We start from the raw sequence: 70,826 nt of genomic DNA on the forward strand, positions 1-70,826 counted from the left end.
TAGGTCCTGCCAGGTGTCAGTGTGTGAGTGAATCCCCCAAAATCTTGACCCAAACTCAGGAGGCCTTTTCACTGCAGACACATTCCTAATGCCAAAGTCAAATCTTGGCAAGAATGGGCAATCTCTGAAGCACAGCACACCCTGTGGCTCATATTGGGGGTCTTTGTACTGATATTCCTGATTTCAAGTAGATAACAGCACTTTTCCCAACATTTTTAAATCTGAGCTTGAAAAATGCTGTGTAACAACAGTAAGAGGCAAAACCTTTTCATGCCAAATATCAGGAATGTGGTGTTTGGAGCACAGAGGGGTACTCTGGGCTGCTTGATTTTATCTGCTACTCTTGTTCTCTTTTCCAGCCAGCTGGATCCTTATTTTTCTAAAAAAAAAGCTTCTAAAAAAAGCTTCATGCCAGGCTTATTGCTCATCTCACCTGACAGTTCTAGGAATGGGGCATTATCTTGGTCAATAGAAATCTTAAGAACAATCACTTAATGGCTTTAAGTCATTATTTTACTTGGCAGAAAACACAAAAAAAGCAGTAGCAGTCGATCCAATAGATCTCCTTGGCCAGACTTCAAGCCTGCCCAAACCCAGAAATGAAACTTCACAGAGTGCCCAGGTACCCTCCCACCCTCCATGTGCCCACCATGAGCTCTCTGATTTGTTTTCTGGAATTCTTTCCCCATCTGAAAATGTGTGTTTTGAAGGACATGAGACCTGAGCTATTTATGTCCATTCTGTGGTGCAAAAAAACCTTCCAAAAAGAGACTTTCCAGTCAATCCTTCACTTTTCTTTCTTCACATTGATTATGTCTCTGGATTGCAGCTCTGGGCAATCTTTTCAGGTGTGTTGCACAAGGTCTTTGTCCTCCCTGGTTTTTTAGGTTAGGCTCTCCAGACTTTTACCATTTGCTTTACATTTCAGTCATAAACCTGTCCTTCAAGAGTGCTTCCCAGGAAAGATGCTTTATTCACTGTGTGGTCTGCTTATAGAAAACAAATGTCAAAGGCATAAAAAATGCTGATTTTAGGATTTCATCAAATGTCCTTGGGACTACTGTCTGCAAAAGGCACCAGCCCCAGTCCTATCTGTCAATTACTCTTCCTTAATCCATCAAACACTGTATTAAACATGGGCTTGCAAGGTATTTGAGCTTTATTTTCCCACAGGTAATTGCATTTCTGTCTACCCTTAAAATGCCTTACAAGCATTCCTAGGGTTTAGTGTTGGCTCTGTTCAAATCTAAACTGGAGGAAGAGGGTAGAGCCCAGGGGACTCCTAATACCCAGAGCTTTCTAGATTTAGCTCAAATCTTTTGCACTGCAGCCAGGCAGAGCTGGTGCAGCCCTGCAGCACAGTTGTTTATTTGCTGTGGAGGAAATAGAAGCGCCATTCAGTAGGAATTGGCTCCCCAGCTTTCCCAGCTGCTGGATGACAAGCATCCCTCGTGGTTCAGCTTTTCTGTGGGTACAGGGGGCACCAGTTTGTCCTTCATAGCTCCTCTTTGCCTATGAACAAACACAGCCTGGATTTGAGGCAGCCCTGAGGGGCAGGTGTTGCTCTGAGAGATGCTGAGGACTCCAGGCAGGAAATCCTGGCTTCCCTTTCCATCCTCTGCAGATAAGGATCTCCAAGCTGGACCATCCAACTGTCCCTATTTCCTTATCACCTCTGACTTTGTCGGTCTGGTGGGAAAGGCTGCTCTTCCCAGCCTCGTTGCCAATTCCTCTCTTTCCAGATAGAGCTGGTTAGAACAGGGATATGGCTCGTTTCCCTGAAGTCCTTCAATTTGCAAAGCTCTGCCTGCATCCGTAGGCTTGCTGGAGACCCAGTGAGGCAGGTGTGGGAGGGCAGAGCCCACCACCAGGCACAGGCTGGCTCCTGGGGTGTGCTGGATGGGGACAGCCACCCCAATGGCTGGCAGGCTCACAAACCACATGCCAAACAGCGTGTGGCCATAGAATCATAGAATATCCTGGGTTGGAAAGAACCCACAAGGACTAACCAGTCCAATTTCTGGTCCCTCTGGCACATGAGAACCCCAACAATCCCATCCTGTCCCTGGGAGTGTTGTCCAAACTCTCCTGGAGCTCTGGGGAGGCATTCCCTGGGGAGTCTGGACAGTGCCCACCACCCTCTGGGGGAAGAACCTTTTCCTGATATCCAACTAAACTCCACCTGAAACAGCTTCGTGCCATTTCCTTGGCTCCTGTCAGTGGTCACCAGGGAGCAGAGATCAGAGCTGCCTCTCCACTTCCCTTCCTAAGGAAACTGCAGACCACGGTGAGGCCTCTTCAGAAAAAACTAAAGGATCTCAGCCTTCCCCAATTTCATGCTGCTCCTTTGGATGCTCTCTAAAAGCTTTATATCCTTCCTCTATTGTCCCTTGTCCTATACTGATTGTCAAACCTTTCGGTGGTTTCAGCATCTGGGTGCTTCGAGGGGCTTTGAAGGGTTTTAAGTCCAGTGGTGATGGCAGCACTGAAGGGCAGTCAGGGAAGCTCAAAATCTGGAGACAACAGCCTGCAAGCAGTGCATATATGAAATTGAAGAGTTTGCACTGTTGTCTGATATCTGAGGGAAGCTGGGAACCCCAAATCCACGTTATTCCTGCTGTTTTCCCCAGATGTTTTGGCTGGCTCAGCAGCCTCAGCCCAGCTGTGCAGGTGCAAACCTCTGGCAGGCAGCTGAGCGTGTTTTATAAAACCTTAAAATGCTTGAAGGCAGCATGCAGACGTGACTGATTTCCATCCAAGGCACAGTCTTTCCTCCAGACTTTCCCTCCAGGCGTCCAAAAAGCAATTTCAGCCAGCGTTTAATGGGAAGGCTGTGGGATGTCTGAGTGCTCCAGCTCCATGGTGGACCCGCATCCCGTGAGTTACACATTGCTCAATCCTGGTCACAACCTTTTTTTGGAAAGAAGCTGTAATTTAATAAAACCTGTGTTTATGGGGCTGCTGCTTGGAGAGGAGACTTTTACCCTGCAGCTGCATGAAAGGCATCGAATTCAGAAGGAGCAGGGACATCTTCCCTTTGCTTTAGGGCTCTCAGTGCCAACTCCCAAACTGTGACACTGGAATAGGATTTTTTTGGCTTTCTCCTCCATTTGGAAGAAGCCTCCACGGCACAGGCTCTGTGCCCAGAGCCACTTAAGAGTATTCTTATTATTTACAGAATTGCAGAATGGTTTGGGTTGGAAGGAACATTAAAGATCATCTTGTTCCAACCCCCTGCCATGGGCAGGGACACCTTCCACTAGACCAGGCTGCTCAGAGCTTTGTCCAAACTGATCTTGAACATTTCCAGGGATGGGGTGTCCAATATACATTTAGTATGTATATAAATATAAATATATACATATACAAAAATTTTAATTTTTATAAATATATATATATTATATTTATTTTTATGGTATATTACAGTATTATAATATTTAGTGTATATATATAGTACATATAGTATATACATAGTGCATATATGTATTATGTATAAACATGTTAACATTGCATATGCACTATATATTATAGTGTTTATAGAAAAAATATATATTATATATAAATAAATAAATAAATATATATATATATATATATATATATATATATGAGAAGGTCTTTTGCTAGCTTTTAGGGGTCTTCAAGCTGAAAAAAGTTTAAAGCTACGCCTATTTTTGATTTTATATAACTTTATTTTTTTTCCAGTATATCACACTACCCCGTGCAACTGCGTGAACACTGGTATCAGTGAGTGGCAGAAACCAGATGGTGAGAGATAAGAAATTGTGACGGTGTTCGGGTAGGACTTTGGAGGGCTGTGTTTTTCTGGACCACAGCTGGGCTTTAATTGTGAGGTGGACTCCGATGAGATTAATTTCATTGTCTGGACAGGAATAGGAAAAAATTCGTGCAGGAATGAAGCTATTTTCCACACTGAGTCCGCTTTGTAGTTTGGTGAACGCCCCGGAGCGGGGGTATCAAAGCAGCCTTGAAGTACAGCAGCAATCGCAAAAGGTGAAAAAGACCCATCTCGATTAGGAAGAAAATTAGCTTTAACACGATTGCTTCACTAAGCAAGCGCTGATATCTTTAGAGTTTCACGTTCAAGTCGCTCAAGATCAGGAGCGGGTCGGAGGAGGCGGCGCAGGAGGCGGCGCAGGAGGCGGAGAAGGGGAAAGAGGAGGAGGAGGAGGCGGGGGATGCTCGAGGCGGAGCCGGGGCGGGCCGCGGGGGAGGCGGCTGGAAAACAGGCCGGCGCTGGTTCTCGGCCCGCAGTGCCCGCAGTTGCCGCTCAGCCGCGCCGGGAGCCGCTCAGCCGCGGGAGGCAGCGAGGCGAGAGCCGGGCGGGCGCCCCGACCCCGACAGTCCCCTCCGGCACCGCACAGAGAGGTACGCGGCGGGCGAGGGCCCCGGTCCCCTCGGAGCGTCCCCTGGCTGGGTCCCCTCGGCTCCCTCAGCCCGCACCTGCGGCGGGAGGGCCGGTGCCGCCTCGGCGGGGCTGCCCGGCTCCGTCCCCGCACGGAGCGCCCGGGCAGCGGCGGGGAGAGGGCGGGGGGCTTTGTCTGGGGGCACAGAGCCGGGACCCGTCCCACACGCCCTCCTCGCCGAGCCGCTCTAGGGGCTGTTCCCGGTGCCCCGTCCCGCACACCTGCCCCAGGGGCCGTTCCCGGTGCCCCGTCCCGAAGAGCACCCTGAGGGTTCAGCCCGGTGCCCCGTCCCACACATGGGGGAGGTATTGACATCACCCAGAGGGTTCAGCCCTGTGCCCCATCCCAAACACCACCCTCAGTTTTCAGCCCGGTGCCCCGTCCCGCACACGACCCCGGAGGAACCAGCCTGTGCCCTATCCCAGACACCACCCTGAGGGTTCAGCCCGGTGCTCCATCCCAAGCAGTCCCCTGAGGGTTCAGCCCGGTGCCCCGTCCCACACATGACCCCGGAGGAACCAGCCTGTGCCCCCCGTCCCACACACCGCCTTGAGGGGCCGTTCCCTGTGCCCCATCCCACAATTTCACCCCCCCCCCCAAACTACTCCATGGGACGTTCGCTGTGCCCCATCCCACACACCCCAAATCACCCCAGGAATTTGCTGACCCTCATTCCTCCCCTCGACGCCCCAGCCCAGGTGCAGAGCAGGTGCCATCCCTGCCGCTTTTTACGGGGACCGTGCCAGAAGGGATCGCTCTGTCGCTAAGGGCAGAACACGCACGGTTGTGTTGGGATTTTGAGCTGGTTTGGGTGTTTATTTTCTCCCCCTGCCGTGTGTTGATGTCGGTGAATCTCCCGCATGTGACACGAGTCCTCGCGTGCCTCCGCGTTCCCCGCCTCGGCGTTCCCGGCCATGACACCGAGAGCAGAGGTTCGGTGGGGAAGTCACCGTGCTGGGGATGCGAGTGACGAGCGGCGAAGGCTCGCTCCCGGCTTGTTTGTGTTTCTGCTGTTTTCATGTTTACACAAAGCTGTTACAATACCGGGGGCTTGGCGGCTCGCACCGCCGTTTTCAGTCGAATCCATCAATGTATGCGTCTTTGAGATCAGTGTGGTAGATGAGGGATTAGTTACAAATGCCGGGTAGTGAAATGCACAAAGCCAGTTGTCAGTTATCGAAACTCAAAACAAAGCTTTTATTTACATTCTCAACCCCATACACAGAGCTACTCTGCTGCATCCTTGCTCTGCTCATCCCACAAAGTGCTTTCCGTGGATTATAGACACGCTGTCTCAAACCTAGTTCTGGGACCAACTGTAATTGCCTGATATATTAGATGTAAACACGAGCTTCACATAAAAGTGAAACCATATATATCGCCTAACACACGTCCACTCTGTGATCCTGCACAAACAAAGTCGAGCCCTGTCCTTAGCTCACCCTGTTGATCCACTTTTCCCGTAGCCTGTACGAGGCAGTTCTGTTCCCAGAGTTACCAGACAGGTTTCGTGGAGACCAAGAAATCAGCCCAGGAGCATTTCTGTGTGTTGTGCAAGAATGCTGTTATGTTCTCAGTCCTTTACAGATGTTGTTTTATTGACTTAGTGATAACATTTTGCTCTCCTAGCTCCTTTTCCCTTTCCAGATTGTTAGGCCAGCACTTACTAATCTTTTGTGGCTCTGCTGTGGAACAGATGTACCGTGGTTTTTAGGGAGTAGCAAGCTCTGTGGTTTCAGCTGGCTTTGCCTCTAAAAAAAAACCAGCACTGCCTTTCCCTCATGCCACTGTTGTGGAGTGGGTAGCCAGACTAGGGAGCCTGTTTGGATGACTACTGAGCTGGCAAAAAATCCATCAGGCTTGGGTCTGACTCAGTGCTTGGATCCAAATGCCTGTGTGGCTGATCAAACATTTACCTGGACTTCTTTGGGTTTGGAGCAGCATGCAGCTGGTATTTTGGCTAAGCTGTGTGTGGAATGGGGTGTAGAGGTCTTTAAATGCTAAAAATGCTGGGTTTTGTGGTCATTTATTCCTCTGCATCCTTTGGCTCTGTGGAACAGCAGCTCTGGAGCTGTTCTTCTTTGTGCCAGGCTGCCCTGAAACGCTGGAGCGTGTGGCTGGAGCACCACAAACACTCTGCACGTGTCCTGGGCTCCCGTGTCCTCAGCCCTGCTGCTGGCACTCGTGGTTGTCCCTCTCTGGTTTGAGCTTTCTCCCTGTTGTGTCACTCCCACCAAAGTGTCACAAATGAGCTGTGGTGTCTCTGAAACTCAGTGCTTTTCTGGGGTGGAGGAATCTCAGTTGACTTGGTGGCACTGCAGGGGTTGAGGTAGAGTTTGGAGAACTCTGTCAAATTGTTGACATTCATTGCAAACAGCAGTCATGATTTCTGGGCTCCCTACAGCATCCAAGAGGTGTGATGGTGCTTTTACTGACCTCCACCTTAGCCAAGTAGTGTAATTTGGGTTTTTCTCACTCATCCATCCTCAAAAGCTGTCGGACCCCTGCCCATCTCTGCCTCAGAAGCTTGGAGGAGTATTCCTGCATCTCATTACCAGCCTCAGGAGTCTGTCTGCCTGCCTCTCAACCCCACTTCCGTCATTTAATGTTTTCTGTTCCTGCCATCTCACTGAAGAATAATCCCTTCTAATCAAATCTGAGGTTCTCCAACTAAATTCCTGCTGGCCCAAGTGAGTGTCTAAGGAAAATTGTGATGCTGTCTTCTGAAGTATGTGGAATTACTTTGTATGATTGGGTTATACAAAAGAGAGAGATATTATTTTCTCTTGGTTTTTTTCAAAAGTATTAAAAATGCAGCCTGCTGTGTTTCACAAATCTCACCGCTGTCTCCTTCTCTCAGTAATTGTAATTAACAGACCAGAAAATGGAAAAATGTAGAAATACCCTTTCCCACTGGCCACAAACATTAGTCCTCTCCAGAAGTTAATGAAGTCAAGTCTATGGAAATTAAGTAACTGATTTTTTTTTAGTTCTGTTGGTGAGCTAAAACATTGTTTCAGAGTGGTAAATAATAAATAAAAGGGCTGTAAAGATCTCCTCTTGGAATTGATGTGGGTGAAGAATGGATTTGAACTCTTCTTTCTCTGGAGAGTCTAAACCTCTGGCTTTAAGATGTGGCTGGGGGATCTGTCCTGCTCTGCTTGCATGCAAAAACTGATCTAAGCACAGCAGTAAAGTGAGAGAGAGATGGTAACCCACCATGAGAATAGGGAATAAAAGCATAACCATAAAAAACCCCAAAAGCAACCAATTCATCAAATTATGGAATTCTGAGACACAAATAGTTTTACAAGTGACAGTTCAAAGCCACCTTTATTGTGTTTCCAGACTGTGTTACAGTCATCTTTGTTGTCTTCCTGTTGAAGGAACATGAACATTTTCAGCTACCTTGATTTTGTGTCCCATTTTCATTGGCTCTGTTGCTGCATTGCCTTTGCTGTGTCTGGGCATTCCTTGCTCCGTGTTGAGGGCACATGGGTGTGTGCACTGTAATAAATCTTGAGTTTATAGAACTCACTGTGGAAATTGATTGAAAAGCTTTCCTATTTTTTTCCCTTTCTATAATCTAAAATTTCAGTGGTGTCTTCTTGTGTTAACGAAAGATTCCAGAAATACCGTGGGTGGGAATATGAACCACTTGGAAAATAAATCTTTGTGGTGTCTCCAGTTACCACCATGAGTGTGGTGGCACCTGAGGAGGTGTGGTGGAGGTGGTGTGTGGAGAGTGGCTTTGGAGGAAGCTCAGTTTGAGGTCCTGTTTTTGTGTTTCCATGAGAAGCAATGCCCTTGAGGGGCCCTGGGATAGGGTTGCAGGCTGGAGGAACAGTGCAGGGCTGCAGAGCTGTCCACATGAAGAGAAGGCTCTGGGGATGCCTTTGACCACCTTCCAATGCCTAAAGAGCTGGAGAGGGATTCTGGATAAGAGCCTGGAATGACAGGACAAGAGGGAATGGCTTCCCACTGACAGAGGGGACTTTTAGATTAGATAGTAGGAAGGAATTCTTTAATCAGACAGTGATGAAGCCCTGGCACAGAAGCTGTAGTTGCCCCATCCCTGAAAGTGTCCAAGGCCAGGCTGGACAGGGCTTGAAGCAGCCTGGGCTAGTGGAAGGTGTTCCTGCCCATGGCATGGGGTGGGACTGGATGATTTTTGATTTCTCTTCCAACCCAGACCATTCTGTGATTGATTCAGCAGCCCTGAGCCGTGGATAACACAGCACACAGGGTTTTATAACAATGTATTTCTGTCTGAACCCGGCAGCAGCGTGACAAGGACGTTTGCTCTGGGAGATGTGCTCCATATTCCGGTGACCTTTTCCTCTGGAAATCTTTAAATGCAGTGAATGTGGTGGTGTTTGGTGACTTTTAATCATGCCCTTGGTTTTGAGTGCAGTTTTGGTGTTATTTTTCATGGTGACTTGAAGTTTTTGTTTTGTGACATGTTGGGGCCAGGGCTGTGAGGTTGCAAGGATGGGATGGAAGGGAAATTGTAAGGATGCAGCAGGAATGGTTTGGCTCTGAGAGAGGCCTGGGTTGCTCTGAAGGTGATGAGCTCAGCAGCAGGAATGTAATGCAAGAGGGGTGAAAAAGCCCCTCCCTGCTTTTCCTGCTGGAGTTTGATCCCTGAGCTATTCTCGGGTAGTTCTCTGCTACCAGGCCCTGCTTTAAAGTCTCAGTTAAACAAGGCACTTATTGTTGGTGCTCTCTCATTCTAAGTGGTGGTGGCTGGCAGCTTGCTGGGTCTGAGGGAGGCAGATTTTGCAGCCCCAGAGCAGTGGTTTACACAGGGCTGTTGTTGGATATTCCCTCTTTGGGGCAGTTTTCCACATGGTGCTGTGAGACCACGTTTCCCTCACTTCCTGGAGTAGAAGGATGGAGGGTGCACTGGGGGCCACAGAACAGATCAGTGCCAGAAAAGGAATGAGGAAATCTCAGCTGTGGAGGGCCCTAAAAAGCTGAACTGACGTAAACCCAGGCAATTTCAGCTTGTAGGGAATTTTTTGTTTGGTAACTTTCATTTCTTTTATCCAATAGGTCTTTCAAGGGCTGCAAAGCCTTAATAATGGCTTGAAAAGTTCATTTAATTCCACTTTTAGTGTGTGCATCTGTACTTGCTGAGTTCAAAGGCAGGAACTACCTTTTAAAAAATAAAGAAAATATTTGTTTTCCTGGCTGATGATGTAGAAAACTAAATGGATGTAGATAACTGTTGAAGAATAGATACTTAGTTATTCATTTCTTCACCATTCATTATTCTTGATAATGCCAGATTTTCCCAAGTGTGTTCTCTAGATTGAGCTGAGTGGCTCAATCTAGAGAAATAATGTAGGTTGCTGGCATGCTAGGAATGACTGAAACATTGGACAGGATATGGTGATGTTGGCACATTTTGAGAAGGAGGAAGAAAAAGCATGTTGGCTTTGGATCATTTGTGTTGTGAAGTACTTACTGAAGCTCCCTTGGAGCTGATGTAGGCAGAAAATGCTTTGTGCTAGGTGAGGCAGATAGTCCCAGCCTATCCCTAAACTGGGAATTGCATAGGAAAGGAGGAGTTTCTTTTCTTTATAAGTGTTGGTTCAGTTAAATCAATTTTTCAGGGCAGGTGAGGAATGGATTTTCTCCCAAAGAGGTTGCACAGGTGCAGTGTTCAAGCATGCTCACCTGTTTCTATTGAATGAGTATTTAGTCTGAAACTGAATTAAAAATTCTCCTGTCCCATGGGATGCATGTTCCAGGATATAGATGTAACCTCCTGCTTTGATCTCCAGTCTTCTTCTAACAGGATTTTCTCTTTTGAAATCAGTCACCATTGTGATCCCAGCGGACTCTGCCAGGAAGATGTGCCTGGTAATCCTTTGGTTGAACTCCTGAAGCTCCCAGAGCCTTTGGGAAAGCCTGGCAGGCTGGCACCAGGGTTGTTTTGCAAGAGCCTGGCTTTAGGAGTGGAGCTGCCCTGAGATGTTTTCTCTGAGCTGTCCTGTCTCCCACTGCTTGTTTCCTCTCTTGCATAACTATTTTCCAGCTGACAGCACAGGCTGACGGGTCACTTACACAGATCTAAGATTCTACTTCTAGGAAAAGGAGTCATCCTATTCCTGTGCATGTTCTATTTGACTGTGGGTGTGAGATCTTGGTCAGGGAGCCCACACACCCTGGCAGAAGATTGTTATTTTATGGGGTTATTTTTTAGTTGGATCCAATCCCTGGCCTGTCCCGTGACTGATGCTGTCAGCACTACACATACAGTCAGGACTGTCCTTTAAGGACAGTGCAAACTGGGATCTAGCTTTCTGGGATTGCATAACTGTGCCCTCAGATGTGCCAGGGTGTACTGACAAACACACACACGTGTGTGGTTCTAGCTGGGATGTGCTCATAAAAACTCTCAAATATATGAATATTTCTCTTTGGGACCACTTCTGTCACCTTCCTCCCTTGATGTTCCATAGACAAAGTTTGTAAGTTTGGATTTTCAAGAATGAGCCAAGAGGATTGTGGGGGAGCACACAAGGAAGCAAAAATTGTTAAAACTGCTTTGATAGGTCGAGCTTTAACTCTGAGACAAAGATTGGTACTTCAGTTTTTACTCTGCTGCTTGCATGCTCTGACCCCGTGGGATGTTTCGTGCCATTCATTAATGCTTGCAGGAGCATAAAGTCCTCCCAGCAGACTAAATTAAATGTCCTTTTTAGTCGTGGGCAGCTCACACCATTGTCACAGTATCACAGTGGCATCTGGTGTCTCTGTTTGGCCTTTGAGACAAAGGGCTGAGTGTGGCCCTGGGCTTTGGAGTGAAGCACCAGGTCATTAATCTTTTTGTTCCCTGATTCCCTTGGGGTGGGATCCAGGGCTCTGGTGGGCAGGGATCCAGTCCTAAAGATCTTACACATGAAAATGTTCCAGGGAGGAACAGAAGAAGAGTCTAAAGAGAAGAAAGAGAGAACTGCTCAGACTGCAGGGTGAGATGGGAAGGGACAAATGGGAGGGACAGTGGGGATGGGATCTTGTTGATGACTGTCTCCGTGCTGTGGGATGTGAGAGGGACTGTGTTGTTGGGAGGGCTGTGCTGGGGAGCCCCTCTTCCTGTGCCTGTTCTGTCAGTCCAGCTCTTTGTGTTCTCCCTGTATGGCTCCTCCGGGAATGGAGGGAGAAGGCACCATGTGGGAACAGGCAGCATCTGCACATGGGCTCTTACAGTGTGTCTCCAATATATGATGGAAATAGTAGGAGGAGTTGTGTGATTTGGGGCTGCTGCTGACGTGTTCTCTTGTCACATTTCTGTTACAAGCAAAGAGCTGCAGGGCAGGAGGGGACCTTAAGTTGTCTAATCTGACCTCCTGCCCCAAGGCTGGGTCAGATCTATCCAAACTTTCCCAGCAGATGTTTGTCCAAAGCAATTGTTAAAAGCCTCCAGTGATGGATTTTCCTCATCGTCCCTGGGTGATCCTAGAAAGCCCGTCATTGTTCTTGCCATTACCAAGACTTTCCTGGTTTCTGACTTTGATTTCTGTGCAGCAGTTGAGAATTGCTGCCCTCTTGCCCTTTTGTTACTGTACAGAGTGAGCTGTTCAGTCCTTGGAGCTGCCTTTGGGAATCTCTGGGCTGTGTCTCCCTTGAGCTGCAGTGTCAAAGCTTCCCTGGAGAGCTGTGTCTGATACCTGCATGTACTGAGCCAGCAAACACCATTGTGTCACTCTCAAGTAGACTTTTGGGGTGTGATTAGTGCATTTTAGTTTTGGACAAAGCGCTGGTGAAGTGTTTTGTCATGAAGGTTTTTTATGGCTTTGTCTTTTTGCCAACTATAAGAACAGAGCACTTGCTTTTCTTGCTTTTCCACAGGGATGTGTTCTGGATCTCTGACTGTTCCAGAATAATTCCTGGCTGTTCTAAGGTGAAGGAAGTCCTTGCCAGCTGCCCTGACCAAGGCTTTCCCCATGATTAACTCGATTACAGCTCAGCCATTGTGCTTTCCTGCTCTGACCTGCCAGCTGCAGCTCAGGAGCGACCTTCCCTTCTCCCTCCTTGCCGTGATTGCACTCTGTGCATCTGATTTTGTACCTGCTGTCCCTTTGTTCCCCTGAAGGACTCAGCTATTCATGCATTTCTAAAGCTGGTAAAAAGTGGATGGGAAGATTATTCTGAGAGGTAGCACTCAAATATAAAACATGACAGAAAACAGATCAGCCAGCACTAGAAGCATTGTTTGCTAAGGTAAACTCCTTCACTTTATTTTTTTGGGGGGTAAAACCCCCAAAAGCTGCCAGTGTGTATTGTTCCAGGAATTTTCTCTGGATCTATTAACACCTCTATCATACCTTTCAGTGGGAGAGAGTAGGATGTGTGTGTGAGAGGTTTGTCTGCACACAGAAGGCCTTTGTCCTGAGACAACTGAAGAAGCTCTCACCAAAATGAAGGCTGGTCTGGACAGGTCTGAAACATCTTTTGGCATCGACTTGTGTTTATTGCTGTGGGAAGAGCAGGTAGGGAGGAGCAGTCTGGCTTTTTGGGGTTTTTTTTTTTTTTTTTTTTTTTTTTTTTTTTTTTTTTTGGTTTTTTTTTTTTTTTTTGAGCTATCTGTGTGTATCTTTGAATTCCTCAGTGTTCTTGCAGAGTTTTTGTATGATAACTTGTGTAATAACTTTGTATGATAACTTGTGAGTCCCCAGTTTCTCTTGTTCTCTTTCCAATTTCAGTGAAAACTCTGGTGTTTCATTCCTTACCTTTTTTCCTCTGTCAGTTGCAGACACTGGGATCTTTAGTCATGTGGAAAGCATTTTATTGACAGCTTTAGAGTTGGAAGTACTTGCTAGCACTGAAGAGGTGTAAAGTGATGTAGACTCTTGGGCAAGATCCCTTTTCCAGTGTTCCTTGATAAAGATTTCTTAGAGCTGAAGAGTAGGTGAAGTGGCACAGGGGATTTGAAGCTCTCTCATCTGACCTCCTGCTCCAGACAGGGCCAGGATCAAAGGTAGGTTTCCTGTGAACTTTTTTTAGTCAAGAGTGGCAGGTTGATGTTTTGTGCCCTCATGGTGAGGAATCTTTTCCTCCTGTCTGATCAGTATTTCCCTTCCTGTCAATAATTCCCATTGCTCCTTGTCCTTTGGTTTCTGCCATCCACTCTGGCTCCATCTGCTCAGTAAACCTCAGTTAAGTAAAGACAGTAACTGGATCCCCCACTAAACACCATTTCTTCTCCAAGTTCAACAACCCTGTTCCTTCATTCCTTTCTCACATCAGGTGTTCCAGTCTGTGGGCTGCTGCCTTTCCAGCTCAGTGATGCAAGAAAATTTGAACCACAGAGTCATGGAATCACAGAATGGTTTGGGTTGGAAGGGACCATACAGATCATCCAGTCCCACCCATTGCCATCCAGTCCCACAACTTCCATTATACCAGGTGGCTCCAAGCCCTGTCCAGCCTGGCCTTGGACACTTCCAGGGATCCAGGGGCAGCCACAGCTGCTCTGGACACCCTCTGCCAGGGCCTCCCCACCCTCACAGGGAAGAATTTCTACCCCATATCCCATTTATCCCTATCTGTCAGGTTAAAGCTGTGTGTTTCACCCATATAGTTGGTATCTCCCTGTTTTTCTATGTTGATAAGCCCTGGACTCTTGTTCTTTCCACCACATTGATGGCTGTTATCTTGTTTTATAACAGAGATTAAAGCCAGAGGGTTCAAGTCAAGGGAACCAAACTCTGAGTTTTCCTGCTGTATTTGGAAGGAGAGGTCTCCCCTCAGGCTGTGTCCTGCTTGCTTGGCTGCACTAGTCTGTTCTTAGGAACATCTCTGGTTTAAATGGATCCAGCTAAATCTCACACCTGGTGTTTTTTAATTTTGTTGTTCTCCTCAAGGTTCTCTCAGGTCTGCTGTTCCCAAAAGCATCAGTGAGTGAGCAGCTCAGGGCAGGACTTTGCAAGGCATAGCTGAGTGCTTTCCATGCCTCATCCCTTGTGCTTTGCCTTCATGCACCTGTGGAACATTGTTGAGTGTCACCATTTTGCTTTGACCCTCTTAGAGCCTTTTCTTAAGTCTTTCTGAATAGAGTTGCTCCCTGTTTTTGTATTTGTAGGGGCTTCTCTTTCTTAATTACCTGATGTTGATATTGGATCAGTGCATGAAGGTAATTTAGAAATTGAAATCTATACACCTTGGTGCTTGCAAATCCTCCCAGCTGAATCATCTCTTGGGTTTATGGCCATACATTCCAGTCTGTCATCCCAACTGGTAATGAAAATATTACACAGCTCTTATGCCTGGCTGGACCCACTTTCCAGTGCCCTCCCAATTAGATAACAAACCCTTGATAATTGTGCTCTGAGAAAGATGTTGTCATGCTGCCATTTTGTGCTGATTACATCTAATTAATGTTTTCTTAGGTGCATCTTATGGGAATGTCATGTGGAACAGCATCAGAGCTAATATAGATTGCATTTCTGTATCTCCTTATCAGTCCTGTACATTTTTTCCTGGTGATGCACAGATCCTTTATTGCTCCCTAGATTTCTGATGCTAGAAGGAACCACAGAGGTGATGAGACCTGCCCTTGTCCACGCTGACAATTCAACTGAACAAGTCACACCAGATTGATCAGGAGTTCTGTAACGGGACAGTTGTGCCATGACAGCTCCAGGAGATCAAGAGGAAACAAATGTGATGTGTTTATGGATCCCAAACAAAATTAAACAATTACCTGAACCCAGCCTTCGGAGCAGCCTTTGAACGAATCCCAAGCCTTTTTCTGCAAGGGCTGGGAACATAAAGAACGTGTCTAATCTGTGCTGCTATCAGGCAGCAGCTATCAGTGCCTACGTGCTGTTACTCAGATCTTGTTAGCTGCCTAATTGGATAATAGGCAGGACACTTCACAACTGCATAAGTATATTAAGCTTAATCTGCTCTGGAGCAGGGAGGGGAAGATGGGCTCGGTGACAAATGGACACAAGAAGGTGCACAGAGGGGCAGAGGTGTAAATATGGGGCCCTGTCCCCATCACTTCAGTCCCAGTAACTTTCTGAGGCAGAGCTCTGTGTGTCTGCAGCATTGACATCAGTGCTGGAGTCCCAGAGCAGTGTTACAGCACTTTCAGACTTCACCCATGTTGGCCAGGCAACTTCACCTCCAAAAGCACAGTTTTGCTAGTAGTTGAATCCCTTTCTAATTTCTTTTTAATAAAATGTGTGGTATAACTTAATTCTTGTTTTTAAATCAAATATGATAGGACAAAGAGAAGCATCCTGTGTGTTTGTGTGATACTGGACGTTGCAGCACATTCCTGGTACTAAGGCTTGTTTCCAGCACATGCAGATGCACAGTGGACAGGATCAGAAAGCTTCCACAGTTCTGTACATGGAGAGGAGAAGGCTGTTTGAATATTAAATCCTCTTCCTTTTCTTTCCTGAAAAAATACAGTCACTGTAGTTACCCAGTTTTAAACTCTTGGAGTGGGTTGCCTCTTTCCAAAGGTGCAATGAAACCTATGTCAGATTCTTGTAGATGTGGGTATGAGCTCATTTCATGAGTTGTCACCACCTGTTCTATTCTCAGGAGAAGGGATCTGCAAGGGACATTTCTGGGTGCAAAAATGCATCTGCCAAGGGGATCTTTAGCTCAAGGTAATGGGAGAGTGACTGTGTGAACTGTGTCCTCTCCATTTTTTTTTCTGGATTCCCTTAGGACTGGTAGAGTGTTTTCACAGAAACCCCAAATTGAACCCAAATTTTGGCCCTATATCCTATGTGAGATGCCTACAGCTTTTCATTCATTTCTTGCTTAACCTCATAGGAAAAGTATCTTCACCTTGTGCTGTCCAGCATCTGCCTGTAGCCAGGCAGGACAGACACGAGCCAACCTCTTAATCTGTAAGTGTCTTAAGCAAATGTAAACTCCATTAAGTGTGTTTATCACTGAGCAGCTCATCCCCCAGCTGTGCAGAGCACCTCGTGGTTGGTTTGAATGGGATGTACACAGAGGATTCTCTGCTGCTCTGTCCTGACATCTGTGTTTGTGACCAGAAGGGTGAAGAGTGAGGCACTTGTGGGGTGCTTGGTACTAAGGGTTAAGTGTGAGGACACTGTTCCACTGCACTGTGAATTTAAAGCCTGCTGATTTTCCCATGGAAGATGTTATTTAAAAACAGAACTCTAAATTGCTTTTATTTTGGATGAAGGGAAGGCACTGTGGGGTATTTGGTCTGTGTTGGTGTAGACAAACTCCCAGATGGAGGAACTAAAGAATAGTCATTGAATACAGAAGATTTTCTATGGTTGTCCACACCTGATCTAGTGCCTGCACTAAAAGCATGATCAGCAGGGAAAACCAGTATTTTTTTCCAAAGGGTAGCTCACATCTCAGCAGCCAAATTCCTGGAAGAGGCTCTGGAGAGAGCTTGTGTCCTTGTTTTGCTTACGTAGCCCCTCTGAGGCACTGCTGGGGGGTGGCTGCAGGTAACTCTTCCCTTCTGCTGCAATTGGAGGCATCCAGGAGAAATGAAGGAGAGTGGGCTGCTACAGATGGTCTCCCCAAAGTGTTGGATGTGTTGATAGCATGTTTTCTGTAGCTATACACACCAATATTGCCTTTATCTCCCATCCAAATCTGCTGGGTATTGATGTGGACTCAATCTGTCATCAACTTCGAGTCGGGCTTGACTTCAACCTGTACTTATTAAAGAGTGAAGAAGGCTCTGTCATATGCAGTTGATAAGGGAATTTAGAAATAAAAGTGCATTTTAAACTGTCAGTAGCATTTTTTCCCTCTCTTTATCTGAAAAAAAAAATAATGGCATGGGTTGTTTTCTTCCTCCTGCATGGGCAATTTCTAGACATGCCCAGCACTCGCAGGATTGTTTTTCAAACCCAAGATAACCCTTAGGGTGGTCTTGTCTGGCCCATGCCTGCTGAAGATCAAACCACACCCAGACAGGCAGGAATCAAAAGCAGAACACCTGCTTGGTTGGTCTCTAGTGTGCTCTTTGCAGAAAGTTTTAAAAATGTGTTTTATCAGGACAGTGAGGAGGTGAGATTTGTGACACCGTGGATTCATCTCACCCTTGTGGCTGAGCATGGATGAGCTGTCCTTGTAGAGGGAGCCACAGGAGGATTGTGTCACTCTCGGTCTTCATTAGAGTAGTTAAGCACTATTTTAAGTTTCCTGAGCTTAAGTCACAGAAGATCTGATGTCTGGAGTCAAGGCCTGGCCTGTGACAGGCAGCTCCTTTGGAAAGCTGTGCAAAGATGCTCGGGTCTCTCCAAAGCAGTGCCCTGTATTTCAGAAAGGAACATTGTGAGCAAGGAGAACGAGTTTCAGATCACATGTTCCCCTGCAAAACTGTCCTTTCGATAGGAAGACTTGTTGGAGAATGTTAATTGAGTCCCTTTTTAAATGAAGGAGGCTTTGCTTCCTTCCCAAGTTTTCAAAACAAATTTTCCAAATACAGTGCCTATGTTTCATTCAAGTGTAAATCCTTTCTCTTTAACCTGGAAGTTATCCCAGAAAAAAGCCTATCCATTCACTGCAGGACAGACCTTTGTGGTTGTAGAGGAAAAAAAAGGAGTGGATCAAATTGTCCAAACAGGAAGGGTATTAAGAAAAGCCTTTGCTCAGTGAGTGGAGCTCTCATTTTAGTTTAAATGGTGTCCTACAAATTCCACTTTACATCTCCATTGCTTTTGAAGCATTACACAATGATTGAGGTGTCTGCTAAATTTAGAAATGACAATTTTTTTCCTGCCAACACGCCAGCCTAGCTGGAGGGATTTCAGCATGCAGTTATGGGATGGATGCAAGTGGTGATTTGAAATTTACTGGCTTGTTATCTCATCTGACTTGCACATAGCTCTGTCCCGGTGGGGATTTAATACCTCACACTGATGCCTTTTCATTCAGAGGGCATTAGTGGAAGTGCTTTTCTGGCACAGCCAGGTGCTTGTGCTGTTTTACATTTGGTGGAGCTGAGGTACTGAAAGGATCCAGCGTGGTGTGCTGAATAAAATGAGCTCCCACCTAAACACGTTGGAATTGTGCTTTATTTTGAGCAAGTTATAGGAAGGATTGTCACTCTTTTACTGCTGTCACATGGGAAGGCTGTGGAAGCAGAGATAAATCACAAGTGTCCCAATTCACAGTTTCTACTGTTTACCATATGACAGATCTTCTGTGAAAAATGTCTTAGATCTAAAACACATCTTTTTTTTCTTTCCTCAGCCTGTGGTAGTTAATTACTCTCTTTCTGAGAAACATATCATCTCAGTTCTGTGAAGCTGTTTGAGGCACAATTTATGCAGAGGATCAATACTAAAGTAAACTTCCCTTTGTTTTGGTAAAATGTCTTGATTGTCACAGAAAAGAAACATTTGGAGTGCAGGTGTGTGGGGAGAAATGAAAGGCACCTTGCAGCAGTGGTAATCCATCACTGGAGAGCATCCCACAGCACTCCAGGCTCCACTTTACCTGCAAGGCACTTAAAACCTCAAAGCACAAGAAGTCGACTGGAGGAGGTTTTCTGTTGGAATCTCCAGACAAAATTTCATCCTCGGGCTTTGTTTTGAAGTTTGCAACAAGATGGGAACAAAGGTGAAGGTGTCATTGTTGTGTTTTCATCTCTTTCCTCACCCACCCTTCTGTTTCTTGTCTTTGGTGTTGTTTGACCTTTAAAGATCCCTTGCAGCCCCAATTATTCTGTGATTCCATGATTCATGAGCTGTTTCTGCTCTCTGCTCCATTCTGCACTCAGGAGGAAAATCACTCAGCGGGGAGAATTGTTCCTGTCGCTTTACAGCAGGGATGTGGTTCTGTATAAAAGATTTTCCATGGCAATACTGATTTCCTTTGGATATCTCTGGGTGACCTGAGTGCAGACAGTCTGTAGTGAGGATGTAGTGAGGAGACTCTTTTTGCTTTCTGCTTTTGTACTGAAATGTTTCTTATCGTTGTACTAAAACCCAAGGGGATAAATTCCCATCTTCTCCAAGGGAAGCTTTTTGGGACCAGACAGTCACTCTGCCAGCCATAACCAAGCCTTAGGATATAAGAACTTAATTCCCAACCTGAATTCCCCTGCCTTGGGCTCTGTGCTGCTCTGGGGTGAGTGTACACAGTTTGTAGTGAGGAGACTCTCTTTCCTTTTGTACTCAAGTATTTCTTATCGTCGTACTCAAACCCATGGGGAACAATCCCATATTCCTCAAGGGAAGCTTTTTGGGACCAGACAGTCACTCTGCCAGCCATAACCCAGCCTTCAGGATCTAAGGACTTGCTTCCCAACCTGAATTCCCCTGCCTTGGGCTCTGTGCTGCTCTGGGATGAGTGTACACAGTCTCTAATACTGAAATATTTCTTATTGTCGTATTCAAACCCATGGGGAAAATTCCCATCTTCTTCAAGGGAAGCTTTTTGGGACCAGCCAGCCACTCTGCCAGCCATAACCCAGCCTTCAGGATCTAAGGACTTGCTCCCCAACCTGAATTCCCCTTCCCTGTGCTCTGTGCTGCTCTGGGGTATGTGTGTGCAGACAGCAGGATGGAGAAGGCTGCGTGAATCGCAGCGTGCTGAGGCCAGCCCTGGGTACGTGTCTGCTGCCTCAGAGCTGGAACATGTGGTTTGTTTAATGCTGCAGCAAAGCACGAGCCCAGGGAAAGTCTCTTTGATACAGCTGCACCTGGAGAGACTTATTTTTCCTGGAGTCACGTCTAGTCTGTTCCAGGCTGAAGTTGATGCAGTTACTGTGGGAGTAAATCCATGTGGTGGTTGGCTTTTTTTAATTCTGGTTTCTCTTCACATAGTGTTGCTGTTGGATTTAATGATTTTCCCTGTGGCTTGAATGGTAAAGATGTGGTAACTGCTTGGGGATGGCTTAAAATCAAAGATTCAGTGTGGGTGTTGCTTTCAAACAGAGAAGAAATAATGCTATTTCGAGAGCTGTGCTGCTATTTCAGGGCAGTTTGGTAGGTCTGGGTTCTGAGAAGTGGTGAGGAAGAATAATTGCTTTTGGCTATCGTGTCTCATATGGTGTGTCCTGAAATGATCCTCATGTACACATGGAGCTGGAACCCATACTGAGCCTCTCTGCATGGGGATTTGTTCCCTGTCTCACCCTCCTGGTACAGAGGATGGGAGGAGAAGAAAAGATTCCTGTTGAAATTTTGCTCCCAAGCTTGCTGCAATGAATTTAAAACCCCAAACCACAGCAAATTCCCAAGTGTAATATGGACACCAGTGTTTATTTGACTGAGACATGATTGTGTTCTGAGTTGCGCAAACACAGGCATATTTCCTATTTAATTAAGGCTCGTTTTATGAATTAAGATTTCCAAACAATTGGAGAAAGAAGGAGGGTGGAAGAGATAAGATCTCAAGGTTGTGCAGACAGGATAGGGTACAGCTTGTTTTGGAAGCTGGAATGTGACTTTTGCAGGAAACTTGTTTGCAGCATTGTTCTATTAATTATGCCAGTGTTTTTAGCTTATAACCTTTTTTTCTCCCTGTAGTTTACTGTCTGTCTTTCCTTCCTTTTACAGTCCTGAAACACCAAACTTGGCTTCTGCCAGGAGTGTAGGAGTGGCAATACCTCCCAATGCTCAGTGTGATTGAGGAGCTGGAAATAGGGGTTGGCAGAGCTGGAAATAGGGAACAATTCCCACTAAGGGTCCAGCAGAGCCTGGCAAGCTTGCAAAGACACGGGAAAAGACAGGACAGTTTGGGGCTGGTTGTTGCTTGTCCTGTTTCGTTCAACAGCTCTGAGTTGTTCCTGAGCTATCAGCCCTTTGTCTCATCAGGCTGACAGAGCCAAACTGCACCTTCATGGTCTGGTTTAGATTGTGGCCAGCTGTTGCTAGATCCCTGGTGCTCAGTAGGATTTGGAGACCAAAGGCAATTTGGAATTCTTGGCTAGATCACAATTTCTGTCACCAGGGTTGAGATGGGAATATCCTGTTCACTGCAGCAGGTTGAGTACAACTGGTGTCCCCTGTTCTTCAGCTTCTCCTGACAGCAGGGGAGTGTTGTGGCCTCTGTGATGGGTGGATATTGTGGGATGCATTCTGTGTACGTGGAATGCATCTTCTACCTATCTGCAGCCTTCCAAACAAGGGGATGCTGATGTGCCAGCTGCAGCACGTGCTTGTTCAGTCTGCAGGGGCTTTGCAGAGTAGTGCCCATGCTGGATTTGCTCCTGTGTTGCCCAAGGAACAAGCCAGAGCTGTTCTTTTTGTCCCTGCAGTGGAACTCCTTTCAGCTGTGTAATACTGTAGCCTCAGGCACACGAACCACAGCGTTGCAGTTTTTCTCATGCTGGGTGCAGGGACAGGAGGAGCTCTGTAGCCCAGACTACATTCTCAGCCCATTTCTCTGGGAATCACTTGGGGATGATGGCTGCCTCCAGAGGGGGTTTGTGATGGTGGAGAGAATCCTCTAGTCCTCCATTTTAACCCCACACTGTAAATCAAGATGCTGCCCCACTCACCAAGGTGTGTTCCTGGGAGCAGCTCCCATCCCAGCCCCTGGGAGCTGGCAGACCCTGCCGCGTTCTCACAGTACCCTTCAGACAGAGGAACACAATTATTTTCAGTTCTTTTTCCTCAGACGAGGAGGATTTGAAAAACACATAATGGTGCATTTTATCAGCGAGTTTTAAATGGTGTGATTCATTCCTTGTGCTCTTGGTGTGACGTTCCTTGGTTTATTTTTTTGGATATCCGTGCAGTTCTGGCAGTGCCAAGCACTGTAAGGAAGTGCCCCGTGGCAGACAACCTGCTCTGCCCATATGTTCCCTTTAAAAAAGAAAAAAAACCCCAGCTCATAATAGGAAGTCTTTATACTGCATGCCAAGACGCTTGGGGCTTGTTAAATATATTCTACTTGTCAACAACTACCCAATTTAAAAAGTAGCCTTGGTGTGAATCAGCTTTGAACAAGTTCATTTGACTCAAGGGATATTTGCAGGCATTAAAACAAGTTGGATCACAGTGGTAAAAATGTGCAGTGGTTTCCTGATCAAAAGCACCATCCAGTGTCCTTTTTTTTGGTTTGGTTTGGTTTTGTATTAATCTCTGTCAGACCTTGAAAAGTGCAGAGATTTTCCCAGTTGGTGATTTTGGAAGTTATTGGGGTGAGTGTTTCTGGGACCGCTGTGTTGCTGGAAAATCAAGTGGCAAAAGAGGTGCCTGGTGCCTCCAAAGCAGCAGGAAATCTTATTCTGGAACTTGTTCCACTATCTTTGTTGATTGAGAGTTAATTATAAAATGTCAAATGTCATGGTTAAGGGTCTTTTTCAGCCTGAGTGGTTCTCTGAGTGCTGTGGTTTATTCTCTTCCTCCCTTCTGCATTTTTCCTGGATGATGGTGTTGTGGAAGGAGGCAAAGGGGATGGATGTCCTGGACCATACTTGCAAAAAAATACCATTTCTCAGAACAATTTGTTTTTGTTGTTGTTGAAGAACTCAAACATTTCTGCTTCACTTTCTGGGCCACCAGTGCAGGACCACAGTGTGGTGCTCTGGTGGCAGCCTGCGTTCTGCATAAGGTGTGATGGCCTCAGCTTTAATATCCACCAGCTTTGGGCTTCTTCTCTTTCATAACTTTTGGAGCAGTTCACAGAGTTTGTTTTGTGTGCTCTGAAGAAGCACAGCTTCTTCCCAGCTTGGAAAGAGGAGACAATTTAATATTGCCTCTTCCCTGTCTCTCCTGAGATGAGGGGAAGGGAAATTCCTGCAAGTGAGGGGGTAAATGAAGTTAAGGCGTGGTAAGGTCAACTTCTCAGAGTAAAGAAGACCTAAGTTTGGACAGGCAAAGGTTAATACTGTGTTTCCCTGTCTCCTTTGGGATGTGTCCAGAGGAAGAAGAGCACAGAACCAGCCTGAAAGTCTTCAAAAAAACAGTGCTGAGGAGGTTTGGGAGCAAGCTGCAGGTTTGGTGTGTGGGAAACACGGGAAGCGTTTTGGCACGCTGCTGTCCAAGAGTACACGTGGTGTGTCATTAATGCCTTTCCTTCCTTGATGTCTGATCCAGCCTGAGCTCCCTGTGTGTCAGTCACTGGGCTGGGTCAGTAATTTGTAAATGGAGCTGGTGATGCTGATGTAAGATCAGTATTTTCAGTGCCTTGAGCCATGCTGGATGGCTTGGGCTTTTACAGGGATAAATTGTGGTGGATGGTAGCATTTATCTTCAGTTCCAACTTGTTTTTGTCTCACAACCACCCCTATAAATTCCAGCAGCTCTCTGGAAATCAAACCACTTCATTTCAGATTCTGCCTGTGGAAATACAAGGCAGGACCCAAGCTGCTTGCTGGCACAGGAGTGCTGGCTTGTTTTTGGGAGTCTGTGTCCCTTGTCCCGCCATGCTGACAAGGATGAGCCTGGTCATCTTTCCATCCTGAGGGCTGGTGGGCAGAGATGAGGCATGGAGGATAAATGGTGTGGGATGCAGCAGAGAGGGTGCTGCATAGATGATGGAGATGTTCCCCTCAAACCCTCCTTGAGACCAGGCAGGGTTGCTCACTCAGCCTCACCTGCAGCATCTGCAAGGCTCTTTGCTCTGCTCAGGCAGGAAGAGGTGATAGGATGGTGTCTCACTGATAGGACAAACAGGGGTTTTGCATGTGTCTTTTGTTCCAAGTATTGAAAAACACTGTGTTCAAGGAGAACTGTGTTCATTTCTGTGCTTCCAGTGCAGTAAAGCTCCCGTGGAGCTGCAGACGCAGCTGGCTCAGGCTGGTGATTGCACAAAGGCAGCTTGGAACATCTGGTGTCATCCCATGTCTGACTGATGTGGAGGACTTGGGATCAATTAATAGCACTCCTGAAAGGGTGTAAGTGGTGGTTTTGAAAAGGATTGTGAGTTTGGTGTGCAGCCTATTGGGTTAAAAAGGAGGGAGAAGGGAAAAAGAGATATCTTCCAGTTTGACATGTTTGCAGCATGGAGAGCTTGGAAAGAGCATCTTGAAATAACAGGCAGCAAGGATTAATGTGCTTGTGTTTGAGAAGGCTGATGAAAGGGGGAAGGAGGGAGAAGTTACAAAATGCTTGTTTTGTTTTGCCAGGAGCTGTGGAGAACCACAACTCACAGCATCAGGAGGCACTGACAGGCTGTGCTGGAGCCAGCCCAGAAATCCCTTCCACTTCTGTATCTGCTCAGAGATACGATGTGTCCTGACCTGTGCTCAGGGAGCGGCCTGAGTCTGAAACCTGCAAAGGTGTTAAAGGAGATAAAATTGCTCCAAGCAGAATAATCCTTCCAAGCACTTCTCCCTCAGCTTGGGGAAAAAGGTGCATTAGAGATGATGACTGGAAATTTTGTTATTGTAGTTACTTAGGTGAGGGTTATGCACTACAACCATGCTCAGCACAAGGAGTGTTGGGCTGTGTAATGAGTTAATGACCTAACAACTGCAGTGTCTTTAAATCTGCTAAGTCACCTTTCTCTTTCTCTTTCACCTTTCTCTTTCTCTTTCAAAAGCTCTTTCGTGGAGCTTTTGCTTTCAGACTCAGCTAACAGAGCTTTCAGATAAACACTTCTCCTTATGCAGCTGATGAAATAATAGAGGTTATTACATCTATTGAAAAAAGGCTTTTGAAACTCTGGATCAAAAAGTTTGCTGGTATTATTACTTTTTAGTTTTTTTTTTTTTTTTTTTTTTTTTTTATGTTTTCATGATGGTAGATTCCCAAGGTGCAAAGGCCACAAAATTTTGTTTTCCAATTCAAACCTGGCCATCTCCAGTGAATTAGCAGGATAATTCCCAGCACCACAGTTGCGTCTTCTGCTGGGACTGGAGTGTAAATGTTTATGACAGATTGAATCCTGAGTTGAAAGCTTCAGCCAGTATCCTCTCTGTCTTTAGAGGAAAGTATTTCAACAGCTGATTAGTGTCATTGTTAAAATTAGATATTTTATTTTTGTTGTGATTTTTTCTCTGGCTTATGCTCTTGGTTTCTCAATCTCACTTTGTGTCTGCTTAGATTGAATTAATTTGGTGTCAGATTTTCTCTGCAAACACTTTCAGGCTGTGATGACAAACCTGTATTATAAACACATGTGTGTGCAGTGCCCCTTCATGTGTTGATAGTATTTTGAATAGCTGCACTTAAAATAATGAGGAAACAGTAGTGTGTTTATTTCTTGTGCTTCCGCTTAGGTTTTCAGCTGACTCTTGTTGCTTTTATCCAAGCTCCTTTCAAACACATGCAATATCATTGCTTAGCTTTCTGATTAGGGATGATGCTGAATTCTCATCAAATAAAAACCTACAGGGAATAAAGTGATTCTGGTAATTTTTTCTGCTGGTCTGTGCAGTCAGCAGGGAATTTGTTTGTGTTGATGGTGCATTTCTCACCCTCCAGACTGGCTGTTACACTTGTTAGTGTGAAGGCTGTGTTGATTCAACACAATTTCAGAGCACTCAGAAAGGTCAGGTGACCTTTTAAAACTGTCTGTAAGCTCCCTTCCAGCTCAGCCACCCTGAGACAGGAATGCCAGGGATCAGCAGGATGGATCTCTCCTTTTCTCCGTGCCCTGAAAATGAAGTGGGCAGCAAATGCCAGCTGATCACCTGAAACAGTGACAGGGCTGAGATAGGTCCCTCTGGGATGACCATGAATTTGGTCTGGGAGTGCCAGCAGTCCCAGCTCATGGGTAAATGACAACCTGCTGTGTGATACACACTCTGAAGGAAGGTCACTTTTTAAAGATTAACCAATCCTGGTGGAAAACCCCAAACCCCCAAATCCTGACCAACCTTCAGCCAAGCCTTCAAGCACACAAGCCTTGTTTTCAGCGCATTGCCTTGCCCAGGTCTTTGTATCAGCAGGGCTACAACAATACTGCCACAGGAGAAGTTGGGTGAGCTAAGAATAGCAGATTTCCTTGAGAAATGCTTTTGTTTATTTTGGTTTTCTATTTTTAAATAGTTGGAGCCATAGCGACCTTTTTCTGAGGGGTCCTAGAAAAATTGCCTGAGTATTGTTGTAGTAAGGAGGGCAGTTGTGAACTGCCTTAATTCTTTGGCTTCTTCCTTTTCTTATTTGTGACCTGCAAGGTTTTGTGGGCAAAATAATGGGAAAAAAGAAAATCATGAAGTTGTCACCACACTGAACTTGTAGTGAGTACAAATACCAGTAGTGGAAACCCATGATTCTGGCTTGGTAGAATGATGGCCATCTCAGAAGATGTATTTTTGCAAAGATTTGTCTGCTGGAAAACAGCAGTTATGTTCAGGATTTTTGTGGTTTTTTTGTTTTTTTTTGGGAAGGGGTTGGTTTTAGGCATTTTTTTCAAGGTGTTCATTTGGGTTTTTTTTGAACGAAGGAAATGGACAGGAGTGAGAGGGGATGAATGGAGGATAATTTCTCCTATGCAGTCAGGGATAGAATGGTGATAGAGACTGAGAAAAAGGGGCAAGTCTGGAAGTACAATTGATTAAAATATCCTGAGTGAGGCATTTACAAGCACAAGAGCTAAGATGGTTGAAGCTGTATGTTTTCGACAAAAGGAAGATGTGTATTTGGATGTTTTCTTCTTGTGGGTAACCAGTGCTTCTTGGCTGTCTCACAGGAACACCATAAGCAAGACAAAGCAAAGAATTTTACTTTGAGTGAAACTGTGATTTAGTGCTACCCTTGCTCTAAGATGGACACCAAGTAAAATTACAGTCTGAGAGAGATTCACAGTACAACAGCCAACACACTTCTTACCCCTGTGATGAAAAGAGAAAAGAAAAAAAAAACAAAATAAAAGAGAAACAAGCCTTTTTGGCAATCAAGAAGAAGTAAAAAGCCAAACTGTCTTTGTGTCAGAGGACCTGGAAATATCCACTGGCTTGAGAGCCCTGCTTGGTGGCTTGGCAAGTGCTGAAGGGAGGGCACTGCACACAAAGGGTGACAGAAAAAGAGGATACAGTCTCAAGCTGCACCAAGGGAAATATAGGTTGGATATTAGGAAAAAGTTTTTTATGGAAAGAGTGATAAAGTTCTGGAATTTTCTGCCCAGGGAGGTGGTGCAGTCCCCATCCCTGGGTGTGTTTAACAAAGCCTGGATGTGGCACTGGGTGCCAGGGTTTAGTTGAGGTGCTGGGGCTGGGTTGGACTCGATGATCTTGAAGGTCTCTTCCAGCCTGGTCATTCTGTGAATTCTGTTTTGTGTGCTTGTCTCACTCATGAGCCTCACATACCAGAGGGAATACTTGATACTGAAATAAAGTGTAGTGAGGGCTTTCTATATTTATATCACCTGTTCATTCCACTGTGGAATGTGGATCCTGGTTGGAAAGCTCAAGGTTTTGCTGAATTTTAATTGCCTTTCCCTGCTGATCATATGGTACAGGTTGTTGGCTAATTAAGGGTGGTTTCCAAATCAGGGTTCTGTACACACAGAATACCCTGCTATTTTCTCATCTGTCTAAACAGGTCACCTATTCCAGTATTTAAATGCTGAAACAGGAGGGAAAACATTTTCTTGGAGGTTTCATGTGAAGAATTCACAGCAGCTTGCCAAAGCCAGGATGAGGGAAGGTGTGCTTAAAGAACTGAGCTAAAACCTTTCAATTTCTACTGAATATAGATGGCAGAAAAGATGTTCCTATACTGTGGCAATGAAAATACTTGGACCAAAGTGTTATCAGGAGAATGAGAAGGGGAGAGGGTTGTACAATGTCTGTGGGAGGGAATTCTCCCCTTCTCTTCTGCCCTAGTGAGACCCCACCTGCAGTGCTGGGACTCCCAACAGCAGAAGGACCTGGAGCTGCTGGAGAGAGTCTGGAGGAGGCCATGGAGATGCTCCAGGGATGGAGCCAGGCTGGGAGAGCTGGGAATGTTCACCTGGAGAAGGGAAAAATCCAGGGAGAGCTCAGAGCCCCTTCCAGAGCCTAAGAGGGGGCTTACAAAAAAGACAGAGAGTGACTTTTTACACAGGCAGACAGTGACAGGACAAGGAGGGAGCAGTTTTGTTTGACCACAACATCCCAGAATTCCCACTTCTTCCTGGTCAAACCACCACAAGTTTAAAACTAGAGGGAGCTTTAGATTGGACATTAGGATGAAAGTCTTCCCTGTGAGGGTGGAGAGGCCCTGGCACAGCCCAGAGAAGCTGTGGCTGCCCCTGGATCCCTGGAAGTGTCCAAAGGCCAGGTTGGATGGGGCTTGGAGCGCCCTGGGCTAGTGGAAGGTGTCCCTGCCCATGGGAGGGGTAGGAATGGGATGAGTTGGAAGGTCCCATCCTTGAGAATTCTGTGATCTACCTTCTGTTGGGCTGTGGCCGTTGGAAGGTGCTGCAGTGGCAGTTGGAGCTGATGCAGGGCCGGCTGGGACAAGCTGCAGTGGCAGAATCAGAGTTTGCACACACTGTGCAAATCCCTCTTGCAGGTGAGTCCACAGAAGGGTGGATTGAGCTGAAGCTGTTTCAGTTGAAACCAAACATTTTCAAAAGAGTTGTCAGAGCTCCAGCGGGACCATTCTCCTCTTCATGGCACTACCTAAATCCCTGCCGACTGCAGTCTGGTGTCAGCTCCCTTACAGACAGTGGATATTGCTTGGTCAACAAACATAAATTCTCTAAAATCCTGGAGAAAAAGGAACTCTCCAAATGAAACTGCTTCATTAGTTTCTGTGATCATGTACTGCAGTAGGCCAGCAGTGTTTTAAGTCGACCCTTCTGGTGACGGAAGAGAGGAGTAGGAATCTTTGTCAGTGGCCAAGTGTTGGGAGAACTGAGGAAGAACTCAGAATGGATATCCAGCAGCTTGGCAACAGGTAGAGGCAGCGCACCGTGAGCTCCTTGGATATCTCTGTTTGGGGAGGGAGGAGGGGGAGGCAATAGATTCTGTTTGTGATTTATCCAAAATACTGGGCATCAGCTGATTCCAGGGCTGATAAATCCTGGGCTGTGTGTTTATCCTCTGCAAGTTGGGACTCATGTCAGCTCAGGTCTGGAGGGGTAGACATCTCTGCACCCTTTTCTTCATGCTCCTGAGGGCAGGTGTGAACCACCCAGAACCAGGTAAATACATGCTGGCTTTTGTGAATAAAGACATCCTGCACTGGAAATCCCTCCTCCGGGGTTGAACCATAACCATGGGCTCAGGCCATGGTCCCACCTACTGAAATGATGTGATGGGACCTGAGAAATAAAGGTAGGTAGCAGTAAAAAGGTGTCTTCTAGGGGTTTGCCAAGGAAAACAGGGTCCTGCTTGCAGGAGCAGTTGAATATATTGGTAGGTGGAGATTTGGGTAGATTTGGACTAGTCAGGACTGGTGTGGGTTTGAACCTCTCTTCTAAGCCTGAGGCCGAGCCTGATGTGGCAGGACAATGTTGGCAAGACAATGTTGGCTGCATTTTGTGAAATTTTGGAGTGGCCCTTGTTGACTTCCATCATTTGAAACATTTTCTTGCCTGTCCCATTTCTGTAATGGCTGGCTTGGGATCCAATGTCCTTGCTTTGAGCTAAATCCTCCTTACCTCCTCCCCTACTTAGAGAATCTAAAATTCAGGCTTTGTGGTTGCCACAGTGGCAAAGTGGAGCTTTATAGCTGGGTTGTAGAGCTTGTCAGCACTGAGGACGTGGTTCTCTTTCTTTTAAAAGCCTTCACCACAAAATTACCACTTTTGGAGGTTATATAAAAAAGATGGGCGTTTGAAAGTCCTTTGACTTGTTTGGAAACAGTCTACATGGCACGAAAGGGTGGAGATTTCTAAAGTTCTTGGTGCTCTAGGCTAAAAAGTTGTTTTGCATCCCAGCTTGACCTCAGTTATCCTTTCTGTGCATCTCATGTTGAAGGCTGGCTCTAACTCACCAAGTCTTTTCTGCTGGACTTCTTCATTTTTGATCCTTTTAACTGCGGAGGATAAGCTGGATCTGAACACAACTATTCCCTTCCTCCTACAGGTTCCTTAGAAAGAGAGCTTGGACGGCATGCAAAGTTGTGAAATATCTGCAGACAGCACGGATGATCCTCTTAGTAGTGGCCTACGGAGAAAGCGACAGCCTCGAATAGTCGTGATCGGTGCTGGGCTCGCGGGCCTGTCGGCAGCCAAGGCGCTCCTGGAAGGCGGATTCACGGATGTAACAGTCCTCGAGGCGACCGACCGCATCGGGGGCCGCGTGCAGAGCGTCCGACTCGGTGAGAGGAGGCACCTTGCCTTTCAGATTTCTGGGGCTTTATGGCTTTGTTCTTCTTTTTGATTTCAGGCAGCTTTGGTGTGTGGGTCTGTGTTGGGTTTGTTGTTGCTGGAATGGCTCCTGAGGTATTAAAAGTATTTTTTCCCAGCCCAACATTCGAAGAAGAAGTCTAGATTTGTCAGTTCTGCTTTTCAGGGTTGTTTATTTGCTCTTATCTATTCCATTCTTTCTCTGACCTGCTGAGATCTGTCCAGCAGGTCGGGATGAGGCACACTGACCGCCCTCGGGGTGGTGTTATCTTTTTATGCTTAAAACTATGTGCACTTTATTTACAATAATTTTCCAATACCTATCACCTATGTTAGACAGTTTGTCTCTACTGTAAACCAACCCAAAATGCCACCATCACAGCAGAAGCTGAAGGACAAGAAAAAGAAGAAAGACAGGACATGCTCAGATTCCTTCATCTTTCCTCTTGAACCCCCATTCTAAAAACCCCAATGTGATGGTGTTCACAGGGGTTTTAGGATGAGGGAAGAGACAAGGATTTGACTTTATGTTTCAGAAGGCTTGATTTATTATTTTATGGTATATGTTATATTAAAACTATACTAAAAGAATAGAAGAAAGGATTTCCTCTGAAGGCTGGCTAAGAATAGAATAGGAAAGAATGATAACAAAGGCTTGTGGCTTGGACTCTTTGTCTGAGCTAGCTGGGCTGTGATTAGCCATTAATCAGAAACAACTAACATAAGCTAATCAAAAATCTACTTGTTGAATTCCACAACAGCAAATAATCTATGTTTACATTTTGTTATTGAAGCCTCTCAGCTTCTCAAGAGGAGAAATCCTAAAAAAAGGATTTTTCATAAGAGATGTCCGCGACACCCCAAAATTCTACTTTGCCACGCTGTGGTAAATTCACTAACATTCTACTCAAACCCTTTTGGCTTCTAAATCTTCACACAAAGTTGGTAACTTTTTCCATGGGTTAAAATCAAAGGCACAGGTGTTTGTGACTCCATGCCAAGGTCTCTGAGCCCCCTGCCAGGGTCTGCAGTCCTCCAGGGCAGCCAGAGAAATGTCCTGGGTTCTGACAGGTCTGGGTTTCATATAAGGGGATGGTGAACTCTCTTCACAGAGTAGGGAGACACAACAACGCCTTCTCTAGCTGGGGGACCCAAGGGCACCTGGATCCAGATCTCAGGCACAACAGTATAAAGAACATGGACTGAAGAGAGAAAAATGAGAAGGATGGGACTTCCTGGGCTGGGGCTGTAATTGGACAATTAGCTCCAATATGCTAAAGGACCAAAACTTATAAAAATGTGAGATCTTGTGACCAAGCCCTCTTTTTGCTTCTATCTTGGAGCCATCCAGGCAGAGCCAAAGCTGTGGCTCTGGTACTTCCAGGGTGTGGCCTTTGAAGGCCCTTCAATAAATATCCTTTTATTCCCCTTAACTCTGTCTAGCCTCTGTTCCAGCTGTTTAAGGCGACCACGAAGGGACAGTGAGACACCTGGAAATGGCATCAGCACCTGCAGAGGGCTGCTGGTGGGGTTTGTGTGGCCATGAGGTCTGATGAACTTTGGAAATGGGGTTATATGCACGTGCAAAATGGTTTGAGGTGTGGCGGTGTCAGGAGAGTAAATATTTAAATCCTTGGGTGCCTCTCAGGGTGGATGGGTGGTTCTCAGTTGTGACCAGTTGTGACCCAGGGCTGCTCCAAACCTGTGTTTCCATGAAATAAATGATTTGGGTGATTGTTTTCTCTTGCACAGGAAGAGCTCTGCGTAACAGGTCTGTGACTGAGTAACTGTACCCAGACTCTTTCCACCCAGGTTTTCCAGCTTGACTCGTTCCCAGGAGCAGCCAGTAAATCTCCAGGCTGTTGAAGGGTTGTTTCTCAGGGCTTAAAGCCCTTGGAAAGGGGAAACCCCGAGCTGTTCTGCTTCACAAACAACCCCATTCATTTCCCTAGAACTAATTTGCTGTCTAGGGCGCTACCCACTGGGAATCAGGCTGCTGGAAAAACATCTTTAGTGTATCCCTTTATCCTGATTTTCAGCTTTCCTATCTCTGCAGCCTCCTTTCTTTGTGTGTAATAAAGGTGCAGACTGAATATATTTGAATGCCAGGTCAATTTAAAAATCTCTACAGGCAAAACTCCTGGAACAAACATTGTCCTTTGTAGCACAGGAGTCACTGAAGCTGTTCCTGGTATCCAGAGGGACATTGCCTGTTTCTTCTCTGCAGAAGGCATAAAGCTCTCTGCTTTTCCTGAATTGCTTTCCTGATTGCAATTAGCTAATTCTAGTTCTGATCCCACTCTGGATGTTGCCTTTTCCCTCTTGCTACCCTGCTTTATTTTTATTTGTTAGGTGCTTACATCACTTACTGTGTTTTGCTTGATAAACTCACCACAGTAAATAAACAGCAGCCTCCTGTGAACTTGCAGAAGGGAAACCAATGGAAAGGCAGTTGGAAAAATCTAATCTCTAGAGGTTTGAGTAGGGCACTTTACATTCTGCTGAGACTTGGCATAGAGGTTAGGATGGGAAGTGTGTCCTTTACACACAATCCGCTGCATTAAAAATATCCTGGATGTGATGCCTGTGAGAGGAGGGAAGTGTGAAAGAGCTGGAATCTTTGGGGAGCCACAGATCATTCTGCCAGTGCACCTGTGGAATAGTTCTGGTGTTTTAGTACCGAGCCTGAATCTCTCATCTTTGCCCACCTTCACCAGTAACTCACATCTTCTCTGGGAATCCACCTCCTCCTCATTAACACCTCTTAATTAACAGGAGAGGAGAGCAGGTGTTTCAGTCGGGAGGCAATCTCAAGAGTTTGTAGATGTAGCTGTTAGTTGCAGAGCCGAGGCTGGCATCCAAAGTCTTAGTCTTTTGTTAATGTTTTAAAATTCCAAACTGTCTTTTCTTATCTTTGTCTTATCTCCTCATATGCCAGCTCTCAAGGTTGCCCTGTGTGGGTGTGGGCTGCAGTTCTCTGCCAAGGTGGATCCGTGTTCTGGCTCTGGCCTCTCCTGTCTGCACACTTGCCTAAAGATCTGATTTAAATTTCAGCAGAACTACTAATTAGGAAGAAATTCTTTCCTGTTGTGAGGGTGGGGAGGCCCTGACACAGGCTCCCCATAGAAGCTGGGGCTGCCCCTGGATCCCTGGAAGTGTCCAAAGCCAGGTTGGATGGAGTCTGGATCAGTTTAGTTTAGTGGAAGATGTCCTTGCCCATGGCAGGGGTGGGAATGGGATGATCTTTATGGTCCCTTCAAAACCCCAAACCATTCTGTGGCATTGTGGCACCTTCTCAGGGTTATATCTGAATCCTTCCCCCTCACTGAGCCACATCTTGCAGGGGACAGTATTTTCCCTCAAGTGCACAGACTGTGCAGCTTTTCCACCCAGGGGAGTAATCTGGATATGCAAAGGTTTGATTCTAGCACAGGTGAGGCAGAGGGTTTGTGTGTTTGTGCACTATGTTTCCTGCACATGACCTATTACATCTCTATCCACTGCAGCTATCCCACAACAGGATACCCAAAAAATAGCCAGGACTGCAAAGGGAAATGTGAAAGTTGCCATCCCAAGTATCAAGGAGACTTGATGCACAATCTGTGTGTTTCTCTGGGCTTTTTTTTTTTTTTGTTGTATGGGATGATTCATTTCAAGTAGATTAATATTAAACCTAAAATCCTTTAAGGCTCTGAAAGTAAATTGGTTGTCTCTGTTTAAAAGAATTTTATTTAATTTTACACTTTAAAATAACTAATCGTTTATCTTACACCTGGTAAAACCTGGCTTATGTGGTAGTGATGACAGTGAGCATGAATATTACAGGCAAGAATGAGTTTTTAATTTGTTGCTATTTGATTATGTTCCACACAGCTCAACAGGAGAGCTTGGAGCACACCATCACTGTCACCAAGCACTAAGGCAGCAAGCAGGACCTGCTGGCAATTTGTTTTCTTTGAAAAAATCAGGATTGCTGTGCAGCAGAGACCAAACTCCTGCCCTGGAGCAGGAGGCAGGAGCATTCCTGCTGTTGCTTGGCTCAGCCTGAGTTGCAGGAGGATTGCATTAACCAGGGGGCTGCCACTTGCAATATTGATGAGCTCTCTACCTTTGGCTGCCAGTGTTCAGTCATTTCCACCTGGCTGGGTGCTCTGGGGTGTGTTGGAGTCAGTGGCACCTGAAGTGTTCAGGTCTGTGTGTTGTGTTGCTCTCTGGAGCAGGTGTAAAACCAAACCTCCTGCTGTAGTGCAGCTTTTGAAGGGCAGTCAGCACAGCTCTCACTGACAAAGGGGCTGCTTGGAAAATGAGGTCTGTGGAGCTTCCCTCAGAGGCAGGGGCTCAGCCAGGGAACAGCCTTCCTTGGAGCTCTCACTCTTGAAACCTGACTGCAGCACAGCTCAGTGCTCTGTCTGAGCATACATTTACATGTTAAACAGCAAATGATAGCTGGGAACTGCACCATCCTTTCTTCAGCAAGCAGGATCCTATTAATTATCCTGCTTAATCAGGCATTCCCACACTGCTGCAGGGGTGCTGGGAGATGCCCAGCTCTGTCAGACTTTAAACTAGCTTTGGCCTTCTGAGAATCTGTCAAAATATAGGGGGATACATGACCCAAGCTTATTTTTAGCACCTCCTTTCAGCTGCTGAGCATCCCCCTGTGCTCTCAGCCCAGTCTGGCAGTGCTGGATTTGGGGGGGACAAAGCCCTTGTGCAAATCCTGATGGTTGTAGGGGATGGAGAGAGTGGGGCTGACCAAACTCTTTGTGTTTTTCAAGCAGAGAGAGTACAGGTGATGAAAACAAAATGCTTTTGGTGTTTAGCCTGACAGTGCCTCTTTTAAAAGAAGCTAATACAGAAATATCCAAAGGCATAGTAATAAATTACAGTCTGTTTACTCATTTGGGGAATGGAAATGCATGTTTTATTGCAGTTAATCGGAGGTGTATTTGTAAATAACAACCACTTGAGTCACAGGACAAGGTTCAGTGCTCACGCCAATGTTGCAATCCACGTTTTCCTACATGGTGAGAGCTGGGAACTGAGAAGGGCTGAATTTCTCCTTAAGTATCAGAGGTGTCTCAGTGTGAGGGATCTTTATTGCAACATCCTATCCTTCTAGGCAATACCCAAACCTGTATCCCAAAGGACCAATTTGAAGAATGCTGGCATTGTGTCTAACACAGAAAAACTCCCTTAAGGGATGTTCAAACATATGCTGTCCTTGGGCAATTCTGCTTTTGCACATTTTGTGAGAAGCTTCCAGGAAAACAGGCTTCCATAACCAGTTTGCTTGGCTTCCTCTCCTGCAGGGCATGCCACTTTTGAGCTGGGAGCTACGTGGATTCATGGTTCACATGGAAACCCAGTCTATCATCTAGCAGAAGACAATGGTTTGCTGGAAGAGACCACAGACAGCGAGAGGAGCGTTGGGCGGATCAGCCTTTACTCCAAGAATGGGGTGGCTTATCACCTCACCAACAGCGGGCAGAGGATCCCGAAAGATGTGGTTGAAGAATTCAGTGATTTATACAACGAGGTTGGTGTCCAGCTGCTTTGGCAAGTGCTAGATTTGCCTGGAACACTGAGACTCTTTGGTCTCAGTTCCCGGTTAGAACATTCCAGGACAAAGGTAGAAATCGGGGAAAAAAAAAAAATCAGTGCTAAGTTTTCTCTCATCTGCTTCACGGCACCCCATTTGTCCCTGATGTGGGATTAACTCTCTGTGGTGAGAAATAACAATCTTTCCATGTTTGTAATCAATTTAATCACTTCCATCAACTATTTCTGGGGAGATCCAGTAATTAATCCAGCACTTAATTAAAAGAGTAGTGGAGGTGTGGTGGTGTTTACAGGGGTCTTAGGATGAGGGAAGAGATGACAATCTTGACTCTATGTTTCAGAAGGCTGATTTATTATTTTATGATATGTATTATATTAAAAGAAAATGATACATTAAAACTATGCTAAAAGAATAGAAGAAAGGATTTCATCAGAAGGCTAGCAAGGAATAGCAAGGAATGATAAAATCTTGTGACTGCTCACAGCCTCGACACAGGTGGCTGTCATTGGTCATCAAGTAAAAACAATTTCACATGCTGGGTAAACAAATCTCTAAATCACATTCTAAAGCAGCAAAACATGGAGAAGCTGAAGCTTCTCAGCTTCTCAGGAGAAAAGATCTTAATTAAAGGATTTTTCATAAAATATGTCTGTGACATGGAGGGATCAAATTGCTAAACAAAGCAGAATGCAAAACCTTAGCAACAACCAGCTAAATATTGTATCCCTGTCACTTTTTATTGGTTATAAATACTATGAAATGCTGTGTGGTGTGCCAAAGTCAGTGCAGTTTTGTAGGAATTGAAAGTTTTTTTGCATCAAAAGGAAAGGAACATCTTTTCTGGGAGATTAAACCAGCATGGACTTCAGTTGAAGGTTATTTAAACTCTTTTGCTTGCCAGAGTTAATTATAATTATTCCCCACATTTTTTTAATGCTGCTTGTGAAGTACATTTAGAGGGGTCAGTGCAGACTGTCTGGCCCTCCAGGTAATGTGATCTCTCAGTGGGCTGTGGAAAATGGAACAAAACATGAATATTTTCATCAGGCTGTAATTGTGCCTAAAACCTTCAGATTTTCATCTGACAGCAAACTTCAGTATTTGACTCTTGGCTGAGCACTCACAGGATTCAGGTTACTCTTGCATACTTTGTTTAAAAATATGTCTGGGAGCATTAGAAAAGTCACTGTAGCCTGTAGAGAATGATCAAGAATTGGGTGGGGAGCAGAAAAAGGATATTTTTTTCATTTGAAAATGTTTTTGGCACTGTCCTGTGTTTCTGAACTGGAATCCGTGCTGGGATGGCACAAAATCATTTCAGTTTCAGAGAGGAGTAGTAGGAATTTCAAAGAAATTTCATTTTGGGAAGGATTTGTCAACCTGTGGACAACGTCTTGGACAAATGCAGGTGGATATAATTCATCTGAACAATTTTTCATTTTACTGGGTTAAAAAAAACAAGTGAGACTTTTTTTCCAGGCAGGAAAAAAAAAAGACAGGTGAGATGTGTGTGGAAGAAGATTAATGGCAACTGGGGCTAGAAAGAGTAAATGAAAATACTGCAGTGAGCAGCATTATTTATGTAAATGGAACTCTGCCAAACTGCATGCAGGGCTTGGTGATCATCCTGTCTGGAAGATGATAGGAAAATCTCCAGCAAAGGGAGGGCAGAGTCCAGAATGAGAAGGGAATACAGAGATGAGAGCCACTTAGCTTTGAGATAAACCCAGTAAGATAAAGGCCATAACAAGGTACCAGTGCTTTAGAAATGATTAATTTGGTAAATCTACCCTTTCTTTTAAAGGGGAGAGAAAGGGGCAGCCAGTGACATGAGAGAACAGCACATTAAAAGTTAATCTTCTTTACACAACACCTAATTAGCTTATCATTGCCACAGGATATCTTTATCACTAGGAGACAGAAAAGGCTTTCGCATTTATGGCTTGTAAAAATGTCTGCAGCCACTCGTGGTGATAAAAAATACTTAAGGGACAGCTGGAGCCAAGCAGGGGACCTCAGCCAGCCCCTTAATTGCTCTTGCTGGGAGGGGCTTTCCCTGCCTTCCTCCAAAGCCTGCTGGAATTTCTTGCAGGAGCAGCTCATGGTTTTGTTGAGCTGCTCGTCTCAGCCTCTTCGGGGTGCCAGGCTGGAGGATCTGTGCTGATTTGAGGCATTTAGCTGTGGTTTTTTATTCCCTGCCCTACCTAGGAAAAGTGGGGAATTCAGGCAAGCTCATAAAAATACCCAGTTTAAATGGCTGTAAGCAATACAAGTGCCCTGGAGGGAGGGCAGCCAGGAGCAGGCCTGTGGCTTTGGGGACATTTTCCTCTGGCATAAAGTGCAGAGGGTGTTCCACACATGCTGAGTGTGGCAGGGGGTTTCTGGTTTGTGTTTTGGGGTGTCCCCCACTTCCCCAGCCTTACTGTGAGAGGGGTGAGAACCTGGCACAGGCTCCCCAGAGAAAGCTGTGAGACTCCCGGATCCCTGGAAGTGTCCAAGGCCAGGTTGGATGTGGCTTGGATCAACTTGGTTTAATGGAAGATGTCCCTGTCCATTGCAGGGCAGTTGGAACAATGCAATCCTCCATGTCCCTTCCAACCCAACCATTCTGTGATTCTGTGAGGGGTTTTTGCTTGTTCATTAGAGGTTATTTAATTTTTTTTTTTTTGGCCAAAGTTCTGTTGCTTTAACTGGTGGTGAAATTAATGCTGGGGAGGAACAGCAAGAATTTTCAGTTCTGCATCTCTAGTTTTTGGGGTTTTTTTTTTTGGGAGGCAGGTTTTACGACTGGTTTTGTTAAAGTTGATTGATTTTGTTAAAGTTGATTGATTTTGAAGTTATCCAGGATAAAAATTCATCTTTCAGATCACAAAATCCTGAGGTCAGGATCTTCCTTTGTCTCACAGGAGCTCCCAGGCCTTCCTCAGGTTCTTATTACAATCCCTCCATCATGTCATCTCATCCCTTCAGAGACTGAGATAGCAAAGGCTGTGACACGCCCTGTCCTGAGCTGAAAAGAAAGAACCCCCCCACAAAACAGCCAGCAACCCGTGATGGATGCAAAGCCTAATCAGGGATGCAGGACTGGCATGAGCAGTGGAAAAAGTATCCCTGAATGAGCAGGGCTAAATTTGTCACCCTCCCCCTCACTCACACCCTGCCTGGCTTTGCCTGCAGCTGCTGCTGGGCCTCCAGACTGTGCCTTCAGCTCTTCTCCTCCGGCTGGGTCTCTCTAACCCCATTTATCTTGTCATTTGGACACCAAATTCTAGGGAATTCAAAGTGCAGGGGGTCTCCCTTGAGTTTCGCTGGGCCATGTGGAGTCTCTGAAACTGCATTTTAGCAAGGCAAGGTCTCCTTGTGCTGAATTTTCCTGGAGTGAAAAATAAAGCACCCCTGTACCTCCAGAGCTTTGCCTCACTAATTCATCTGGAAAGTCCTTAGGCTTTTTCCAGGCACTTATCCAATCTTTTTTGGCTGCCTTCTTCTACCTCAATACAAGTTTTGCTGCATTTTTGTTTGCAGTAGCCTGAATTTTTAATAGCTGTAGAGATGTCTCACAGGAACCTTTATTTGGTTACGAGGAAGTGGAGCAGTCTGACTGCTTGAGGGCTGCTCAGCTCTTCATTTCTCCAGCAGAAAGTTCCTTGGGAGAGGCTGTTGCCCTTCACTGGGGTCAGTCAGGATCTGTCATGAACTTGTGACCAAGGTGACCTGAATTCTTCTCGTGGAAAGAGGGCAATGCCTTCAAGGAAAGTCTCCAGTCCTGCAGAGCATCCACCTGGATTCCCAACCACACATTGCCAAGGGAAGCACCCTGAGACAGGGCAGGACTTTTAGGATTGTCCTCCTGAGATGGTGTGCTGTGTGGGGCTGGCATTGCTCAGGGTCATTGTCACTCCGTTTGGTCAGTCTCCAAAAGGAAAGAGTTTCCCCAGGTTGTGATGCCCACATCATGTATTTGTCATCTTCCCACCTTCCTCTCAATTCCTTCGAGGATAACTGGGGGAATCCTGGGGCTGGGAGAGGATTTTGGCTCTTCTTGCTTATACTACATCTGTATGACTCTCAGGAAAATGACCAGAGTGGGACCTCTGAGGGTAATGTCTGCATCTTTGGGGTCTGTGTGTGTGATTAACTACTCAGAAAATGTGATCAGGGACAATTTATCTCAGAGTTGTTCCTCTGTCCCTGCTAAGTCCTCATTTCCCTTTCTAGAGACGAGTTTAAAGCTGATTCCCAGGTATTAGTGAGAAGTGGGAAGTGGTGAGTTGGACAGGTTAAATGCAGCTGAAAAATCACAGTGCATCACCAGCCTGATTTAGGAGAAGTGCCTGCTTATACTTCTTTTCAGCTTTTCCATTTACAGCTTTTCAGCAAGGATGAGGTCCCTAAAGAGCTGCTTCCCTGGAACCCTCCCTTTAACAATCAGCTAATTAATGGCCTTGTTATCTGTCAGCTTTCTCCTGTGTGCTGCAACAGCTTCTGGGGGAGGGATGCAGCCAAAGAATGACAGCGTTTTTCATCCTCCACACCCCCACCCCGTGCTGGGCTTCCTGCCATCCCCAATTAAGCTCCAGTGCCTTGCCTCGCAGTTATCATGGACAGCAGGACCAAAGGGCCACCGAGAGTCACCGTTCCCTCCCTGCCTCTATTGCACTGACAGATGTCTGGCCTGGGAACAGCACAGCCCTATCTCCATCAGGGCTTTTCACTGGACAGGGATTAAGTCACAGCAGTTTTTAAGCCAAGTGAGCAAAAGACAATGCTGGGCATCGTCAGCGGCGCTGACAGGAAGGAGTGTGGATGGGGATGTGCTTTCCTGACCTCCTTCAGTGAGGAGAAACTTCTTTATTTAGCTTTGTTCTTCCTAAGAAACTGCTTTTTCCTGTGGTGGAGGAGCACGTAGGTAGTAAATAAACACGTGGAGGAGGAAGCCTGTAGGTGACAGAGGGGACATCCCTGCTGGAATCCACGTTCCCTGCACAGACCCTGCTTGTGGGATGCCCCAAAGCTGGTCAGAAAGAAGACAGAAGATGGAAGCTGAAGTGAAACTGTTTTAGGACTGTGGACATTCAATTAACTTGTTTTAATTTCTTACCTTTGACCCCTTCTGTCTTGCAGACCCAGGGAGCTGGGGTTGTTCAGCATGACAACCAGGGAGACCTTCCAGCATCTTCCAGGGCCTGAAGGGGCTCCAGGAGAGCCGGAGGGGGACTTTGGACAAAGGATGGAGGGACAGGACAAGGGGAATGGCTTCCCACTGCCAGAGGGCAGGGTTAGATGGGATTTTGGGAAGGAATTGTTCCCTGTGAGGGTGGTGAGGCCCTGGAATGGATTTCCCAGAGAAGCTGTGGCTGCCCCTGGATCCCTGAAAGTGTCCAAGGCCAGGTTGGATGGGGCTTGGAGCACCCTGGGATCATGGAAAGTGTCCCTGAACATGGCAGGGGGTGGCACTGGATGGCTTTAAGGTCCCTTCCAGCCCAAACCGTTCCGTGATTCTGTGAATTCCCTGGAGGATTGTGTATAAGCTTTCAGAATGAGGGAAGGAAGAATGCTTAGAATGAATGGTTACTTGAGATTTCTGGTTTTTTTTACTTCTGTTTTTTCAGTCAGGCTTCCAGTGCCACTTGTTCTGTCCCTGCTCAGGGGAACTTTAGAGTGAGAAATGTTTAGGTTGTCCTGCTGGGATGTGAGATTGCCAGTGGTAAGAGAGGGCAGTTGATGCAGTTTATCCTTTGGTTTTGCTCCCTGCTTGTATCAGGTGTGTGATAATAGAAAAGCAAAGGTTGGCTGGACTGTCTGTGGTGTAGCTCTCCGTGCTGGACATGGAGCTCTGGTTTGGATGCAGGGAGATTTTATAGGGTTAACTAGAATATCAAAATCTTTCAGGTCATCCTGGTTGTTATCTTTTCCCAGGATTTTTGAGGGAAAGCCCATTTCTACTCTCTCAGGAGACCTGCTGCTGAATTGCTGAAATGATTGGAGGAGTATGGGTTTTCAGATATCACAAGTGCCTGTTCCCAGTGACTCCTGGGGTGCTCCCATAGGAATGACAACGCTTTCCTCATCTGGGGAGGGAAAGCCTGGATAATTCCAACTCCAGACAGCACAATTTTGCTCCTGCTTCATTGGAAATCTACCTTAAATGAGGTGTCCTAGTGAAGCTTTTCCATAGCTTCTTACACAGGATGTGTTTGCTGCTCATGTTCATTAAAACACACATTTCAAGCATCTTTTTCATTCATTTATTCTGACCATATATCTCTCAATGTAGGACCTGCTGTTGTTTCTCCTTTTGCTTCTTGCCTACAACAGCTTTGCCTCCTGTTCTTCCTCAGATGGTTCAGCATCCCCAAAAATCAAAATATCCTGAGTTGGAAGTGACTTAGGAGGATCATCGAGTTCAGCTCCTGGGCCTGCACAGGAGAACCCCCAAAGTCACACCTTGTGTCTGGGGATGTTGTCCAAATACTTCTTGAACTTGAAAAGAAAGAAAATAACAGGAGAAATAAGAAATCCTGGTGTGATTTAACTTACCTGCTGTCTGATCAATGGGATGGCACCTCCAGGAAAGACTTTTCTTGATGGTTACAGCGCAGAGAACTTGTGCCTTCCTGCTCTGCTCCCTTTGGGGCAGTGAAGAATATTAGAATGGTTAACAAAAACAGAGTCAGGCTCACTTCTCCTGTGGGCCAAGTGGTGGCTGGGTTTTAGCAGGGCTTTGCTTGTCCTGTGAGTTTGTGATCTGCTTACTGAGCTCAATCAGCTTATGAAAGCCGAGCTGATTGTGCTGACGCAAGGTCTGTGCAGCCCAGACCTGCTGCAAGTGCTTGTGGCCTCAGAAATCCAGGGGCCTGAGAACCAGGGGATGCTGGAACTGCCAAAGTTTCCTTTGCTGGGAGCCTTTGTTCCATACAGGATGTTGGGCCCCACCTTTCTTGTCTGGGAGTCTCCTTGGAATGGTCCTGTCCCAGGCAGTGTCTGCAATTCTCTTCTGTCTTTACCAGTCCCACTCATTTTCCTTGTGATTCTTTCTTCACTATTTTTATAATTTATTTTAACCCCCCTTTTTTGGTCATTTTTTCACTTATTTTCCTCAGTTTCCTCCTCATCCCTGTCAGCTCACCTTCCTCCATTTGCTCACAGACCTTCTCTTTCTCACTCCTACCACTGCAATGTGTTTATCCTTCTCCTTTTCCTCCTCTTCCCTCTATTTTGCCTCCTCAATTTCACTTTATTCCTAAAACCCAAGATAAAATCAAGCTCTTGGGGAAAATGGGAGTGAGAAGAAAATAAACCATAGTGGGTTATCCCTATCAGCAGGGAATGGGAAGCTCCAGGAGCTTTTGGAAGGCAAGGCTGCCAGTTTTTTACCAGCTTTGTACCAGATATTTACTGTACCTTTCAACTTCTTGACATATCTAAATCATCCGTCTCCAAAAAATGATCATAAGGTGTAATCAAACCATCTTTGACAGGAAAAACTCCCCAAACAGAGATGTAAGAGTATTGTTCACCCTGTGGCATGATGTGAATGAGAAAGGGACACATTCTGGACAAACAAATCATTAATGGGATGCGCTGCATTTATGAGAGGCATCTTTTGAAAGCTTTCCTGTGATAAAAGATTCCTCTTGAGTTTTTGGTTTTTTTTTCTGTAGAAAGGAAGAGCCATGATGCAATTGCAGGCTCTTCTGGCAATATTGTAGATAGAAATATAAGTTTTTCCAGACAGCCACAAGCAGAGGGCTGAAGTGGATGTTGTTTCCTTGCCTTTATGTAGCTTGTATGGAAAACTGGGGTTAAAAAAGAAGAGCAATTTGTTACAAGGGATTTTTACTGTGGCTCCTGGTGAGGGGAACTAGACATGTCACTGTTTTCCATGGATTTCTGCCCATCCTGTGCTCAAGTAAAATGTGTGTGCATACAGAATTCCTTTGCTGTTTGTTGCCTCCTGATTTCATGGGATGTTGTAATCCAAAATGCAGGGAATTCTGAGAACTTTGGGCCTGTAAGCCAAAGCTTAGAATTAAACACAGGATTTGATCTGAGACCTTGGAAAAGGCTTCCAAACTTAAGTACTGGAAGTGAGAATATGGATTTATAGTTCAAAGCAGAAACATGGTAAGTTAAAAAGAGGAAAGTTTAGAGTTTTAGAATTTAAGATATAGAAAAAAATAAAAGTAGTTACAAAGGTAAACAAGTTTAGAATACAGTACTGCAGGTTTATGTATCATAACATAATTAACTAAGAAAGCTTACACTGTAGCATAAGTCCATAAAACTAAATATTTAAGGGTTAAGTCAAAAACATAAATATCCTATTAACAGTGTTTTATTAATCAATAAATCCTTAAAAGGACTTATAACTAGACCATACAGAAAAGATGTGAGCCAAGCTCACCCTTCCTGTCTATGCAGAAAATAAGAAAAATAAATCACATCATCTAAAAAAACTCCAAAATCCCATCTCTAACTCATTCAAAATTCCTTCAAAAATCCCCATAAATGGAACAACAGAAAAACAACTGTGAAACTGAATTCACCCACTCTGGTGGATTCCTTCTAAATAATGGAGAGGGTGGAAGGGCTGGTATCAAGCTGGGACACAGAGGTGGGAGAAGAGCCGGTGCTTTTTATCAGAGGTGGCTTCTGCCGGGAGGAGAAGATGAATGTGCTGGGATGGGACAGCTGAAGGAGCATCCTGCTGGATGATCCCATCCTTGTGTCCTGTCTCTGGCAGGTCTATAACCTGACTCAGGAGTTCTTCCAACGAGGTAAACCAGTCAATGCTGAGAGCCAGAACAGCGTGGGCGTTTTCACGCGGGACGTCGTGCGCAAACGCGTCAAGGCCGACCCGGATGACACGGAGGCCGTCAAGAGGCTGAAACTCGCCATGATCCAGCAGTACCTGAAGGTAGGTGTGCTCATCACTGGGTGTTTTGTTTTGCTGTAAACTAGGAGCAAACAAATCCTCAACCTCAGGCACCTGGCTGAGCCCTGCCCAGCCCTGGAAATTGCTTTCTGTGCTCTCTTGCAGTTTGTGTTTCTATTGACAACTTTCCCTCCTGATGCAGACCTAAGGACAGTGGGCTGCAAGGAATAATGCCTTTACTCTTTTTTTTTCTTACCTTAAAACCCGTTGTTTTAATAGAAGAGGGTTTCCTAGGCCTTGTTAAATTTTCTGGTGTGATTTTTTTTGCCACCTGAAGCTACTCTATTGTCAGGTTCTTTTAGTAGTGTTTTATCTTGTGACTTCCACCTGCATCCCCTGATCCTGCCTGAGTGTTTTTTTACCTCTCAGAGACCAGAAGAAATGTAACTTTGATGCTAGTAATTTGCTGAAGAAATCCCCAGAAAGCATTTTGAAGGTAAAGCAATAAAATCCAAGACAGAGTGTATAAAACCAGCTTTCCACGTGGCTTCCATAGTTCTTTTTATCTCCTTGGTGCCTTGGCTAAATGAGTTCTCTGTGGGATGAGGACTTAATGCTGCATCAAGCACTCCACGAGTAAAGTGTATCAGTAATTTTTATTTCAATTAGGATGACTTAAAAGCTTCTGAAATGAGGCAGGGGAGGCAAGCAGCACTTTGTAATGAGTTCACTGTTTTCAGGTGGGAAGCTAAACCAAAGAGGAATAAAGACCTAAAGAGTCTCACAGGAGATTTGATATAAAGCTGAGGTTTGAACCCTGGTGTCCTGAGCCTGATATCTCAGCATCCTCACCCAAAACCTCTTCTCACAGGGTGTCTCCACAGCTGCTGTGTAAAGCTCAATTATTTATAGTGTTACCCAAATAGCAGCACCCATGCAGACAGGGTTAAGTCATTGGATACAGCTCTGGGTTTCCTGGTGGTTTTTCCTGTGCTTGCTCCAGGCTGCCACAGTCAGAGCTGTTTCTGCAAGTCTTGCAAATCCCTTCTCATGCAAATAACTGAGAACAACAAAGCTTCTCATACTTTAGACTATCAGATGACAGAGTGGGGATTAACTTGTCTTGGGTTAGAGTCTTTCTAGTTGCTTGTTTTTCCCCCCTGGCATTTTGCCTTCATGGCTGAAGAAATCAAACAAACAGCCACCAGTGTTTAACTTCATAATGAGGAGTGTGCTGTTGGAGCATCCAGGCAGGGTGAGGATCCTGCTGTGTGCTACGGGTTTTGTGTTGTCACCCTGGGGGAGGTCTGGGAAGTGCTTGGGTAGGTGGAACTACAGCAGAGTCCAAAGATGGGTCTTCACTCAGTCCCCACTGGAGTCATCAGGCAGTGACCAGGACAGGGAAGGCACCTGTTGGTCCCTGCAGGGATAGGAGCAGCCTGGGAGCTGCTGGTACAACCCTGACTTACTGGCTTTGTCCCAGCACAGATTCCTGCCCTGCACCAGGGTGCTCCACAGGGAGACGGTCTAGGCTTGTCAGGCTTCCAAGCACAGTCATTGAAGTGTGGAAAAGTCTGGAAAATGGGTCAAAGTTGAGGCAAGGAATTGTAATATTCCTTAAAATGCTTAGAGAATTACAGTGTGCGAGCGATTGTGACTCCGGTGATGTGAAGATTTTAAGATCACTGTGTCCCGTGCATCAGGATTATCATTATCACAAGACACAAGACAGGCCAAACATCCTGCCTTTGTTCCAGGGATTGTTGGGAGCTACAGCTATGCTTAAGACTCCTACAAACATTAACCAACAGGTTAATGGATCTAAAGCTTTGGTAATCACATCAAACACACGTGGCTCGCATCTTGGCATTTCCCTTTTCCGTCTCCTTCGGTTCCTCCTGTGCTGGGTCCTCTCATCTCTGGCAGATTGTTAGCTGGCTGATTGCTGACTGTTTGACAGCATGCTGAAAGCTGCAGACAGCACAAAGAGCTGCCAGAAGTTTTTTGTGGCTCCTCGTGGGAACATTTATTAGCCTTGGAATGAGCATCTCATTAACACAACTCCAGGTTCTGCTGTAGGAGCACCAGGCAGCAGGTCCTGGCCACTGCAAAGGGTTTAAAGGATAAAAACCAGAACTTTAACCCAGAATTGTGCAGAAGCAAAGACATATGGAATTACAGATTCACAGAATGGTTTAGGTTGGAAGGGACCATTCAGTTCCATCCCCTGCTGTGGGCAGGGCACCTTCCACTATCCCAGGTTGTTCCAAGTCCCATCCAACCTGCCTTGAAAACACTTCCAGGGCTGTGGCAGCCACAGCTTCTCTGGGCACCCTGTGCCAGGGCCTTACTACCCTTACAAGGAAGAATTTATTCCTCATATCTAATTTAAGTTGCCCATCAGTTTAAAGCCATTACTCTTTCTCCTGTCACTCCGTGGCCTTGTCCAAAGTCCCTCTCCAGCTCTTTTGTAGCACCTTTAGGTATTGAAAGGTGTCAGGAGGTCTTGCCAGAGCTTTCTCTTCTCTAGGATGAACAGCCTCTGCTCTCAATTTTTCTTCAGATCAGAGGGGCTCCAGCCCTCTGGTCTCTGAACTCTGGATGATGCAACTCCAACTCTTTACCATGACAAAATGGTTTCTCTGGTTGCAAGAAAGGCTGAGGAGTGATTTTTGTCAGATCCTATGGCCAAGCACTTCTTTACTAGCAAAACTAACCTGGTTTCAGAGTGGAATTCAGTGCTTTCATGAGTGGAATTCAGTCATCTCATGCAGCTCCTCTGTGCCCTTGCAGAGCTGTGCCGTGGCTGAAGGAGTTGCTCTGTGGCAATGTTGCTTTTGTGTTGCTTTTCCTTAGGTAGAGAGTTGTGAGAGCAGCTCCCACAGCATGGATGAAGTGTCGCTGAGTGAATTTGGGGAATGGACCGAAATCCCCGGGGCTCATCACGTCATTCCTTGTGGTTTCATTAAAATCGTGGAGATCCTGGCCCGCTCCATTCCCAAGTCTGTCATTCAGCTCCGCAAGCCGGTCAAGTGCATCCACTGGAACCAGTCGGTCAGCCAGGAGATTGAGAGGGTGGCTGACCACAACAGTGACCTCCCCGAGGAGAACAAGGGCTCCAATGTCTTCGTAGAGTGCGAGGACTGTGAGTTCATCCCAGCTGACCACGTCATTGTGACTGTGTCCCTGGGAGTCTTGAAGAAGCGTCACGAGAGCCTGTTCCATCCCCGCCTGCCTGAGGAGAAGGTGATGGCCATTGAGAAACTGGGGATCAATACCACTGACAAGATCTTCCTGGAGTTTGAAGAGCCTTTCTGGAGCTCTGAGTGCAACAGCATCCAGTTTGTCTGGGAAGACGAGGCGGAGAGCGAGAGCTTGACTTACCCTGAGGAGCTGTGGTACAAGAAGATCTGCAGCTTTGATGTGCTGTACCCACCTGAGAGGTATGGCCATGTCCTCAGTGGCTGGATCTGTGGAGAAGAGGCTTTGATTATGGAGAAGTGTGATGATGAAACTGTGGCAGAAACCTGCACCGAAATGCTACGTAAATTTACAGGTCAGCTGTGCTCTGGTGGGAGAGGGAGCGTGGGGCTGGGGAGTCAAATAACCACGAGGAAGGAAATGCTTTAAAGTCATTTTTAGTTCTTTGGCATTTTGTGTCCCTTTGAATGTGCGTGTGCTTCCAGCATAGCTCCTGCTTGGGTGTGCCTGAGAGCTATTTATACAGAGGGGCTGATAAACCAGCTCAGGAAGCGATGGGCAGAAGTGCTGGAGGATTCCACATCCTCTGCTTTGTTGAATCACAAATAACTCTTCAGCAGCTGAAGCTGTTGGGCTCTGAGGGCTGATCTCAGCTGTGGAGAGCAGCAGGGCCCCTTCAGAAACTGAACCTGTTTAGATCAGCTGAGATGTGATCGAATCACACCCCTGACTTGCATTCAGTATCAGATTGATGGAAATAATCTCCAAGACCTAAATTTCAAAAAATTCATTGATCTTGAGAGTTCACATTTTCTGGGTGCATCACTGAAACCTTTCTGGACTTCACAGATTTCATGTTCTGTGATTGCACATCACTTTAAGGGAGCAGTTTGACTGAGGCAAATCTTAGGTGTATTACAATGAGAAAATCCAAATAAAATCACCTAAAGCAATAATACTTGGATGCTGGGCTTTAGCTTGTCCACAGTCACTTCTCTAGAGGTCACACACCTTCCCAAGAAAAGGGATTTTTGTATCTGAGAGTCTTGGACATCCTCTGATGGGAGACACTGTGCAAGTGCAGGTGTAAGGCAGTAACACTGAAAGAAATAGTGGTGGACTTGATAGCAGTTTTGAAATAAGGGTTTTGAATTGATACAGAATTGCAGGCAGGTATAAGAGGAGCATCGCTCCTGTGATTAAATGATTTATATCTTCCTGCTACCTGGTTTTGGCCTAGTCTTAGCACTCAGGGGGTTTCCAACCTTACCTCTTGTCCATGGAGCTCCAGCTAACTGGAGACATTTGCCTTCCCAAGTGCAGCTCTCCCCAGTCCTTTCTGACCATTTGCTACCAGCAACATGGATATCCAGAGAGTCACAGAATCACAGAATATCCTGAGTTGGAAGGGGCCCATCAGGATCATCCTGTCCAGCTGCTGGCCCTGCTCAGGACACTCCAACAATCCCTCTGTGCCTCAGAGCATTGTCCAAATGCTTCTTGAGCTTGGTGCTGTGACTGTTCCTTGGGGAGCCTGTTCCAGCACCTCCGGGTGAAGAACCCTTTTCTTGAAAGGACCCTGGAATCTGAGGACTTCCTGCATAACTGACTACAGCCAAAATAGGTTTTACCACTCTCTGCAGGAGCTGTAGGGTAGAGACTCTGGATTCAAAAGCTCTGATTCAGTGCCCAAGCTTTCATCCTTGTTTCAGCTGTGCCTCCTGAGCTGGTGGTGTTCAGGGATGTTGGGTGTCCCCATGTCACATCAGTCCCCATGTGCCATCTTTCCCCTGACCCAAGCAGGGAACTGCTGCTCCACCCAGGCTTAGAAGGAGTCTCTTCTCTCACAGGCCAAGTTTGCAGTGCTGAATGCACAAACAACCTTGTTTGTTGGAGCTTTTCTTGCTTAAGGTCTATTTAAAAAAATAAAATAAAATTCCAAAACCCACTTCAGTTCATCAGTGGGAATTTGGCTGTTTGGGTCTGTTGTAGTTTGGCACGTGGGAGTTTGCTCTCCCTCTTCCTTCTTGAGCTTTTTCCCAGTGACTGTTTACGTGTGTTGGATGTTCCTCTCCACCCAGCATGGAAATATGTGGCTCTGGGCCCTGGGTCCGTGCTGCAGTTGCTGTTCCAGTTGATGCTGCACCTGGTCACTGTCCATCAGGCTCTTCCACACAGCTAATCCCAGGTTAGCTCTCCTTGGAGAATTCCAGACTGCATTTACCAGGGCCTTGCCCTGCACTGAGCATTTTGTGCATCAGCTGAGAAGTGGCCTTGCAGCTGCTCAAAACTGTGAGAGGAAAACAAAACCTGTTCTTGGAGCACCCCTTACCCAACATGACCTGTTCCACTTTCTGCCCCCAATCCCCTTGTTGGTAGAAAACCTTTTCACTTTTCATTCTCTTGCAGGATTCCCTGGCTAAGGGAGCTGAGTTTATCCAGTTTCCCTTGCTCCTGTTTCCCCAGAGGTTCCCAGAAGGAGCAATACCTCAGGGCAGATCTGGGCCAGGTGCCAGGCTGGCTGAAATAACAGAAGTGTGCCCAGCTCTCTGTGCAGCTCCCTTCTTCCCTGCTGATCTGTTTCAGGGGGAGTGTGAGAGGGGTTACACCAGCAGCCCATGACACACCTACAGCCACTTCTGAGCATGGCTGCACTCCTCTGGTCCAGTTAGCACCACCAAACCCAGCTCTGAAAGCCTTTCCCACCACTCAAGCTCACACAGGTCAGCTAACCAAGGTAGGAGACTACTCCTGCCAGGATTCTCACCTCTGTGGAAAGCCTGGATCTTCCATGAGGCAGCTCAGATCTTGCTCACCTGGTGCTCTGTGACATCTTCTGAAGCAGCTTTTCTCTGCTGAGTAGAGAGGGAGCCTTATATTCAGTAATGAAGCAGATACTGTGAGCCTTTTAATGTTCCCTTTGCCTTTCATGTGCTGGGTATGAAATGCCCCATGCTCTTACTCCTCTGAGAAAGAATTCATGCATTACCAGCTAGGTTCCCATCTTTCACTGTGTTTTCCCAGTCTGTTGCTCGTGGTGGCCTTTTCTTTGGCTTCAGAGTATGTTATACCAGTGAAATCCATCTTTTAAGTGAAATCCATTCTTTTAGGCTCACACTGAGAATCTCTCTGAGAACTGACCTTGAATTTTACTCTGAGGTTGGCGTTGGGGATTATCTGGCTTTGCTGTGAAAAGCTCTGAGGATTGTTCTAACCTAAGAACCAACAGCAATTACTGCTTTTCACAACTGGATGGTGAAAAGCAGTGTCCTCCCAATCTGATTAAATGGAATACCTCTGAGCAATTAGGAGCCTTGCTCTGCCTTCTTTGTTGGATAAGCTCCCAGAGTAGGAAGCCAGAGGCTCCCTGCTGAAGGGATCACTGGAGCCTGGCAGGCTGCAGCTGGAGATGCCCTCAGTTTTCCTCCCTGACCTCCAGGAGGGGAACAGATCTGTTTCAGGTTCTGCATTACATCTCCCAGTCCCATGTGGGTGTCTGGGGTAGCCACTCTGGTGGTTGTAGTCACTGGTATAGGGGCAGTACCACAGATCTCCCTTGGTGGAATCTTACACCCTGCTCTCAGGTAGGCAAATAAATTTGGGTGCCTTAATTTAGATTGGCGAGTTGATTTTATGGTAATTCAGGCAGCCCCATAACCAGCAAACCTCTGTATCCACACCTCCCAGGAGCTGAAGAAAAATGGGATTGTGTGAGGCACAGGGAGTTGTCTTGCATAGCTTCAAAAGTGGAAATCTGTGGCATGAAGATATGTGCCTTCCTTTTTTAGTGAAGGCCAGCATCCTTTCTTTAGCCATTTAATCTCTTTGGATGGTGGAAACTGAGAAGTTTCCACATCTGTGTTGTTACTTTTATCTGCAGACAAAGGCTGTTTACCCTGTTCAAAAGCAGAATGAGAAAGTCCAGTGAGGGATGTTGCTTGAAGGACTGTGGCTCTCAGACTTTGTAGTTTCTGTCTTCAAACAACAGCTCAGAATCAGGGCTTGTGCTGCGTGCTCCTGTCTGACCTTCAACCAAACCCCCTCTGGGTCTCCTGATTTTCCTCTTAGAAACAGCTGCTTGCATTAAAAGGTGCAGAATTGCAGAATTGCAGGGGCACAGTTGGGTCTTGCTAAGGTGGCCTGATGTTCTGGAGATCTTGGAAGGAGCTCATGTGGATGGATGTGGGTATGGAAACGTGCACCAACTTTGGAAGAGGCACCACCAGGCCACTGCAGAGGCTCCTTTTGTTCGAAAACTCCTTGTGTGCTGTTTTTGTGCAGTGCAGTGGGATGGGTGGCTGCCTTGGCCCTGCTTGGGGAGTGTTCTCTGGCAGCTTCCATGGTGTGTTCTCCTGGGCTTTCCACAGCACTCTAAAATAAAACATGATCACTTATTTCCTTGACACATCTGAGAGCTCCCAGATCTCAGACTCCCTTGGGCTTTCCACTTCCAGGCATTTCTGCTTTGAAGAGTCTTGCAGGAACATATTTTAGAGGCCTTTGTTATGCAAAGCTCTTACTCCTGAAACAACATTGCTTTGTAGGATGTGTTTTGTTTGTGGGATATATTTATTTGCTAGTCTGTGCCATATTTTGATCTGGGGCCTGGTTTTAAAGTGCTCACAGAGTACTCTGGGCAGGCCATCCTCTGCTTTGTTCCATCCCCTTATTCCATAGCTCTGGCTGACAGGATACTCCTGAAAGCAGAAGCTGAACCAGGACCTGCTCTTGATTTTAGGGAATTGAAGGCACAGCTAAATAATAGTTTATGAGAGCTAAATAATACAGTACCCAACCAGGGTTTACATTTGGGTGTCTCCCTCTAAACTGGGATGAAGAAAGTGGGGGAATTTGGGTTGTCTCATGGCAGGGAGAGCATCTTGAGTTGTCACAGAGTCAGGGTCTGAAGCAGGCAAAGGATGTGAATGTCTCAAAACTCAGACTTTTTATGCTGACTGTCTTCTGGAATCACAGAATTACTTGAGTTAGAAAATCTCTTTAAGATCATTGATCCCAACCATTCCCCCAGCACTGCCAAGGTCACCACATGTCCCCAGGTGCCACAGCCACATGGCTTTTAAATCTCTCCAGGGATGGGGACTCCAGCACTGCCCTGGGCAGCTGTGCCAGGGCTGGACACCCTTTCCATGAAGAATCGTAGAATGGTTTGGGTTGGAAGGGACCTTTATGATGATCCAGTTCCAGTCCCCTTGCTGTGGAAGGTTTAGATTCAACTCAAAGTTCAGGTAGCTGAACCTTGCCTGGGTATGTGATGTTGCCTCAAGGGTGGATCTTGGCTCCTGCAGAGAGAATTTCTCTTCACTGGAATTCTCCATGTCTCTCTGTTCCTCTCCTGCCATGCCAGATATGATCATGGGACTCAAACAAAAGCAGTGGCACTGAGGTGGTCCAAAACCAGCCCAGCAAGAGATCTCCAAAGTGTGACTCTCCCTGCTTGTACCTGAGGCTCTTGTGCCACCAGCTGGTGGCTGCAGTCCTGGACCTCATGTTCTCCAAAATCATTGGGATGGGGACAGTGGCTGATGACCCTCTTGTTGGTGCATTCTTCACCTCTAGGTCCTACATCCTCTTAGCAGTGGAAATCCTACAGCAATCTAGAAATCCTGCTTCCAGCCTCAAAGGCCTTCTTTCCATGCCTTGTGCATTAAATAAAGAGAGTCTCCTGGAGTTTAGCTTCATTTAGGGGGCCAGCTGTATGGGAAGCTGTTGGAATGACTTAATACAGGTTTTGAGAACTTCCTGACAGGTTTTTCAATGCCCCCACACAACAAAGATTTGTATTCTTTCCTCTTTGGAGGCACTCCTGTCTCACAAGGCTACCTAAATATTCAATTCAGACTGGACACTCAATTTAATACCTAAATTGTGGTGAGATCAATCACATGCTTGATTACCACCAGGCCCCAGTTAATACAGATTTTGAGAATTTCCTGACAGGTTTTTCAATGCCCCCACATAAGGAAGATTTGCCTTCTTTTCTTTTTGGAGGCACTCCTCTCTCACAAGGCTACCTAAACATCCAATTTAGACAGGGCACTCAATTTAATAGCTAAATTTTGATGAGATCAATCATATGCTTGATTACCACCAGGCTATTCACTGCAAATGTGACCAGAAGATGCTTTGTATTTCCAAACCAGGCTGTCTCCAAGGTTCCCTGAAGCTCCCCAGTGTTTTAGGAACCTAAACATTTTAATGCACCATTCCAAAACAAACCAGAGAATCATTTAAGTAGGAAAAAAGCTCCAAGGTCATGGGGTCCAACCTGTGACCAATTCCTCACCTTATCAAGCAGGCCAGGGCACTTAGTGCCTCATCCAGTTGTTCCTTGGACACCTCCAGGGGTGGGGACTCCCCCAACACCCTGCAAAATGGAAGAGCTGAGATAAAAAGAGAGGCAATTTCTCTTATTTAAATAGCTAAAACTCAGTGATGGAAGAGAGATCCGGTTTGGGGCCTGTGCTAGGCTGGATGTTGAATAAATAAGATGGAATCCCTGGCACCCACACCTTGCTGAGGCGCTGCCCTCTTCCCTCTTGGACACAGTCTGACTTTCTGCCTTCCCCTTTCCACGCAGGGAATCCAAACATTCCGAAACCTCGCCGGATCCTGCGGTCCTCCTGGGGCAGCAATCCCCACTTCCGTGGATCCTACTCCTACACCCAGGTTGGGTCCAGTGGGGCCGACGTGGAGAAACTGGCAAAACCACTGCCTTATGCTGAGAGCTCCAAATCTCCTGTGAGTATGGCCCAGAGCGGGGCTGGGGCAATAAAACTGATGGGACACTGGGCAGTGGCTTTTTGGGGAGGGAGGTTGGAAGAGAAAATCCCTGCTTTTGCCTCCAGTAGTGTATTTCCCCCTTTTTTCTTTTCTTTTGCACAAATGATGCCTCTATGGACAAATGATGTGTGTAGGATTTTACCTCTCTAACATTTGGAATACCAATGTCTCAGGGATTCCCTCATCTCTCCCTGAATTTATCAAGAGCTGCTCACGTGTGTGACTTTTGGAATTGTGATGTTGTCATTTAATGACCATCAGCCTTATTGTCCAGTTCAGAATTCCTCAGGAAAGCTCATGCTAATTTGTTTCAAATATTATTATTATTATTACCCTGCTAATGTCTAAGTCTGAATATGTTGGGGGTGCATATTAGGAAATCTTTCTGTGCTGGCAGTGCACAGTGAGGGAGGCCCAGTCCTTGGCAGGGCATGATGAGTTTTCTCCCCAGGCACTGCTTTGGCTTTCTGAATTTAGCAAGGAGAGCTGGAGCACACATGGAGGTGGTTACACAGCTCAGGATCACATTAAGCCAAACTCATCCCATCACTCAGGGTTATGTGTCCAAATCCAAAGGCTGATGAAAATGCAAATTTCAAGCAGCTGCCCAGTGCATTTCCTCCACCAGAGCTTGGCCCCGGCAGAAATAATTTTATTCAGTGCAGAAATCTACTTAAGAAAACCCAGCAGGAGCTTTAGGAGGAATCTTTCTGTGTAGTTCCCAGGGAAAACCTCCCAGAAATTCCTGCCTCAAATCTGAGTTGCAGTTCTAGCAAGCACCTCACTATTGGTATAAGAGATACAATGCTGTGGGTTTTGAGACATGGCTGTTATTCTTGTGAAGCTGCTGTCCAGTAGAAAAATTCCCTTAATGCCTCAAAGGCTGAAGTGTAATTTAGGGGAGCAAAGGGAGGAGATGGTACCGAGCAAGTGCTCTGTCCTCCTGCAGGTTTGTGAAGGTTTTTGGAGCTGTCATCTTGTAGGGGTTTTGAGAACCAGCCCTCCAAAACAGATGAAAGCTCCTGGATCCCTGAAAGTGCCCCAGGCCAGGTTGGAGAGGCTTGGAGCAATCTGGGGTAGAGAAAGGTGGAGCAATCTGGGGTAGAGAAAGGTGGAGCAATCTGGGGTAGAGAAAGGGGGGTGGCACTGCGTGATCTTTGAGGTCCCTTCCAACCCGAACCATCCAGTGTGGGAGGGCGCAGAAAGTTTGTCTCCTGTGATGCTCCCAGCTGCCCCCCATGGATCTGTGCTGATGTGTGCCCCTGTGCTGTGCCCTGCAGCCCATGCAGGTGATGTTCTCAGGGGAGGCCACCCACAGGAAGTATTACTCCACCACGCACGGTGCTGTGCTCTCGGGGCAGAGGGAGGCTGCTCGGCTCATCGAGATGTACCAGGACCTGCTGCAGTGCCCACCCTGAGGGAGCCCTGCCTGACCACCACCACCACCTCCCACATCCTCCTGCAGCTCTCTGGAGGAGGTTCTCTTTTATTTCAGTTCGCGGTAGAACAGCCTTTTATCTTTTCTATTAAAAAGAAATTAAAAAATAAAAAGCTCTAATTGTTAAAAAAAAATGTTAGTCATCAATAGCTTCATTTCCATGTGCTGTATTGTTAACAGGGAAGGGTGCTCCTTTTGGTCTGGTAAACTGTTTCTCTGTCATTTTAATTCTAATTTCACTTTTGGTGCCTATCATGTTCCTTTTGTTTCTTTTTTCTTTCTGTATTGTAAGTGCCTTCTATACTAAAATAAATGTTGTAATAAAAAGACTGAGTGCTGTGGTACTTCCTGGACACTCCACTTGGTAACTTCCAACTCTTTTATTCAACATTACAAAAATAGGATTTTTTTTCTCTTCCTATAAAATTTGGAGTAGGAGGAAAACGGGTTGAAAATAGGTCAGAAACACATTACAGAAATGGTGTTTGTATAATAATGTATCCAAACTGGAGATTTCCTCTGCCAGCATTGCAATCCTGACCAAAAAGGGTCTGGTTGGGGCAGAGCTGACAGCACTGTGGTCAGTGTGGTCACTGCCCCAAGGCTGCCAGAGCTCATGGAGTGTTTGGACAACGCTCTCAGCACAGGGTGGGATTCTTGGGATGCCCTGTGCAGGGCCAGAAGTGGGATTTGATGATTCTTGTGGGTCCCTCCCAACTCAGGGTATTTTGTTTCCTTATGCTTGTGTAACAGGAGCACTGACCCCATCCAAGCAGCCCCTGGACTGTGCAGATGTGTGTCACTAAGTCCAGATGTTAGATGTCACTTAGTCACTAAGTCCAGATGTTTGTGACTCCCAAGGTTTTGTCTGCATCATGTGGAAATTACCGTCAGGAATGAGAAAAAACCTTTTTTTTTAACTTCCTCAGTGAGATAAATCATGTGCTTTTTTAAAGTCAAGTGAACACACAATGTAGCCATCAGCACAGTTTAAAGATATCTAAACAGTTTCCAAAAATAAAAGTTTTCAGGGTGAAGACCATGGGCGTTCAGCCACTGCCTTATCTCCCTGCATTCCATTTCTCCATCTGGCTGGCTGCTGGCCAGAGCTGCATGTGAGGAGTGAGGGATGTGTCTGCTTCAGCATCTGCTGCCCCATGTGAAGCCTCCCCTCCCTCTGTGCGTGTGTGGGGTGGGAGCTGTGCTGATAAATTAGCTACAGAGGGGAGGAAAAGGGACAGAGAGAGGGAAAAATCCCCCTTCAGAGGGTGAGTCAGTGCATCCCAAGATAAATGTCTGCAGAGGAGGCACCAGCTCTGTCTGGTTCTCTCTGAGTTCAGCTGATCTCTGCTGATTCCCTGCTGTAGTGTGGAGGTGGGATGCCTTTCTGGCTGCTGGAGAGCTGGGAAGGATGGTGGTATGTTGAATTTATGGCTGTTTTTCTACCATTTTTATCTCTTTTCATGCTGTTACTGAGTTGAGAAGGAGTTGGGCTGAGGGAGGAGAGTGCAGCACACTTGACTGAAGAAAGATAAAAACTCAGTCCAGCTTCAATCCCTCAGAACTCAGGCTCAAGGAACCAGAGCTGATTTCCCAGCAGCTAGATCTGTTGCAAAGTTGAATCTGAGGAGAAAACCAAATCCTTTGGGCATGTGAGGCTATGACACAGGAACAAACGAGGAGTTGCTTTCTCTTCAGTGAAGAAATTTAGGAAGAAATTCTCAGTGAAAGGATGGTCAGACATGGAAGGGGCTGCCCAGGGAGGTGGTGGAGTCCCCAAGGAGCACTCAGTGCTCTGGGCTGGGTGACCAGGTGGGGAGCAGTCAGAGCTGGAATTGATGACCTGGGATGTCTTTTCTGACCTAAATGATTCTGTGATTCCTGTGGCTTCTTTATCACAGGACATCCAAGGAAAGCTGCTGTGTTGGTGGCCAGGGTTTGAGAGCTCCTTTATCTGCTCTGTGCAGACAGAAGGATGATGGTGTCTGGCTGTGCTGAGCAGGGATCTGGGTCAGGCCAATCCCCCTCTCTCTGCTGCCACCACTCACCAGCAATCCAGCCTTTAAAATGATGCTCATGTTCCAGAGACACTAAATTTAGCAGCTGTTTACTCAGAGGGATTTAAAATTATCAGCAGAGGCCACCCTCAGCATGTGACAAGGAGAGGTGCTGTCATCACGGGGCTCTGTGACCCTCCACACTGCTCCTCATTCAAAACCTGTGACATCTTCATTCCAAGAGCTCAGTGATGAAGGTTGGTGGGTGCTGGGAAGGTAAGAGTCACCTAATTACTCAGAATTAATTAGGGATTGCTCCTCCTGTCTGGCTGTGTGGGGAGGGCAGCAGGGTGCTGGCAGAGGTGGATGATGATGCCAGGGAGAAATTGGCATGACTGTCCCTGGCTGTCCCTTTCCTGGGTGATGCAGGAAAAATAGTCCACAGAATTTTATTTAGAAAATTATTAAGGAAAATGTCATCATGGAAAGGGTTCTCCAGCCCTGGCATAGCTGCCCAGAGTGGTGTTTCTGTCCCTGGAGGGATTTAGAAGCCATGTGGATGTGGCACTTGAGGACATGGTCAGTGGTGGTGTTGGCAGTGCTGAGGGAATGGTTGAACTCAATGGTTTCAGAATTTCCCAAACTAAACGATTCTGTGGTTCTGCTCCTTGAACTCCCTAGCAAGATGCCACTATAGGACACAAAATAACACAACACGGACACGCAGCTCTTCCAAGGCAAAAAGAGAAGTTTTAATTTCTGACTCCAACATTTATAGATTTCCAAAAGTGACAGTGGATTGGAGGGTGACAGTGCCACCTCTCCCATAACACTGGACAAACCAACAGTCTATCAAATTTCTCCTCCTTTCTAAAACACTGCAAAACAATAAATTATTTACATAAAGTGAGCGAGATAGTTCGTTACAAGAATGTAAACCTCGGAAGGCTTATAAAAACTTAAAAAATCAGGGTGACGGCAAGAAATGCTTTAAAAAAGAGGTTTTTCTAAAAAGCTGAAGTAGATGCTCAGAGCCCTGATTCCACCAGGAGAGTGGTGGAATCACTGGGCAGGTCCTGGCTTCTGCCTTCACACCCCTCCTTGCCCAAATCCGTGGAGAGCAGAGACCCCCGTTAGTGTCACCGTGTGGCCAATCCCAGAATCACGGAATTAAGGTTGAGCTGAGCTCAACCAGCCTGGTTGGTGGCACAAAGTGATCTTGGTTGTCCCTGCACAGAGGGCACCGTGAGGATTCTGCAGCAGCAGATTTAAGGGCTCCAGCAGGATTTTGCAGGGTTTGACCCTTTCCCCCTGACAGGAGTGTCCCAGGATCCTTACTGGGCTCTGAACCGTGCAAGTGGGCACCAGCCAGCCAGGCTTTATTTTATAATCAGGATCCCCTGATTCTGATTTTATATTCAGGGGATTCTGATTATAAGATAAAGGATGGGGCTTAGTGCCCAGGGAATTCCCCTGGTGCTGATTTATTTGCAAACCCAGACCCAGAGCAGAAAAGGAGACTGGGAGCCACTGGGAGATGCTGAGACAAACCCAGTGGAACAGCAGGGCTGGCAGTGAGTGGGTGCTGGATCTGCAGGTGGTTCAAGGGATGGAAAAGGTGGGTTCTGGCTCTGCACTTGGATATTTTCTCCTCCTGGAGTGGCCCCTGAGGTGAGACCACTGAGTTCTCCATGGTGCAGGGTTTGGAGCAGCTTCTGCAAGCTGAGCACACCCCGGGAAAGGTGATTTTGTGCTGCCATCTCGTGGCACTAAAATATTTTCTTGAAATTGTAAGAATTGGACTATTCCCAGGAAATACCTGCAAACTGAGGCAGGAGGATGTGAGAGAAGAGCAGTGGGAACCCAGAGGGGTGAGCACAGATATGATCCTTTATCAGTGGGTTCTGTTTCCATTCCTGGAGTGCCTGAGAAATCCCTGCAGGGCTGGCAGGAGCTGTGGAAGGTGGATGGAAGAAGCTGGATGATCTCCCTGTGGTGGTGTTCACAGGGGTCTTAGGATGAGGGAAGAGACGAGGGTCTGACTCCATGTTTCAGAAGGCTGATTTGTTATTTTATGATATATATTATATTAAAACTATACTAAAATAATAGAAGAAAGGATTTCATCAGAAGGCTAGATAAGAATAGAAAAAGAAAGACTGATAACAAAGGTTTGTGGCTCAGCCCTCTGTCCAAGCCATCTCACTGTAATTGGCCACTAATTAGAAACAGGCAACATGGGCCAATCACAGATGCACCTGTTGCATTCCACGGCAGCAGATAATTATTGTTGTCATTTTGTTCTTGAGGCCTCTCAGCTTCTCAGGAGGAAAAATCCTAAGGAAAGGATTTTTCATAAAAGAGGTCTGTGACATCTCCCAGCTCTCAGAGCCCACGTGTGTGAGGTTTTGGCCACCCTGCAGCCCTCTGGGATGCCCAGAGCCCAGGGCTTGGTGTCTGGCTGGCTCAGGAATCCCCCAGGGAATTCGGGTGTTCTTTTGGAGAAATAACTGATTAATCAGGTTCTGTGTGAGATCCTGCTGTGATATGGAGGGGGGATATAGAATCATGGAATGTTTTGGGTTGGGAGGGACCTTAAGGCTCAATCTCATTCCACCCCCTGCCATGAGCATGGACCCCTCCTGTTGGGACCCTGGATGCTGAGAATTTCAGACTTTCTGTGCTGACAGACTCTGACCCCCAGGAGAACACTGAATTTAACCTGAGGTTGTGGAGAAGGATTCCAAAATTAAATTATAGAACCGGGATTGTGGGTCTGGAGTTTGAATAGAAGTGTGTGATATCACAGGGTGGGGAACTTAAGAGTTTAAAGTTCTAGAATCTACTAATATATATATATAAAGCAAGATGGAGGTTTTAGGGCAGAGGCTGGTCCTGGTCCTTCTTCACCTTCTTCTCCATGGGTTTGGGTGTTTTGGATAAAAAAGTCCACATTGTAGGGCATGGGTGGTTGGTTATTGGGTTCAAACTAAAAATAATTTAGGTGTCATTTCTTAATTGAACATTTTATCCTTAAAAGGCCTTGTAGAGAGAGAGATGGGGCTCCATTTTTAGTTTGTTGAAGTGCTGCAGAACTCAGGGTTTGTGAGACTGTGACATAGATACGAACAAATAAAGATCTGAGTCCAAACAAGAAATTCCATCTCACTCATTTAATCCCAACCCTGGCAACAAAGAAGTTAAGACTCAACAACCTTCCACAGGACAAACCATGAGGGGTGAGAAACTGGTGTCGAACTTTTCCAAACAAAGCGCTCTGATAGCAGCTACAACCTGATAAATCTGATAGCAGCCACAACCTGATCCAATGCAAAACTCCCTACAAAATCCTTCTGTGAAGCACAGGGAGAGATTTCCCAGCCCCAGTTATCCTGGTGGGTTCACAGTGGGTGGTTTGCTGTGAGTGCCTGTAAGATGAGTGACATGAGTGGGAGAACAGCAAAAATATAAGAAAAAAAGGGGGAATTATGCTTGGAGAAGGAGGAACAGTGTCTCTTTTCTCATGGCCAGGGTGGCTGCCTGAGGGCCATTTGTCAGGCATTTGGCAACTGAGCACTGCCAAGAGAAAAGACAACAGCAGAGGCAGGGGCTGGAGAAGCTGATTTATAAGGAGAGAGATTAAAATAAAAATAAAACAGTGGACCTAAACATGTCATGTTTGGCTGGGCAAGGGGTGAGGGCTGAGCTGGCAGATGCCAGGAACTGGGAGGGGATTTGGGATGCTCAGGGGAGGATTATGGGCTGTTGTGGGTGATGTGGATGGGTGCAGATGCTGGCTTAGCCAGGAGAGAGGGTGCTCACCCATGCTGAGATGAGAACACGGAAAACAGCGGGGCTATGCTCCGAGTCACCAGCTGAGGGCTGTAAATCTCCAGGAAACTCCAGCACAGGGACAGCAAATCAAACTTCCCTTCCCTGCCCTGCCTCTCTTCATTTGCAGCACAGCTGCAAACCCCGAATGTCCCTGCTTGCAGGTAACTTGCTTCAAAGTCCCAATGGATGCTTCCTTCCTGCTTCAAAATCCAAATGGATGCTTCAAAGTCCCAATGGATGCTTCTTTCCTGCTTCAAAACCCAAATGGATGCTTCAAAGTCCCAATGGATGCTTCTTTCCTGCTTCAAAACCCAAATGGATGCTTCAAAGTCCCAATGGATGCTTCTTTCCTGCTTCAAAATCCAAATGGATGCTTCAAAGTCCCAATGGATGCTTCTTTCCTGCTTCAAAATCCAAATGGATGCTTCCTTCCTGACCTGGGGATGTTCTCAGACCATCTTGGTGACCCCTGGATGTGCTTGTGCTGATAAATACAGGCAGCAATCTTTGCTTGTTCCTGGCCCCACTCCTGTTCCCTGGGCCAATGGGTTGAATTTTTGTGATGACAAAGTTTGAATTTTTGCTCCTGTGTGGTAGGAGCAAAGGCTTCCTGCAAAAGCCAGGAATTGTGGAATATCCTGAGCTGGGACACACAAGGATCATTGATCCAGCTCTTGTCCCTGCACACACCCCTCCAGCAATGCCACCCTGGGCATCCCTGGCAGTGCTGCCCAAACTCTCCAGGAGCTCTGGCAGCCTCAAATTCTTTGTATATTTTTAATATATAAATATATTTTGATCTAAAATATGGACATATTTTAAGGCTTATAGGTAGAATTTGATGTAAAATTTCTATTGAATAAAACTCTAATATAAGATTATTATACACACACACATATATATACAGACATATATGAATTATATGTAGAATTTGATGTAAAATTTCTATAGAATATTAAAAATATAAATATAAGCATATAGAAATATACTCCTAAAGACTGTATACACTCATATTCTTTATATATTTTTAATATATAAATATATTTTGATCTAAAATATGGACATATTTTAAGGATTATATGTAGAATTTGATGTAAATTTTCTTTGGAATATATATATAAATATATAAAAACATATATATAAATACACTCCTCATGTATATATACAGTCCTATCCTTTATTTATTTTAATATATAATATAATATAATATAATATAATATAATATAATATAATATAATATAATATAATATAATATAATAATAAGATATAGTTATATATAAATATATACATATTCTAAAATATATAAATATAAAAAGAATTATTTTATATATTTATAAGTACATAAATAATTTATAATTTATAAATATATAAATATATTTTAATCTAAAATATAGACACATTTTAAAGATTATATGTAGAATTTGATGCAAAATTTCAGTAGAACAAAATTTTAATATAAGATTTTTATATACACACACAAATGCACATACATAAATATAAACAGCTAAAATAATGTTTATATATTTAAATGTATAGCCATATAAATAGCTAAAATATAGTTTACATATTTATGTATAAATATATAATGGTATAAATATATAAATATAAAATATAAATATAAAACATAAATAAATTATGAATATACATATAAATGTAAACAAAATATAAATATATCAATACAAATATAGAATATATAAAATACAAATATATCACTGACAGGGCTCTCTTGAGCTGCCCCTGCTGTAAACTTTTCAGAGTGCCCACATGACCTTGAGTTCCCAGGCCAGTCCTGCCCTGAGCCTGCAGCAGGGTCCCTTCCCACAGCCCTGCAGCTCCTCCCGTGCCCCAGCCCGTGCTCGGTGTCATCTCCTTGCTATGCAGTCACGTCACTGCAGCCACGCCTGCTGCTCCAGGACAGACATTTCCACTGGGAAATGCAGGAGTGGGAGAGAAGGAGACTTGCTGAGGAGGCTCAGCACTGCTCACCCCTGCTGTGGGGACAGCTGGGACATTCGACATGTTCTTCTTGCCTAAAGAAGAGGTTTTTGATTTGAAAAGAGAGGTGTCTGCTAAGGAAGGCAGGAGCCTCCTTTGAAATGGAAAATGTAAACTCTCTCTCTCTAAATTATTATAAATTTGAAATTAAGGGGCTCTCAGGCAAAGATATGGGAATAGGAGTAACAGTTCTTTATTAAGGAAGAAAATAAGAATAAAATAAAAATGCAATAATACAAAACAACACAGCCAGAGTGAGAGCAGTCCCTGCCCCCTGTGTGTCAGGGGGTGTCCCAGCCCCATCCATGGGGGCTCAGCCCTCCTGCAGTGCCAGCTGTGGCTCTGCTGCAGCAGGGATCCTGCACAAGGGGGGAGTTTTCCTCTGCAGCTCCAGGGCTGCTGCAGATGGGCCTGGGCTCCCTCTGGCCATGCAGGGCAGCAGAAAGCTGCTCCTCTGGCAATGCAGGGGGCAAAGGCTGCTGGGGTGTCCCAAAGCTCAGATTGGATCCAGGTAGGAATGCTTGGCTCCTCCCCTGGGCGGAGCATCTCCCCATGGGATGGTGGAATTGGATCAGCCATGCAGGGACATTCGCTGGCCATGGACAGAAGATAATTAATAATTAATGGCCCATGAGCAGCAGAGATCTCCTGGAGAGAGGATTGGCTGTGGAACAGATAAAGAAAACTGCCCAATGAACAGAAGATAACTGCCCCACCTCCGACAGATGGGAATAGAATGCACACATTGCCTTGCAATGTGGGACATGGATCCACCTCAACTCATCCTGGGCTGGGAAAGGTTTCCTTTTCCTGGAGGATTTGGGTCACAATGGATATGCCAATCCACTCTCCCTGTCCTCCCAGGGAGCACAGGCAGGAGTTTCACTGAACGTAAGGAGAGAGAGAGAGCAAATGACAAGGTAATTTAGAGGGATTTTGGAAGAGATATCTCCATGGGGCAGGGGCTCTGAAGACAGTGGCAGGCACATGAGCTGCTGGATGGAAATACCACCAGGAAGAAATGCAATTTTTCACTGGGCAGATGTTCTTGTTCCACACTTCAGTGAGAAATTTTCACAGAATCACAGAAGGGCTTGGGTTGGAAGGGACCTCAAAGCCCATCAAGTCCAACCCCCTGCCATGGGCAGGGACACTTTCCACTAGCCCACGTGGCTCCAAGCCCTGTCCAACCTGGCCTTGGGCACTTCCAGGGATCCAGGGGCAGCCACAGCTGCTCTGGGCACCCTGTGGCAGGGCCTGCCAACCCTCACAGGGAACAATTCCCTCTTAACATCGAATTTAATTCTCTCCTCTTTTACTTTTATACCATCCCTATTGTTCTATCACTGTTTAAAAAACGTCTCTTTTTTTTTCACAAGCTCCCTTTAACTACTTCAATAATGCAGCACCTCCTGGTCCATGGAATGACAGCCCCTGCTCCCACTGTCAAAAAGATTGTTTTTTCTTTTTTGATTTCCCATCCCTTCCTCCCAGTGGCTGTCATCTCCAAAGGCCAGGGGGACGTGGGTGGTGTCAGCCCCTCTGGAGCCCCATGCCTGCTCTGGTAGAGGCTGTTTGCTTTTGAGAGCCACAAGTGCTGCTGCTCTGACCAAACACAAGTTTTAGATGCTTGATCATAGCACTGGCCCTTTTCCAGGCAGTCAAAACCCCTGGTAGCATCAGCCATATGAAACATTTGGCAGCTTCTCTGCATAGTTTGAATCATTCATGGAAGGGCAAAGATATTCTTTGCTGGATTTTTTCTCTTTTTCCTGACATAGGCAGTTTCTGGTGAATCTGCTCTCAATTTTGTCCCTTCACATGTGATTATTCAGCTTTTTTCACTGATGGGTTTGGGCAGGGAGCTGGGCTCGATGATCATTCTGGAGCCCTTCCAAATGGAGATATTCTGTGATTCTGTGTGGGATGCAATCAAAATGTTGAAATCCCTCTGATGTACCTGGCAGGGAACTGGCCCCTCTGTGGTGCCTCTGGTTTAATCTGGTGGGATTTTGTGAAGTCCATGCCACATGAGCTCTCCAGCAGGTCCTTCAGTGCCAGGAAACACAAGATATCTTTACAATCCTTAGCTCTGCTTTATCCTCTGGCTGCATTCCACCTCAGTGCCAGGGTAAAAATTGTGGAATTCTGGATGCAAGGAGACCACAAATCATGCAAATTTTAATGATTTCCATAGTGTGGGAGTGGAGGAGGGATGGTTGCTCTGTTGTGGAGATGAGTGATAAATTGGATACTGAGGAAGAAATTTGGGAGTGGGATTTCCCAATCCCTGCATGAATGGAGAGTATTGTGAGCACCACCAAGGTTTTGGAAGGAGGTGGAGACAGAAGGAAATGTGTGGCTGGTGTGGCTCAAAACTCCTAATTAGAGAGATCTGAGCCAGCCACAACTGAGACACCAAACATTGAGAGAGATCAGGATCAGCGGGCTCTGATATGGGAATGCTCACAACCAGCCCTCCCAGACATCAGAACAACTGTCAGATTTCTATTTATTTCCTTTGGAGGTGCTTTTTCTGCAGCTCAGTTCTGCATTTTGGGCCTCTGTTGAATTGCAACTCTCTGAGATCAGAGCCCTCCAGAACCTGGAACAATTTTCTTCTTAGTTCAGAGTCATTAAGGAGGAGGATAAAGAGGAGGAGAAGGACATGAAAAATGAAATTGTGCACCTCATCAGTGAGAGTCAATTGGTGCCACAGGTGACCAGGGACAGGGGAGATGGAAGTGTAGTTCCCGTGTGAGTCAACTCTGCCTTCACACACCTGAGCACATATTGCTGTTTGCTTTGCATGAAAGCCACACTTTCCAAAGAGAAAACAAGGAAGAATTTATGGAAAACAAAAACAAAAAGGGGAGAAAAAATAAATTTTCTTTCTGAGTAACTGTGTATGTACATAGAGGATATGGAAATGCTTTTATCATAAACATCAATTACAATAAATAAAACCATTTTTCATATTCACTGGGGAGGCGGTGAGGAGGTATTAGCATAAAAATGACTCAGTCTGTAAGTCTAGATGCTTCTGAGCGCACCACATTTATTTTCCACTTTCAATGGCAAATTTCACTTCCAGTCATCAGCATTTTTTTCCTAGCTGATGATATTTACACACTTTTTTGTTGTTGTTTTATTTTGTTGTTTTTCTGGAGAAAGCCAGAAAAATCCAGCCGCGTTTTTGGTTAACTTTATCCATTTCCTTGTTAAATGCTCTTTGTGCCCTCAAATGGCTCCCATACCCTGCTGAGGCTGGAAATGTGAGCTTGTTGTCATCCATGTGGTGACACTAACTCCATGGACTCCTCTCCTCTCTCCTGGCACCCACCTTGGTGAGACTTAAACATAAATATTGGGATTTCAGGGTGGGAGGGTTTTCCTTGGAAACACACCACTCGACCTTGGTGCCCTTTCAGTTGTTGACCCTTCTGAAGATGGGAAAGATGTAACAAAAAGCTCTGACCAGCCAGAGCAAATTTGGGTGGTGAAAACTTAGGTCATCCCTGATTTATGAGCACTGCTGGGGCGCAGGGCGTGCCGACCTCCAGAGCACATCTGAAATCAAACAACAGGGACTGCCTTCTCCCCCTGCTTGTAAACAAATCAAAACCAGCAGGGCAGAAGAGCACTTTTACTTCTTTATTTTTTATTTATTATCTTTTTAATATCCTGGATGGCAGCCAGTGTTTCTCAATGATGTGTCTTTAAAACTGTGCCCAGCCAAGTCCAGCTGTTTGAGGAGTGTATGAGCAGCTGCTCTGAGGCCTGATAGGAGCGGCTGCTTCTGAGGCTCCTCAGAGCCTCAAATCTGGTTGTTTCTCTCCAGGAGAAAATATAAAGCTCTGCCCTCTGCACCTCATGGAAGAAGAGTTGGTATTTCTCACTCTGGACTAAGAGGAATTTCACCCAAGACAAAAGGTGGCCTACAGAAAAACTCATCAACTGAAGCTGGAGGAGATGGCCTCCAGAAAAACCCATCTCTTAAAGCTGGAGGAGATGGCCTAGAGAAAAACCCATCTCCTAAAGCTGAGGAGATGGCCTTCAGAAAAACCCATCTCTTAAAGCTGGAGGAGATGGCCCAGAGAAAAACCCATCTCCTAAAGCTGGAGGAGATGGCCCACAGAAAAACCCATCTCCTAAAGCTGGAGGCCTCACACAGATGGGATCTGTTTTCCAAAGGATTGTAGCACTGAGGAATTAATGACATTGGAGGTGTCTAATTCAATTCTTTGCCCAACACAGGGCCAGGATCAAGTTGCCCAGGGTCTCTTGTTCTGGGTAGTTTCAGGTGTCTCCAAGGTGTAGCTGCAAAGTCCTTCTGGATCCCTGGCCCAGGGCTGCACTGCACTCAGAGGAAATAGTTTTTATTTGTTTATTTGGAATTCCCCTTGGTGGATGTTGATCCCATCAGCTTTGAGGGGAGCCTGGCTCTGTCTCTGCACCTCCACTGTAGCAGTGCAGCCAGATATCCACCTAAAACCTTCTTTTCTGTGGAGTGGATAATCCCAGCTCCCTCAGCATCTCCTTGAATGCATCCTCCAAACTCCTGGCCATTTCTGTGGCCTCTGGGCTCCCTTGTCCACGTCACCTTGCAGCCTAGCCTTCCAGCAAAGTGGCATCCTTATCCAAACTGTCCCTATGCCAGGGAAATCTCCTGGAGAGCTGCTGATCTCCAGGATGTATTGTATTTGTGTTCCCCCCAGATGAAGGAAGGAATGATGAATCTGACTCCATGTTCTCAGAGGGATAATTTATTATTATATTATATTATATTATATTATATTATATTATCACAGAATCACAGAATTTTCAAGACTGGAAGAGACCTATAAGATCATCTAGTCCAGCCGATGTTCTAACTGTTCAGCTAGATCATGGCAGCAAGTGCCACATCCAGTCTTTTTTTAAATTCTTCAAGGGATGATGCCTCTACCACCTCACTGGGTAAATGATTCCAGTTTCTGACCACTCTTTCTGTGAAGTATTTCCTTCTTACTTCTAACTTACATCTAGCTTGACGCAACTTGAGACTGTGTCCTCTTGTTCTATCCGTTGTCGCCCGGAGAAAGAGGCCGACCCCCAGCTCACCACATTATCATACTAAAGAATACAGAAAGGATACTTACAGAATGCTAAAAAGATAATAATGAAAACTCCTGACTCTTTCCAGAGCCTTGACACAGCTTGGCCCCGACTGGCCAAAGAGTGAAAACAACTCACAGCAGAATGCAATGGAACAATCACCTGTGGGTGAACAATCTCCAAACACATTCCACATGAGCACAACACAGGAGAAGCAAATGAGATAAGAATTGTTCTGCTTTTCTCTGAGTCTTCTCAGCTTCTCAGGAGAAAAATCCTGGGTGAAGGGATTTTTCAGAAAATGTGAATGCCACAGGGATGGAAATCCAGATATCTCTCCTGGATGGGGAAGCATAATAATGCTTTAACTTTTCTTTTCATTGATTAATTATTTATGGCCTATGCAAACACTAAGGTCTTTTTTCTTTCTCTTTCATTTTTTGTCCCCTTTTCTTTTCAACTCATGCTGATATTCAGGTTGTTTTGTTTGATCTGAGACTCTCAAAGCAAGAGGTTCACCCAGATTCTCTTTCAACCTGCCTCAGAATGAGCTCCAGAGCTGGGAGCCTTTTCCTCCTTTTGTTCTGTGCTTGGCCAAGAGATTCCAATTTCATTTAATGATATTTCATAATCCTTTTCCAGTTATTTTGATACTTTATCCCTCCATTAGATATTACCTCTTGTAGAAGCCTAGGGTATGGAATATTTTTGAGCTCTGTTGGATATTTCTAACCTAATGTAATTATGGATTTTGGTTGTTTTATTTTCCATATTCACTTACATTATTAAAATATATAAACTAATTCTGAGTTGTGTATGTTCATGTCTATAGTTCTGTTCTGTTCAAGTCTGTTCATTCCGTCTGCCTGTGACTTTTTTTTTCTTGTATTGCCAGTGGTATTTCAGTGTATTTCAGTCTTGTTCATTTTAAACAAGAAAATGGTGTTTGTGTCAATGTATTTCAGAAATATATTGACACAAACACCATTTTCTTGTTTAAAATAACTGAACAAACAAACTCTTTTACTTTGCACTTGCCTGTCACATTGGATTTTGCTGTTTAATTGCCATTGCACCAATGAAAAAAAGTATTTGATTTAGAGAAGTTGGAATGTAAGATATACTGTAGAAAGTATCCAAAGTATCTAAATCCTGATGGTCTTTGAAATTCCTCTCCTGTGATATTATTTCCTCTCTATTACCCATTCCTCTTCCATTTTTTCCCCCATATAGTCAGTATTGGCTTCTTTTATAAAGATTTATTTGTGTTTCTACATTCAGCAGTTTATCCTGAAAAAGTTCCCTTCCCTCAAAGCTGTCATAGGATAAGGTAAAAGGTGGAATAAATATTAGATAACAGGGGGAATAAAAAGAGAAGAAGAAGAAAAAGGTATGATTAAAGTAATATCTGACACTGGACAAAGTTTATTAGATCCCACAATTG

The 70,826-nt window shown here is 45.6% G+C and overlaps 1 protein-coding gene across 5 annotated transcripts; it reads left to right on the top strand.

Annotated features, from left to right (window-relative positions):
* Window positions 1–3,847: 3,847 nt before the first annotated feature.
* Window positions 3,848–56,767, top strand: SMOX (spermine oxidase). Of its 5 annotated transcripts, none has more exons than XM_058803590.1 (9): window positions 4,327–4,386; window positions 12,768–12,925; window positions 13,183–13,413; window positions 30,316–30,550; window positions 35,891–36,117; window positions 44,888–45,061; window positions 47,876–48,575; window positions 54,819–54,979; window positions 56,302–56,767. In XM_058803590.1, exons 4-9 carry the CDS (start codon window positions 30,343–30,345, stop codon window positions 56,437–56,439), a joined length of 1,608 nt encoding a protein of 535 aa, XP_058659573.1. In that variant the 5' UTR covers window positions 4,327–4,386; window positions 12,768–12,925; window positions 13,183–13,413; window positions 30,316–30,342; the 3' UTR covers window positions 56,440–56,767. The 5 variants fall into 5 exon arrangements, with proteins under 5 accessions (XP_058659574.1, XP_058659572.1, XP_058659573.1 ...); XM_058803588.1 differs by lacking the exon at window positions 4,327–4,386 and adding an exon at window positions 12,080–12,656; XM_058803591.1 differs by lacking the exons at window positions 4,327–4,386; window positions 12,768–12,925; window positions 13,183–13,413 and adding an exon at window positions 3,848–4,011.
* The last annotated feature ends 14,059 nt before the right edge of the window (window positions 56,768–70,826 follow it).

This window comes from Ammospiza caudacuta, chromosome 4, assembly GCF_027887145.1.
Source record: "Ammospiza caudacuta isolate bAmmCau1 chromosome 4, bAmmCau1.pri, whole genome shotgun sequence".
Lineage (NCBI taxonomy): Eukaryota > Metazoa > Chordata > Aves > Passeriformes > Passerellidae > Ammospiza > Ammospiza caudacuta.

Excerpts from the sequence above, each read along its gene's own strand:
- SMOX (XM_058803591.1), top strand. The coding sequence starts at position 30,343 with ATGCAAAGTTGTGAAATATCTGCAGACAGCACGGATGATCCTCTTAGT. Across the intron at positions 30,551-35,890 it reads CGTGCAGAGCGTCCGACTCG|GGCATGCCACTTTTGAGCTG; the intron begins GTGAGAGGAGGC and ends CCTCTCCTGCAG. Across the intron at positions 54,980-56,301 it reads CTGAGAGCTCCAAATCTCCT|CCCATGCAGGTGATGTTCTC; the intron begins GTGAGTATGGCC and ends TGTGCCCTGCAG.